The sequence below is a fragment of the Numenius arquata genome, chromosome 18 (genome assembly GCF_964106895.1).
Source record: "Numenius arquata chromosome 18, bNumArq3.hap1.1, whole genome shotgun sequence".
In the NCBI taxonomy this organism is placed as follows: Eukaryota; Metazoa; Chordata; class Aves; order Charadriiformes; family Scolopacidae; genus Numenius; species Numenius arquata.
In genome coordinates, this window is record NC_133593.1 from 6,519,760 (window position 1) to 6,580,707 (window position 60,948).

The window sequence follows — 60,948 nt, forward strand, 5'->3', positions numbered from 1 at the left end:
TCAGGATTCCTTCTTACGTGTTTAGCTTTTGTTTTATTTTTAATTAATCTAACCATGATCTTACTAATATTCTGTTTGAATTGGTGTGAGATTGCTAGCAAAGGTAGGCAGTGTTCATGGGTTAATGTTCATGGGTTAAGGTCTTTGCCCAAAGCACCCTTTGCAGTTTAACTTATATTTCTTGTTTCTCCTTTGTAGACATTTCCGTAATCCCTTCAACAGAGGAGGATTGAATTATTTCCAAAGCATATTTGGATTATACCATAACCTGGGACAGAAGTAGATTAAGTCATTGTGTTTATTGGAAAATAATTGTTTCTTTACATTTGGCAATTTGGAAGTGTGTGGCGCTTTGTCGGAAAATCAATTCATTTGTGATGTTATCAATCGGAATTCAAAGTACAGCTAGAACAGAGTGCCAAGTTAGTACGTGCTGTAATTGTTGACATTCTAATGAAGATTGCAGTAATGCTTGGTTTATTTGATATGGTCAATAATGGTTTTGTTGGTTAATGCATATAAAGTGATTTCTTTCCCTGTTGAAAATCTGGCTGCTTAACTCTTTCAGAACTAGAAGGAAATGTTTTCTCTCTCTCTATTATTATTATTACAAGTGTATATGGCCCTGTGAAGAGAACACTTCCTTTGCAAGCGGACCACGCTCGAATCCTGGTTCTGTGTGGGATAAAATGTCCATGCATACGATTCTCTAGGAAAATGGAAACGATGATTTTGTCACAGACCTAAATTTTAAATACAGTGACTACAATCTCTTTCCCATTAAATACTGTCCCCTCTTCTATTTTAGGTGGTTACTCCACCTTGAACTTTTTGTTTAAAAGTTGATGGGGCTTTTTGAGTTAATTTTGACATTAACAGAAGCAAAATGCGAAATGATAACTTGGAAACTTGAACGTGGCAAATGCCTTTAAAAACATATGTTGGAAATATGACTCATGGTTATTTCAGTTACTGTCTAAACGTAAGGATTTCTGCCTCAATAGTATAAACAACGAATATCCAGCATTTTCTCTCCTTTCCCAACTGCAGCAGTTCTGGTGGAAACTTGTTACTTAATAGTATTTTTGCCTTTTTTTTAGAGACATACTTAACTTTCTACGATCTGGTGACCTGCCACCAAGAGAGCGAGTGAGGTCAGTTTACAAGGAAGCACAGTATTATTCCATAGGACCATTGCTAGACAATCTAGAGGATATCCAGCCTCTGAAAGGAGAAAAAGTTAGACAAGCTTTCCTGGGCCTGATGCCATATTACAAAGGTAAATAAACAAAGTAGTATTGACTGTTTCTTTTAGCGTGGTTCGAGTAGAGTACATGGTGCTTTCGGGTCTGCTCTCAGGCTAATGCCATTGTATTTGAGAAGTTTATTATGTACCTTTCGTGCTCTTTAGATCTTTGATGTCTCCACATTGGATTTGTTCCTGCTGTATCCAAGGATGTGGATTTTTATGCTGTCTTAAAAGGGAGCAAGATCTAGGCCACAACATGCAAGGCTTATTATTAAACGAGCAGGTTTTTCTGCCTCTGCATTTCTTCTGTTAGGGCCTGCATTGAGTAAATTTGGGCATATAGTAAAGACGCTAAGTCACAAGATAACCGAGATTGATTTAATTACTATATCTCTAGCTACATGCAGCTTCCCATTGCTGCTAGTATTATGTTAAGAATAACTAGTTAAGCACTGAAGTAATATTTCTCACATTAAATAATTGCATTTTTTTTCTTTTCACTGAATTTCACTGAATTTTTAGAGTTGGAAGGGACCATAAAGATCATCTAGTCCAACTCCCCTGCTGAAGCAGGATTGCCCAGAGCATTGCCTTTTACTAGGTGCTTCATAATTATTTTCCACTTTTTTTTTTTTTAGATCATTTGGAACGGATAATCGAAATAGCAAAGCTTAGAGCTATGCAAAGAAAAGCAAGATTTGCAAAACTGAAGGTCTGTGTCTTCAAAGAAGAGATGCCCATCACTCCCTACGAATGCCCACATTTCAATTCTTTACGCTTTGAAAGGAGTGAAAGCGAGACAAAGCTGTTTGAGCATCACTGCGAAGTAGATGTATCTTTTGGCCCCTGGGAGGCTGTAGCTGATGTCTATGATCTTCTGCACTGTATCGTGACAGACCTGTCTGACAGAGGGATAACGGTGGATCATCAGTGTATTGGGGTGTGTGATAAACACCTGATAAACCACTATTACTGCAAGCGTCCTATCTATGAATTCAAGATTACCTGGTGGTGAGTTATTTTGTCCAGAACGGTGCAGGGATAAAAGGACTTCTAGACGACAATTGCTTTTAATATTTTTGCAACGTGTCTCTGGAAACGCATTGCTGCTAACGTATATTGGAATCAGTCTGCTGATGTGTTGGCTAACGCTTAGCTGCTCAGCAAAAGGGAACCCGTTACAGAGGTTGAAAAACCTCTGAAATCTTGAAAAACCAGCCTGAAACAAGACTGTTGGCTCAGGTACCTTCACGAGGCACAAAACAAAATCACCTCATGGAAATTGTGGAGAGGAGTGTCTAATGTCTTTTAAAAGGTGCCACCTACCATGTGGCTTTGGTACCGTAGTCTGCAAGGTCGATATTGCAGATGTCACTTGCATTATTGTAAAGCCGGGGTGCTAATAATGCTGACGTAACGTGGTTGAATTTTACCCACTTAGAAATGTTTTAGTCACTACTTAAACTTACCACTTTATACAATTGAGTAACACCCAGCACAGAGATTCTGGAAATGTAATTTTGATGTAATAGATCATTTAAAGAAAAATAGGAGTATTCCCTATATATTAATAATTGTTGTCACGATTAAGCTATATTTCTTTTTTAATTAAGAATCTGCATTGTGAATTATAATATTATATTTCAATTATTTCCATTGTTATAAAAAGGAATAGCAGATTTGGAATATATTCCTTAATGCTTTTAGGAATAATAATAACTGTTCATGGAAGACTTGTGCCTGTTTTTAGCCTTAGAAATTCTAAATGTTTACAGTATCTACAAAAAAAAAAAGAAGCTCTATAGAATCAGGTCATTTACAAAGGCTTTTGGTAAATGAGAAAACCCTATATGTATGTTCCTATTAGCAGAAGTAAGAGAAATAGTTAATGTATATTATTTTATTACTAACTCTTTTTACATTCTGTGATACTAAACTTTGTTCTAGAGTTAGGGTCAAATGATGATACTAGACAAGTGCTTCCTTCACCTCACCACCTTCAGACAATTAAGTCTCGTTTTTAGCATTCTTGTTGATCCTTCCTGGTGTAATATCAGGAAAAAGAATTTTCAACCTTCATATTCAAATATTTCTCCAATTTCTCCAATTATAAAGCAGTACATATGGCTGGTAGATTTCTTTCCACACTGAAAGAGGCAGCCATTGCAGAATCATGTTCTTTTCAGAAGGTTATTGTTGCACTTCTGACATTAGCAACCACATCCCAAAATTGAATTTCTTCCTGTGCAAAACTGAAAGGTAGATCTAAACATCTGAAGATGTTACTGTTTTGTGAGGTAGAGAAAACTCGAGTATTTTTCAAAAAGACCCCACTCAAAATAATCCTAAAGAGAGAGGAAAAGTAAATGTTTGCATATTGCATTCCATTGGATTAGTTAATCCAAGGATGTTGCTTATTAAGAAACGTGTTAATTGCCATGATCAAAATTCTCAGTTACCTGGGGCAATTTTTAGAATAATTCCAAGAACTTTATGATCAAATTGTCTTGCAAAAAAAAGAGGCAAATTGTTTGTCATACTTTTATGTATTTAATTTAGGAATTTTTAGTAAATTGTCTCTCTGAGGTGGGGACATACGGCTCTAATGATCTCTTTTCCAATGTTTACTGACAGAGAATCATTGTCAAGTGCTGAGTTTTGAGTCCAGAGCTTAAATTTTGAAATGGAGGGAAGGAAGAAATTACGTGCATTTGGATCTTATTTTAAGTTATTTTAAATTGTTTTCTTAAATATTGGCCTTTGTGTTACAGAGTTGCTCTGCTTGTGTTTGACAACCCAAAATTAAGTCAAGCCAAGACCAGTAAAGTATGCCTAAATTGAGAGGAAGCTTGCATGGTTTGTTCACTATTCTGCTGGCTTCTTTTCTGTTTTTCCAGGGAATCTTAAACTGCAAACTACAGTTTCTAATAAAATTACGTAAGATCTTAGAGCTGAGGCTTACAAAGTTTTGGCTGCTTGTACACTTCAGACATGTAAGTTGAGGATTTTCAGCATCAGTTTATTTAGAGACTACAATGGGAATTGCAGTTTTACTGGGTTATTTGGTGTTTCTTTGCCCCTTCCCAGATACGTATTTCCATGGGACATAACTCTGGTTTGAATTTCAGCACTCCTTGCAGAAATGGAACAGAATCTGATTTAACAGTATAACTTTTGGGTTGGCTTTTAGAATTTTTCTATTGTTATTCCGGAGAAGCTATAGTGACAAAATTCCTGTTTCGGTCATGTTTGCTATTTCTTAATATGCACACACTGATATTTTTATAACTTTTTCCTGTTTATTGCGTAAGTAAGTAAGGAAGACTACCGAACCAAAAAGATAAAAATTAAAATCTTGCTCTGTATCGGTTGCATCTTAATCGAAGCTTTTCATCCTTCAAATCCTTCAGAAGACAGCAAACGTTAAGTGCAATATCGAAAAGAAAACATGGATTTGAGCCAACATGCTTTCATCAAACGCATACATTCTGTGTCGTGATTTGTGCGAGTTAACAATATTGCTATTGACTCCACTTGTTCTAAGCAGTCTTTGTTTACAATGATTTAGATGAGATTGCCTAATATGTGTTCGTTTTTTGACAGAAACAGAAGAGTTGTGCAGGCGGATGTCAGGGGAGTGTAATCTAATAACTGGTTTATATAACATTATCTTTTCTTGGCGTTTAGAGTAATTTTTGAAATTCTGCGTTTGCAACAAAAATGTGAGTAGCTGATCTACTAAATCCATGTTTAAGATGATCGGTGTTTTTGTATATCATGAATGCTTTATAATTGTCTAATTAAACTAAATGCATATGTAATACTGCTTTTTTTTTTCCTTTACTTTAGGACTTTCCCTTGTATCTGGCTAGGCCAGAGGTTTGCTAGAACATACTTACTGGTTTCTCTGTACTTCTATTTAGCTTTTTTGCCACTTTATCATCATCTCTGTAGCTGCTTTTCCACCCCCACACTCCCAAATACCGTGTTTGTGAGCTGACACTGTAGACACATTGGCCGTGCAGTCAAGGGTCTCAGGTCATCAATGGAATGTCGCTGTGAATATCATGTTTGCAAATCATTAAAAGGACGACACACATCAGTCCCTTCAGCTCATTCAAAATGAAGAGAAGACATTTGTTATTTTGTGTTCTGAGACAGGATACGTGCCATTTGTGGCTCCAAATTGATGTAAAGGAACATGTGTTAGAATCAACTTTTTTTTTCCCCTCTTCTGCTAAATAAGAAGTCTCAAATATTTTCAAAGCATGGGTTGTGTATCCGGATTGCAGTGATTACTCTGGTTTTTATGAATACTGAGGTAATAGTGGGACAGTTGAGGGATAGTTATTTCAAAAGTAGAATTGCACGCTATTTTTTTTAGGTTGCTGTGTGTCTGAGTAAAAACGTAACAAGACTAACCTTTTTAACAACCCCTCTATATATGCATAGTCTGGTGGTTTTTAACAGGAAGCAAAGGGAGGTCTTACTGTCGGGTCTCATAGTCAGTGACTTGGCCAATTTCACAGCACGCTGAATGTTTCTGCATCAGTTTTACACTTGTAAAATAGGAAGGAAACCTACTTATCTTTATAGAGCACTCAAAACTGATATGAAAAGATACTTACGTGCAGCATCCACTTAATGGCTGTTGATTTCAAGAGTTCAAAAAAAATCTTAACATAACTTCTCAACTTGGTGCAGGCTTCTGAACTCGAACACCACAGTACTCCCCACAGTAATCTGAAACGCTCATTGCTGAACCTCCGTCCTCTTTGGAGGAAAGTGAAGGTGCATCTTTGATCTGGGAAGCCTTTGAGCCATTAGCAGATTCTTGCTTGTCCTCATGGTGCATGTTTTTTTCTAATACTGCTGGATTATTTATTTTTTTTTAAAGCTGATTTTAGCCCAAATTTATAGTGAGGGATCAGTTTCTGCATTGATGAGGGTGTGGGTTCTTTGGTTTGTTTGGGGGGTTTCTAGGTCTTGGTTATCCAAATAGCAAAACCAGTAAGTTATTGCAGCAGAAAGTTCTGCATACCCCTTTTTTGATGGATTTTTTTTTTAAGTTTTAGGAAGTCTGCCTGGGAGACACCTCATGATGTAATATATGCAAATACCTGAATTGGTTAATGTGGATATTTTTGAGGTTTTTTTGTTGTTGTTGAGTTGTGTAATACTTTTTCCTGAACCTAACGTTGGTTTCCTGATAAACTTTTTTATGCCTTAGATATCCCCCTGCTCCCATCTTGTACAATCACTGATCCCGGAGGTGTTCAATATATGGAAAAGTAATGGCTATTACCGTTACAGGAGAATCAAGAACCTTCCTTGATTCTCAATGAGCCCATTAAGGGAATCGGTACTTGTTAATCCAATTGCCGTCTCCGTTCTGCTCCGCTTGGCTGCCTGTGGCTTCAGCAGGGAGACAGAGCGCTCGGGGTTGGGTCTGGTTCCACAAGTCCTTGAAGGCGAAAGTCAAAGACTTCTGTCGTGTGAGAAATTTACTGATTTGCATAAGCACATAATCTGGCCTTTCCTGAAGCGATGGTTAAATTTCCAACAAACTCTGAAGGATGTTGATACTTCAAACTGTTGTAAGCGATAGCTTTGTCAAACCCTAATCTGTGTTGTGCCAGACTGTTCCAATGTCTGAATTGTGAAAGACGGAGAGGTTGGGGTTGGCCAGTTCTTTTGTTCATGGTTCTCGGTGTATCTGTGTTTTCCCAGTGAGATCTGAACCCGAGCGAGGTTGCAGATCACTGTCCCCGGGACTGAATACAGCCCATTTCCAGTCTGTCCTGTGCATTGAGCATGTGTTGGTTTTTGCAAAAATGAAAGCGGGAGGGAATCAGTTCTCCAGTGTATTTCCCCAGGGACAATCCTCACCAGCTCTGAAGAACTTCGGTGAGATCCCGACCTATGCTCCCCCACATCTCCATGTGTTAGATGAAGTGTAAGAGATGTGAGGAGATGAGCTCTCTAGCCTGAAGAGTCACCGCGAGGTAATGACTCTGACCGGATTCCCCCTTGGTCCTCGTGCCTTTCTCTAACCTTTAAGATGAACAACTCTGTGTGCAGGAAGTGTTTTACTTCTCTCTGCTGCACCCTCAAATTTGTTTGCAAGGTGTCTATTTAGTCTGCTTTAAACTAAAGGGATTATTTTAATATTACAATATGGTGACTGATAGTTGTTAAAAGAATCAGCGAAAATCTTATTACTGACAAAAATAAGTGAATAAATGAATTTAAAAACTTTATTTATAGCATAAGCATTTTAATTTCACTCTTCTGCTTTATTTTTTTTCTGAAGACTTAAGAAATGTAAACTCTTACTTCTTTTAAGGGCTTACATCTGTTTCTTAGTAGTGTGTATTCAGGCTAAGCACCTGTATTTTGGGGTTTGAGGGCCTCGTTTACTTCTCGCTGTGAGCTGCAGGATAAGCGCATGATCTCTCACCTGTTTGCTTTTTTTCCTTAAAAAAAAATAACTACTGATATAAGTTATGATATTCTAGCTTCATTTGGCATTTACAACCTCTGGGAACCTTCCTTCCCAATTCTGTTCTTGCTGCTCGTTCTTGTTTATAGATGACCTGGGACAGGGGACGCGATGAGGAAGATGATGGAAGTGCCAATGGGGAGAGTCTCATGTCAGAGCTGAGTGTTTGCATTGCAGAGCGTTCTTTCATTTTATTTCAACCCCTGTGCTATGTGAGGCAGAGGAACCTTCATCACTGTTCACGTGAGGATCCCGTCTGTCTGGGAGCCCGGCTCAGCTTGACTGCGTTCGTTAATTTTCTGTGTAAGTTCGTTGTACTGTGATTTATTGAGCTAAATGAGTGGGAAAATCCAGTGGCTGTGGATTGTGCTGGGAAGTGCAGCAGGGGCGGGCGAGGTGGCTGCGGGGCTCACACTACTTGAATTTCAGCATCATTCTTTAGAGGTCTGAGGGCCTTTTTGCCACAGCTTATGCGTTGGATCTTTCTTTTCTGCACGGCCAAGCAGAGCAATCAGGTTTGGGATGCAACTGCCTGGCAGGTAAGAGAAGACTTCAAAGCAAGGAATGTGGAAAGATGGCCTGTTAGCTCATCATAAATCTCGGGGACCTGATATTGCTTTCACTTTCTTCATTTAATAAGTATACTCTGGACAATTTACAGACCACGCTGGCTGTAAGTTATGATTGGAGTTGTATTGATCTCTTTCGTTACAAATGGTTGTGAATTGTTTCCAGGTTGTTCAGTCACAGCAGAGAGGACCCAGGATAGTTTTCAGTTTGGGGCTATGGGAACATAATTTCATTTAACAAACAGAAAGCACCTCCAGTCTTTCATTAACTTTCTGCAAATAAGCTAGATTTCAGAGGGTAATTATGTTCTGTTATTATCTTCTGTATATAGTCCTCTAACTGGAAATTGCTTTCCAGAACAGCAGTTCTTACTCGTTTTACTTAACACAAGCTTAGTATAAGTTTACCTACACTTTCACTGTGACTTTTATAAATGGATTTTGTTTTGCTGAATTATAAATTGTATGTGTCTATGCATTGTAACCCGTAATGCCTTTGAAAATCCAGCCTGGATGCTAATGATCAGGGTTTGGAATTATCTCCAAATGTGTTTTATTTTAAGTAAGTTGATGTGTGATGTTTAATACTGTGGGTATAGTAGTGTATTACTTCTTACTATGTTTCGCTTTTCAGTTCAGTAATATATAGTCTATGTTTTTTATTTAAAATACATAGAAGACAAATGTGGGTATAAAGTTTGTGTTGTGCAATAAAAGTATGTTATACTGAAACTTGTGGGAATCTGGCTAATCTGGTCTGCATCCCCCTCCTCACCTTCCCTGTCATTGGCGTTTGCTTTGCACGGCTGCAAATGACAATTAAGACACCAGTCTGCGTCCCAGGCTTCGTTTAACGGCACCGACCACTCCCTCATTCACCATCACTTCCTTTGCAGATGGCACCGACGCGGCGGCGGCAGTCTCCTCAGGGACACCGACCGATACCACTTTGTTTGGATTCTGCTTCCTTCCCTCCGTAAGCAGCCCAGGGAAGGGCTGTGGCTGAACCTGCCTGTGCAGTGCTTGACAAGAAATACTAGTTCCTGGATTTGGAATCATAGCCTTGTACAGGTGGGAAGGGACCTTTCAGATCATGGAGTCCAACCATTAACCTGACGCTGCCAAACCCACCACTAACCCATGTCCCTCAGCACTACGTTTACCACTCTTTTAAACACCTCCAGGGATGGTGACGCCACCACTTCCCTGCGCAGCCTTTTCCAATGCTTCATAACCCTTTCTGAGGAGAACTTTTTTCCCAATATCCATCCTATCCAATCCTTTGTTGCGCCAGGGGAGGTTCAGGCTGGATATTAGGAAAAATTTTTTCACTGAAAGGGTTATCAGACATTGGAATGGGCTGCCCAGGGAGGTGGTTGAGGCACCATCCCTGAAAGTGTTCAAAAGACAGGTTGACGTGGTGCTGGGAGACATGGTTTAGTGATGGTGTTGCATTTTGTTGTTTTGTGGGTGTTTATTTTTGTCAGTTAGGTTGATGGTTGGACAAGATGATCTTGAAGGTCCCTTCCAACCTAGAAGATTCTGTGATTCTGTAAACCTCCCCTGGTGCAGCTTGAGGCCCTTTCCTCTTGTCCCATTGCCTGTTCCTTGGAAGAAGAGACCAACAACCCCCCCCTACACCCTCCTTTCAGGGAGTTGTAGAGAGCAGTAAGGTCTCCCCTCAGCCTCCTCTTGCTGACCTGCCTGGGTTCAGACGTATTTTCCCCTCGTTTCTGAAGTAACTGGTTCAACAAGGGCAAATGTAGGGTCCTGCGCCTGGGGAGGAAGAACCCCGGGCACCAATATAGGTTAGGGATGGATCTTCTGGAAAGCACTACTGAGGAGAAGGATCTGGGAGTCCTGGTGGATAGCAAACTTTCCATGAGCCAGCAATGTGCCCTTGTTGCCAAGAGGGCCAATGGGATCCTGGGCTGCGTAGGGAAGAGCGTGGCCAGTAGGTGGAGGGAGGTCATTCTCCCCCTCTATTCTGCACTGGTGAGGCCACAACTGGAATACTGCGTCCAGTTCTGGGCTCCCCAGTTCAAGAGAGATGGGGAACTACTGGAGAGAGTCCAACGTAGGGCAACTAAGATGATTAAGGGATTGGAGCATCTCCCTTAACGAGGAGAGGCTCAAAGAGCTGGGGCTCTAATTTAGCCTGGAGAAGAGAAGGCTGAGGGAGACCTTATCTATGTTTACAAGTACCTAAAGGGTGGGTTGAAGGATGATGGAGCCGGACTCTTTTCAGTGGTTTCCAGCAATAGGATGAGGGGCAACGGGCACAAGCTGGAACATAGGAAGTTCCATTCAAATATGAGGAAAAACTACTTTCCGGTGAGGGTGCCAGAGCCCTGGAACAGGCTGCCCAGGGAGGTCGTGGAGTCCCCTTCTCTGGAGATTTTCAAGACCTGCCTTATTCATAGAATCATAGATTGATTCATAGATTGGTCCAGGCCGGAAGGGACCTCCAAAGGTCATCTAGTCCGACCTTCCCGCAGTCAGCAGGGACACCCCCAACTAGACCAGGTTGCCCAGGGCCTCGTCGACCTTCACCTTGAATATCTCCAGGGAAGGGGCCTCAACCACCTCCCTGGGCAACCTGTTCCCAGTGTTCCACCACCCTCAGAGTAAAGAACTTTTTCCTAATATCCAATCTAAATCTCCCCTTCTCCAACTTAAACCCATTGCCCCTCGTCCTGTCACTGCAGGCCTTTGGGAACAGACTCTCCCCAGCCTTCCTGTAGCCCCCCTCAGGGACTGGGAAGGCCACTATGAGGTCTCCCCGGAGCCTCCTCTTCTCCCGGCTGAACAACCCCAGCTCCCTCAGATTGTCCTCACAGCAGAGGTGCTCCAACCCCCTGATCGTTTTGGTGGCCCTCCTCTGGACCGCCTTGATGCAGTCCTGAGCGATGTGCTCTGGGCAATCCTGCTTCAGCAGGGGAGTTGGACTAGATGATCTCTAGAGGTCCCTTCCAACTCTGACAATTCCGTGATCCCGTGAGCCGGAGTCTGGCTGAAGCGATCCCCGCTCCACAGCTGGGTGTCTGCGTGGGGCTGTGGGAGGGGGAAAAAAAAAAAAAGACACCGAAACCAGCACATGACAGCTGTTTTAGAGACACTGACGCAGCGCTGTGTGAACGAGAAGGGAAAGAGGAGGTCAGTCTGAAATGGCAGTAGCTGTTTCTCTCTCTGCCGCAGCCGCCTGTGCCGGGCTTTGAGGTAAAACCGCAGCAGTTGGGGGCTGGCGCGGCGTGTCCCAGGGGAGAGGAGGGATGGCGCGGCTCGGTGCGCTCTGGGGGGGGGGCACGGAAGGACAACGGGAGGGACCCCCGGGCCCAGCAGTAACGGGGACCCTCAGCCTGCCCGCTTCCTCCTCGGCAACCCGGCCCCTCGCTTCCTTCCGGGAGCGCGCCCCGCCCCGGAAGTGACGGCACGCCCTTCCGCCGCCGCCGCGGAGCGGAGGAAGCGCCGGGCGGCCGTGAGGGGAGCGGAGCCGAGCCGAGCGGAGCGCTGAGACCAGCCCAGCCCAGCCCAGCCCAGCCCAGCAGCGCGGAGCGGAGCGGCGGCCGCCCCCGCCGCCCGGGGCAACCGGTGAGCCGCAGCTCTGACCCGCCGAGGGGCCGCGGGTCGGTCTGGGCCCCCCTCGGGGGCTGCCCGCTGCCGCCGGGCCCGGCTGTGAAGGGGCTGCCCCGCTGAGGGAGCCCTGTAGCCCCGCGGTGACAGTTCGGGAGCTGTCAGCGTCCCCCCTCCCCAACCACTCCCCCCCCGGCCTCCTCCCCCTCCTCTCCGCCGCCGGTCGTTATAATTCGTTATAAGCGTCGGTGATACGGGGCCCGCTGATGGCGGGGGGGGAGTAGCCGGGCCCTCTCCTCAGGGGCTGTGCCTGTGCCAGGGGCTCTCTGGGACACCGCAGTCGGGCTCGACACACCGGGACACGGGGAAACTTCGTCAAACAGATTCCTCCGTGTGCGGTTCCTAAAACTAAGTTGTTTTTATAATACGTATTTTTAGTTTAATTCCTGGGTGCGTTCCAGTAGTTAATCAGGGTGAGGGTGTCGCTGATAACTTTGCAAATCCGTCCCCTCGGCCTGTTTCCCTGTAAAGTTCCTTGTGGATCGAGGGGATTTTGACTCTTTGCTTCTGAGTATTACTGTTTTATGGCTTCTTCTTGTGAGACTGGGGATTAAAGTCCTTTAAACTCAAGCCAAATGAAGTTTGAATTATATTTAAGATGCTGAGCAGCGCTTTTTGGTTGCTTTTATGGGTGTTTGTCACTGTGTGAGCACCTTGTGTAGTGTTCGTCTCGTTCCCTTGAAGTAGGGAGTGGCTGTATTTTCCAGAGGGTGTGAGATATTGAAAGATGAATGACGTACTCCAAGTACTCAAAAACTCTCCGAGGGAGTGGTTCCAGTTCCACACCGTCTGAAATCCTGCTGGTCTGGGCTGCCGTGGTCTGTGGCAGGGGCAGTGGCCCTTGTGTAGTGGGGTGCTGGGTCTGCTGAGGGGGTTGACACCAGCAAAATTCAAATAAATCTGTTTGGGCTGAGTGGGGCCCTGATGTGGCCCAGTGCTGGGAGTTAGTGGCACTGCACAGTTTTGGAAAAAGGGTGGCTTTATGGAAGTTGTGATTTACATTCGTTACTGGCACGACTTGCCGTGCTTTTCTTGCTTGGTCTCATAGTCAGGAAACTATTTTTGAAGCGGTGCTTTGTGTTGGCAGTTCCTCCTGCCAGTACTCTGGCTTTTCCAGTTACCTGAGACTCCTTTGAGACTAATGACGGATCAGCACAGACAGACATAGTGTTTTCCAGGAACAGTACTTTACCCGGGAATTGGATGGGTTGGCCTTCTGGACACGATTACACAAGTGTTTTGCAGTGGGCAGGATTAGGAAGGGAATTGTAACTCAATGGAGTACTTTGCTGACAAAAAACCAAAACAACACACAACAGAAGGGAAGAATAGGATATAAAGCCAATTATACCAATTAATAAGATAACTTTACACAACAAACTATGATTATAAGGTTGAAGATAGTCCATGATTCTGGTATTTAATTTTGTTTTTGCAGCGTTACTGAATCTAGAACGGCCTTTCTCAGCTCCCTCCTTCCCCTTCTGATGTTCGCTATATAATCCTTAATTATGCCTTTTGATTTTTTTCTGATGATGGACTATTTGTGACCTAAAAATCACAGTTTATGCTTGTGAAGTCCTATTAAAACGCTGTCAGTAACAACTCAGGTACAAAGTGCATAAGACACTTGGAAGTTTTTCTCTGAGGTTGTAGCAAACAGTTTTAATCCGTATTCAAGTGAGCATGGTTGGCATGTTGGCAGAAAGCAGTGTGTAGAACCCGATCACTGCTGTTTCTGGGGAGATCTTAGAAGTTTTAGCTAATCCTCTTCATATTCTTACTTGAGTTCCCAGTTGAACAGTACAAAGCAGTTTTTTAGATGTTTCTTGTGATTTCATTTAAAAGTGCAGTAATGAGTCACATGTAGATGGTGAGACATAGTCTTAATTCATGAATACGTGCTACTCCTGGCTGAGCGGTCATTGCTACGGGCAGTAGTTAAGAACTTGATGCGGACAAACAAAACCATAGCTTAAGGTCTGTTCTGACGTAGGAAAACTCATCTTCCAGCTGAAGTGAGCTCTGTGGGTAGAGCGTTGAAGCTTCGTGGCCATTCGGTTTCAGAGGTTTTAAGTAGTGGCTGCAATTTCCCCTGCCAAATGACAGCACCAAACAGCGCGGTTGTTTTCAGGTGGCTGATCAGACTGTGTGTCTGTCATCACGCTTAACGACTGGTTCTTTCCTCAGGATTGTTAGTTAGCAACCTGCACTGTTTATACTAGGAAACATCTACTACAGCTGAAATTTCTTAATTGCAAGAAAGACGCGGGTTAAAACTGTGAAGACTCACATGATCTATTCTGCAAAGGTAGCAGCCGTGTTCCTTTCCTAATTCGTAACTTGTCTAATGGCTCTTGTATTTTCTGTTCATGAGTCTCTTGGATCATATTGCCCCACCCTTTCCTTTAGAGGAAATTAACTCATGTTTAATTACCTTTCTGCTAATTATATGCCTGAATATTTGGGGTTACACATGAATCATAACTATTTCAACACTTACATGGCTTTTAAGAATTTTGTGGCATTTGGGTCAGTGGTTGCTCTTTGAAATACATACATACATGTTATTTTAAGGATGTTTTTCCATAGGCAAATTTTGTAGTTGTTAAAGGCCTTAACCCAGTCCCCTCCTTCCGCTCCCTCAGTTTTGAGGCACTTTCTAGTCTACTTTGTAAATTTATTTTCCGTAACTGAGGTTGCATGCAGTTTTAGGTGGAACTTGCCACTCTCTTGATCTGATGTAAAGGATTGTGTGCTATTCAGTCACCATCAAAATGTAAACCAGCAACTCTTCCTGTGAGAATGGTGTCTTTGGAGACTTCCCCAGTTTTTCTTTTCCTGCTCTAAAATCCCGTGCCTGGGGATGGCCGTTAATGACCAGACAGTTGTAATGAGTGGTACTGCGAGACATTGGGAACACTCTTTGGGGCACTTTGATGTTTTTTTAACAAGAAGAATTAATGCAAGATGATCATTAAGTGCTATGAAGACTTAAACTTGAAGAGCCAAATCACATTCGCTTCAGTCCAGGGAAAAGACTGGTGCAGGTTCTTGCAAAGAGTTGTGCCGAGATTTTTTTTGAGAAGACTGTTGATTTCAGGAAGTAGGGTGAGGTAAAGAGATGAGAGAACACTCCCCCATCACCCCCAAAACGAAACCAACCCAAAATCAAAAGGAGAGGTTCAGATGGCAGGAGGTGGTTTGTTTTGGGGTTTTTTTGTGGTCAAAAGTGTAGGAGGCTGAAATAGGCCTCCCAGAAGTCAGAGGCAGTTCCATACCTTTGTGTCAGCCTGCCTCTTTCAACTCTGTTACATCAAGTCTTTTCTGTTTTCAGATGTGTTTAATGAACTTTGATACCAATATTGAAACTCATTTACAAAGCCACTGCTTTCATTTCCAGAGTTAGTGTGCAGAATTATTTGGAAACTTTTTCATAACCTGTAATAATTATAAATTGTCTTGCAGTTACCTCTTACTAAAAGAGTTTATAGATTGACTACATGAGACCCTTTTCTACTCAGCTTTGATACGTGAGCCTTTTCAACTAACTTTTCCATCAAAGGTGACCTGAACAATCCAGGACTAATAAATAGTTTATGAAAAAGTCGATATCTTGCCGTTGTGGCAGTGATGCAATCTGCAGTGGCAATAGAGGGACCTGTTTGCCTGCTCAGTCCCTGGGAAGTAAAGTAGGTACATGTTAGAAAAGAACAAGAAAAACAAGCCGGTGGTGTCTGAACTCCTGATAAATCTATACTACTTTTAAACCTTATTTCACATACGGTGCTTTTCCTGAAGCCAGAGCTGTGTCTGCAGTCTTTGGAAACCCTAATGTGTTATGAAAATTATCTTAGGTTTATTGCTGAAAAGAACGTGTTACGTAAGTGTAGTCTCTTTCATGTGTGCGTTAAGTCAGCCCTTGGTGACAGATCCTCTTTTGATGAAAGGAGCCCCTTTGCCATGTTACATAAAAGCTAAGAATGCGCTTGCTCTTTGCTGTGACTGTGATACCTGCTTTAATAAGTTTACTATTAATTTTTCCAGCTGTTTTGTAATCTGGTCTGTGTGAAAATTAGAATATAGTCTTTTGCTGTTGTTGAGATCTTTGAGTTTGATATGAAAGGTACAATGTCCTGGAGCAATAATTGCTGCTACTTCAGTCCCACTACGGCATACTGACAAAAATGGCCTAAGAATTTATGGATTCCATGTGGAATATCCAATTATGGATATAATTGGAGGAGAGAGCGCCTTTTGGAAAGTTAGAGGTAGTTTTGTGCTTTATGTAACTGCCCTGCATATCAGGATATCATCAGGTTTTGGCAAACTTTTGAGCTCTCTTTTTATCCCATAGTTTTAATTGTGAAATAGCACTGATTATGAAAGCTTTATCTTTAGTCGCATGGGAACGTATTGGAAAATCATCAGAGCAAAAAGAAGTAAAATAGTATCTGGTTGCCTAATTCTGTATCAGTGTGACCTGGTTAGTTCTGAACTGATGTTGGTGAACTTCACTGTCCTTTTACGTGAGCAGTCAAAGTGCCAGAGGTTGGATGTCCAGCCTGGTGGACTAGACCTGTATGGGAACGTGGGCATCCAAGGTGGGATGTAAGCGAGGTGTTGCTGCCTGAGCTTTGGTGACTGTTGTAGATTGTAGTGCCCGTAGATCAGATGCCTGTAGCTGTCTCCCAGCGGCGTGTAGGGAATGAAGATTGTAGATTGCAGTCTGCAAATGTCTGAAGACTAAATGCTTTGATGGAATCCCTTTGTAAATTTAGATGTATCTTTATTGCTTCCCATGAGAAACCTGGGCTCCTGAGACCCGAAACTGAAAATCCTTGAAAACTGGAATATGTTTTATTAAGAACCCGCATTCAATGAATACTGTTGCACTTCAGGGTAATGAAAAACATTTCTTAAAAGAAAACCTTTTACTCTTTCCTTCACTCTCCCCTGACACACCCCAGCCCCCTACCAACCTTAACGCTTTGCTTCCTTTCCTTTGATAATACTTGTAACAAAATGCATGTTTCCCGTGTCTTAACTCTTTCTGTGTTTTCTTTAGTAAATCTTCAAAGGCGGATTGAAGTATGTGACTTGGGGAAAGTGATGTGGCTGTCGGCCAGCAGCATTTTGCAGAAAAGTTGGTTTTTCTGGTTTTGGCTCAGATGTCTGCTTTCATGGCTGTGGTAACCGAAACCGTGCACTGGTTGCACATACGTTTTCAGTTGCAGCTTTCACGGAGTCACAGAGGAACTGTTGGGCAGGCAGCTGATTTATCTGTTCTACGAAAATTACGTGAATTTCCATTTTCTGAAGTAAGAGCTGTGGTTTATTGGATATTCTTCTTGGATGGCAAACTTGACAGGAAAAATCTAGGGGTGTGAGCAGGGGACCCCAGAAACCTCTGAGTTGGTGTTGCACTTTTAAAAAAGTATTTGCTCTAAGTAAACAGGTACTTAAAATACTACTAAATAAAAAGAAAAATTTTAGATGAGTCTAGGTACAAAAATTTGTTGATAGGAAGATGTATTTGAGAGCTTCAGAATGAATTGTGTTAAAGCAAGTAAAAAGCTAGTTTTTAATTAAACCACAGCATTGTGGGTTTTTTTTCCCCACATGCTAGACATCGTAACAAAACTAAATATTCTAAGACACTTCAGATCCCCTTCTGTAGCTTTTTCTTATCTGTCATTAGACACCTCTGGTGGTGCAACCCTTCGGATATATCTACCATAACGTGTATCGTATGCCTCATCTGCCAATGACTCACAAGGCTTTAATCTGTTCTTGATATCACTGCAGTTTGCAGAAATAAGGCTCTACATCTAGAACGGCGTGGAAGGAGGTACCCATGGGCAGCGGATGCTGTAGTTGGGGGTTACTGTGCTGCCAGGCTGGGGGGTACCGGCCCAGGAACGCGTGTGGCAGGAAGACAAGGAGCTCTTTGGTGTCTGTACAGTCCAGTCCTCTGTCAGCTGCGGTACAAATACACCGATTGCCAGCAATGCAACAGCTTTCCGTGTTGCAATTGTCCAGAATAAATCCACTTTTGCAGCTGTGATGTAACAGCACACGTTAGCAGCGATCCTCTAAGGAACCCCACGTTGCATGGTGTGTTAGGTGGAGTTTAAAGATCCTTATCATAGAAAGGGGTTGGGTGTCTTCCGTTTTTTTAATTCAGAGGAAAATGGGAGGGAAGAAGCTTTTACTTGCAAATAAGTAACAAGGGGAAAGGGATTTTATAAATTAATAACTAAGTCTAAGAGCCTGTTCTCTTTCTAAACTTTTCAAAGGGGTGATGCTAATTAACAGATATTAACCTTTGATAAGGTCAAGTACTGGTACAAAAATGCGTAGAAGAAAAGTCTATATCATGGGATTTGTGAGGAACTGTGTAAGAAGGTGTCATTTCTGCTTCCCCTGACGATATTCACAGCAGAACTATTTTGAGCACTTACTGAGCAAAGTGACATATGAGTATACTTGAAATTACAGGCGTTTGATCCTGGGAGGGGGGCAGACATGGTGCTTCTTGCAGTTGTTGAGTGTTCTAGTTGGCATATAGGAGATGTGAAAAGGGTGTTTGGTGCAGTGCACCTCTCCAGAGTGTACTAATTACTTTTATTTATTTGGTACTTCATTGTCCTTCTTGATTAGATGATTTTATTATTTTTTTTTTTTAACGTGGAAGTTTGGACCTTCCTCACTGTTTTTCTGGCTTCTCCGTGGTCAGGCAGTATGGAAGCTGGTCAGAGTTGCTGCCCCTGTGACTCCAGAAAAATAACAAATTTATTCTTTCTTTTGTATTATGTTACCCTTGAGTGAACTTTGAACAGGTCATGCATTCAGGGCAGGAATTAAAATAAGAGGTCTGACCATGCTATATAAGAAGTGTGACTGTGCAGATACATTGAGGAGTTGATCTTTGAATAAAGAATGATACACCTTTAGCTGAAGGGGGAGGGAGAGAAGGGGAAAAAAAAAAAGGAAAAAAAAAAAAGACATTTTGAACACTTAAGAGTTCCAACAAAACATTTCTAGGAATGAAAGAACATAAAGAACACAGTGATTTAGTTGCAGAAAGCACACTTAAGATGGATTTTTTTCATATTCAGTTTATTAAACTTGAGTTGTTCCGTTCATTATCATGTAAATACTGTTTACATAACAAAAAATTTTTACATTACAAAAAATTGGCCGTGAAACTTTTTTTTTTTAATGGCTGCATGTCTTTAAAGGAAGCAGAAAGCCTCTGCTCTAAGTGCAGCATGTGATTTCTTCATTTTGATTCAGGGTGACTTCTTTTGTCCCTGGATCTGAAACTGATGTAACTGCAATTGAAAATACTTGAAGGGGAGAAAACAGAAGAGCTTGCTTTCTAGTGGCTTGGCTTTGCAGCTCTTTACAAACCTGTCCCGAAAGAATGCAAGAAAAAATAATGAATCTTGCTACTAAGAGACTTGCTTTGCTTATTCCAGGGAAAGCTGCTGAACTTTGACACTAAACAGAACCTTATTTTTAGTTCCAATGTACACAAAGTGCTAGCAGGATGCCAAAGGTAATTGTGGCGCTAGTATCTGGTTAAAGCTCTGTGGATACAGAAAGCAAATTTTTGTGTTTGTATAGAGATAGTGAAAGCGCACAATGGGCATAGAAACCAAGTGTGCTGTTAACCTTTCAGAAAGCAAGACGTGGGATAGAATCAAGGTCACATATTTCATTCTACTCCTTCAGTTTTCAAAAAATCTGAGTGTCTGAAGCACGGTGCTTTTGAATAAGAACAACAGACACCTGAATTCATGAAACCGGCCTACAGACCGCGACTGCAAAACTGTTGTGACCTGCTGTACTGTAGTGGGTGATAGGATCAGGGATGTTATTTCCTTGGGAGATAGAGATTGGTGTAAAATTTCTCTGAAGTTTGCATTATGAAAATGCTTTTATCTCTTGTGTCTTTGTAGCTCCCTGTAGTTTACAATGAAAACATTCAGACTGATCAGCTTTACCATTAATGGCAATATTGTAAATTTTATGCGTGGTGGGGTTTTTTTCTAGTACAGGCACCTGCAATAGAAGTCTCTAATCAAAACACTGCTGCAGCTTCTGTTTTCAGGAAGCCGTCTTTAAACTGGATCAGGAGCAACTCGAGAGTTCCAAGCTTTTGCTTCCCCATTCTTTTCAGAATTGGTGATAAAGGGCATGTGCGATGCTCTGAGAATGGGCTGTGTTTCCAAATACTGCCAATGTGCAAATTTCCGTCCCAGGCCGTGCAGCTGATGAGCGTTTGATATTTAATTTCTGGTCTGCTAGATAGATTGTCAGTCAGCAGATCTGTGCACAGTTATAGTCAACGTAAAGACCTTACTTGAGGAATCAGAAAATGAAGATAGTACAGAAACCAAAAGATTTTTGTGAAGACAATGTACTTATTTTCTTCTGTTGATTTGTGCATCTGGGAATGAAGTAAAACTCTCAAATATTTAAAATCTGGTTGTTCTTTTTTAATTTTGCTTTGCAGAAGCGTATTAATGTCTGTTTAACTGCGAGACAGTTCTGCGGGAAAGAAAAGAGAGTGTTCAACTGCTCTCCGTCTATGTAAATGAGAAAATGTGTCTTTATAAATTATGCCATTAAGAAACTGATTCCCTTAATATACAGGTCTCTACAATGAAACTATTTTTAGATTATTTTTAGAAACGCCTTATTTCTTTCAAAGATAGAAAAGATGTTAGTGGAAGGAGCCTTAATACCTACATAGATAAGATGGAATATTTAATTTGTTCTACCCTTGGAGAAAATCATGTATGTGTTTCCTGTTACTTTACTTAAAATAACTTGTTTAGATTAATGGGAAATGTTAAACATTATCAGTCTTTTAAAACAATTGATCTTATATAGTTCAGCTTGGAACAAAATAGCTGTTACTTCCTGTAGCAGAAAATGATGTTTGGCAGTGACAGTTGTGCATATCACACCATCACGATGTTTTGCTGGATGACCCAGGGAAGAGTTTGGGGCTCTTCCTGAGACTGACTGCAAGAGCTTCCAGGGGGTGAGTAACCTGTGCTGGGCACAAACATGAACAGCTAGAGATCCAGATTCCTCAAACCTATGAATTTAGGGGTCATTATGAATCTTGGGGGAAAAAACAAGATTTACTGACGTTATTTAAGAAGATCACTTTTCAGCTTGCTTTCTATACATTGCATCTCAATGTGTGTTTTAATTGCGTGATCTGAAGTAGTGTGCTGGAGGGCAGGGCAGCGTCTTCAAACTGCGTGGCAGAGTTGGTTTAAAAATCTTCTGGTTTTCCTGTTAGAGGAAGGAAGTCCTAAGGACGCCTTTGGTTGTGAATGTGAGAGCAAGGAACCGAACGGCTAAGATGCTTGCTCAGCTTATTTCACTGAATTTCACTGAATTTTTAGAGTTGGAAGGGACCATAGAGATCATCTAGTCCAACTCCCCTGCTGAAGCAGGATTGCCCAGAGCATGTCAGAGCATGTTACTCAGGACTGCATCCAGGCGGGTCTTGAAAATCTCCAGAGAAGGGGACTCCACAACCTCCCTGGGCAGCCTGTTCCAGGGCTCTGTCACCCTCACCATGAAGAAGTTTTTTCTCATATTTGAGTGGAACTTCCCATGTTCCAGCTTGTGCCCGTTGCCCCTCGTCCTCTCACTGGCAACCACTGAAAATAGTCTGGCTCCCTCCTCCTTCAACCCACCCTTTAGATACTTATAAGCATTGATAAGGTCTCCCCTCAGCCTTCTCTTCTCCAGGCTAAGGAGTCCCAGCTCTCGCAGCCTTTCGGCTATGGGTAGCACTCTCTGCTGAGGATGGCAGGAAGAAAAAGGGGCTGGATTTAGTGACCAAGACCCGCTTTTCAGCGCCTTGCTGTGATATTTCTAGTGTCTATATGTCAATGTTGAAATCCAAATGTCAATGTTTTAATACGTGGACTTTAAACTTGCTGGTGTGGGTGATCCTGTGCTGCTTTTCTCTTAAAACGAATCAAGCATTTAGAATTAGAAGAAGTTGAAATGCCCTTGGGAGCAAGCTGGCACGTGGGCTGGTTTCTGTCAAGCAAAAAAAGGAAGGGGAGGGCTGGATCATTGGAAGACAGGCTCTGCACAGTGCTGGTGTGGGCATGAAAATAAATCTTTTTGTTGCAGTCGCTATATATAAATTCTGTGGAGCTGTGCTTTATACAGATGCCCAGCTTAACTCTGAAGTAACTTGAGTACTGAAGGAAATGGAGGCGCACATCATCCGTGTTAATGAACTCTGCTGAGTTAGCTGTGACACTTCCCTGTGCTGTGAAGACAGATTCTTTGAGGCCAAGGATACGTTATCTGAAGTCTCACTGGTGTGATTCTTTGCAGAGACAGTCTCAGCCTGAATACAAACCTATTTACATTTTGTCTCTTACTCAGTTTGCTTCTCTTTGGTGGCGACTGTAACTTTCTGTGTTTGGTTTTTTTTTTTTTCCTCCATTGCTTTGTGCCTCTGCGATTGTTAGAACAATGCGCTGGTGAGATCAGAGAATTGTGCCTTTTTCCACATGTGTCCGGAGCTGTACGACTGGTACTGCTGGCCTGCTCTCCAGAACAGCTGACTGATACTGTTTGCAGGTCAAAGCTATGCAAACATATGCTAGTGCTGCACTTGGCTTTGGGGGCCGTATGGTTGTATAACTGTGCCCTTTATTTTGTTACTATGGAACTATTCAATAATTAAAACAGGTGACTTCTTTCTAAAAGACAAGCCTTCAAAAGAAATGATTTCTAGCAGGCTGGTACCATGTTTCTATCTTTAACCCTTTTCTCTTTAAACAGGAAGAAAATGAACCTGAAATCTGAACGCAGAGGAATTCACGTTGATCAGTCAGAGCTACTGTGCAAGAAGGGATGCGGTTACTATGGCAATCCCGCCTGGCAGGGATTTTGCTCCAAGTGCTGGAGAGAGGAATACCATAAGGCCAGGCAGAAACAGATTCAAGAGGATTGGGAGCTGGCAGAGCGGTAAAGAGCCCTCTTTATTCCTTCGTCTTTTACAGTAGGGTGACTTCGCTAAATACTATTCCTGTCTCCTATTTTCTAGTCCCGTTTGCTCTGGCTCAGTTGCATCATAAGTTCTGAAATTTGACCTTTCCATCAGGAATTAAAAATCTTCCTTTTGGTGCAAAGATGAATATTTATGACATTCTAATTTAAGAGGTTTCAGAAGAAAGTCTGTGAAGTAACAAATGTAAACACCTTCCCAACCTCTCAACAAATACTTTGACCTAATTTGCATACTGAAATCTGTAATTCTAACTAGCAGTTGGAAGGGTGAAAGTGTCAATTGTGATTAAAATACCTCTGCCTCTGGAGGCCACAGTTACTGTCTTGGTTTTACACATTGATTTTACATTTCAGCTACTGATTAAAAAAATTGTGTCTGTCATTCTTTTAAACTGCAGGGTTAAGCCCAAAAGCATCAAAGTTTTAGCTTTAATAATTCAGGTAATTTTTCTAAGCACGTATTTTCTGCAAAGCAGAAAACTAGTTTTCCTAGTGTGATAAATGCATTGCCCTAAAAAGGGGTGTTGGAGGAAATCTGTGCTTGAGTGAGAAAATAAGAGCAGGTAGGACTGCTTTTTGTTGGACATATTGACACAGATTCTCTACGTATGCTTACCTTAATGTATTAGTGGTCTGTGCCAGAACTTTAGAGAAAAGTACAGATGCCTGAGAGCCATGTGTGTACTTGAGTTTGGAACCCTTCGGTGCACTTGAGTTACCTGGTGATACGTTAACTGAGGTCACTGGAGGGAAAAAAGGCATTAAATGCAGTGTTCACATCAGCTTGCCTGAAGAAGGTGACATCTGTGGAAGCTCTCTGAACTTGAGTTGGGTCCAAACTGATGGTTACAGTTTGGAAGCCCTTCGTTTTCTGATCTCCACAACCCTAAACCCTTTTACCTTATTCCTTGATGTAGTTTGTTTGTTTGTTTGTTTGAAGTTCCCTTTACTGTGTGGCACTGGAACAGATTAACTGCAAAGAAAGGTAGAAGGAAGTGCTTGAAACCTTTTCTAGCCTAATCAGAAAGTGCCACGTAAGCTGTTGAGTACGGTACAGAGGAGGTGTCATTTGTTCCTCTGCCATAAATTTGGTTTAAACAGTTAATAAGGACTTCAGTATTACTAGAGCAGATAGTTATGCTGTCAGTCTTATAACATGTACAATAAAATGGGGCATTTAAGGAATTCTTTAATAAGTAACTGTTCAGTAGGTAGATGCTAAAGGGGCAGATAAGCTATGATTGCTGTAGTGAACAGAAAGGCTTATCTGACAGCACAGATAAGACAATTCCTGCCTCAAGATTACAAAGGCAGGACCATTTATCCTGAGTTGGATGGATGTTTAAAGAAAATTGCTCAGCCTTTTAGCATCTTGAAGAGCAATATAATTTAATCCATTTTAATCTTCCTGCATAGGAAGTAAAGTAACCCTTGAAGGATGAACATGTTTGTCCCCCTTCCCTCCCCCTGCCTTTTGTACCTGTAGATTAAAAGATGGGCTTGGTCTTTGCAAAGCACCCACCAGTGTTGCACTGAAGGGTTTGCCTCATTCATTCAAGCAAGTGTATGTATTACCAAGCCTTTGAAAACAAATTATGACAACAATAACCTGTTTCCCAGAATATTTCTGGGATTGTGATAGGGTATCTCACTTGCTCAGCTGCGAGCCATGGTTTTTATCTTCAAGAAGATGGTAAAGGATTGCCTGTGGTAATAGGATATTAAACAGAACAGGATGTAGGGAGGAAAGCAACTGAATTGGTTATTGGATGTGCTCCCACAGTCTTTCCCCTCATCTCTACTACCTTTGTGGAATTTGGGGCTGTGACGAGAGGGGAAGGTGACCATGATTATATTTAAGTCTCCTCCCTTTTGACCTCACTATTTAGTCCTCCCTGGCCATCTTAAGCTTTCCCTCACTTTCACCATTACAACATGGAAAGAGTGGACTTAATGTAGTGAAGGGAGATGTGATAGGAAGCAAGAAGTGAAGATGGACATAGAGGAGAATTAGCATGTCAAGTGAGTAATTAATTTATTGCATAGGAAATTAGTTTATTTGTGCTGATTTTAAGCACTTAAATTAGACCTACGTTTTTCTAATTCCAGGCTTCAGCGTGAGGAGGAAGAAGCATATGCCAGCAGTCAGAGTACCCAAGGGGCGCAGTCGCTGACCTTTTCAAAATTTGAAGAAAAGAAAACCAATGAGAAAACACGAAAGGTCACTACTGTGAAGAAGTTCTTCACTGCTTCTTCCAGAACAGGAGCTAAGAAAGGTAACTTTCTCCTTTGCTTTTAATGGTTCTGTATGTGTCAAGTTGTATTTTTGATAGATGTATGGTACTAAAGGGCAGAGTAATGCTCTGTGACGTTGGAACAATGATGCTTCTGGAGAGTGATAATGTGAAGTCTTACTGAAAACACAGAAAAAAGTGAGCTTTTGGGTGATGCCAAATAATCTTTATACAGACCAGTGCACTTGTAAACCTGTGGCCATGTTTGTGGTAGTTATACAGGAGTTCTTCCACTGAAGTGTAGTACAAACATATTCCTCCTGGTGGTCTACCCCTGCACTGCTGAGTGGAATTACCTCGTTCATATGACAAATTCTTTCTACATTCATGAGTCAACCATAGTGTGATACTGTGGTTCAAGACTCGAAGGGGAATTCTTCCTGAAGCAGGAGAAGAGGTACCAGCTGTCAGTCACCTCAAACAAACTGTTATGTCAAAGTGTGAGAGAAATGCTGATCTAAAATATCAGGGGATGCTGCCGTAATGGATCACTTCAGCAGCTTTAACAGGAAAATTGGAATGTGTAAGCAGGGTGCCTTTAAATGAAAATAAATGTGGAAGGAAACTTGCAGTGTTTATGTGTATGTGGGTTGTGAATATCAAGTTTGCGGTTGGCTGAATGTTTATTCTACAGCATGTGTTACAAGTAAGAGTGATTAATGGCACTGATGTCTTTGCATAGCAATAGCTTACATGAGCAGAAAACGGGAAATGCTAGACTGTGGAGGAGGCATTCCAGAAGAAAAAGCAACATTAATGTATTTTGGCCTTATAGACGATGCATTTCCTTAAAAGAAGTTCTAAACGTGTCTGGATTTCATCTTAGAATTTGTCTTGGTGCATGGGTAGCAGCTGGCTAAATAAGTCATTCAGCTATGTATTAAGAACTTTTTTTTTATGTTCATTCTTCTCACTTTCCATATTTTCTTTTTTTTGTTTATCCCATTCACCATCTCTCCTGACATGCTCCCGCTCTCGGTGTCTTGCTTGCTTTTGCATTTATTTCAGTGGCTCAAGAGAAAATCGTTAAGCAAGGACAGCTTGGGAGGGAGCGAAATACTGATAACATTCTCAGAGATTTGAAGGAAATTTTTACTCCCTCCTGGGAACTGGCTTCCCCTACTGAAGGTAACAGAGTACAGCTTGAGCAAGCTCTCTGCTTGATTGTAGTAAGCTTACTTCTTAGTTGGGCTTTGCAAAATACAAACTAGGGTTGTGCCAGTTATAACTTGTGCTGTTGAATATGAAGATGACATAAAAAGCAAGTGTAGCATCTTGAAGTGAACTCGAATCTCTAAACCAATTCTTTGCTTTTTGGTAGGGAAAGTACAGCAATAAAGCTGAAGCTTCTTTGAGCTCTGCCTTAGTGAGACATCTGAAGGATTATGCAGTTTCAAAAAAATAAGGATTTTGCAAGCAGCAGCTAGATCTTGTGCTGCTTCGTATTTTTATCAGAAAGCAATTCCAGGTTGCCATTATAAATCTGATTATAAGTTGAAACTACTTCAGTTTAATAGTTCAAGAACTTTTGCAATCTCAAAACATCTCCAGATGTTTGTTACATTAATCAAGAAGACAATTTCATGTCAAGAGAAGACATACTGGTTTCATTTAAACAAAAAGGATGCCAAGCCCTTGATGCAGGCAGCTTTAGGATCTTGTCCTATGTTATTTGTTTGCAATTCTGACATGTTCTGCTGACTAGAGAAATTTGAAGATGTACTATTCTTTATTTTGCAAAATACATGAAGAAGATGAATGAGTGTGCATAGTAGAGCTAATGACAAACTGGTTTTTTTTATATTTTTTGCTTGGGCTCAGATCTATGACCATGGCACAACCATAGTGAATCACTGGAGTGCTGATGTTCTGCTGTGACAACTAGGATTTTGTAGAATGCCTTGAGAAAGATGTTAATATTAATAGTGTTCATTCTTTGTGAAGGTCATCCTTTCTTAACTCTTCCCATACTCTTTTCATTTTGGCATATCTCCTCTACTAGGCTCTCTAACTTGTTCAGATGGAATTTCTTTTCTATAATCAGCTTCTTTTTTAGTAAGACTTAGTTCTTTTAGAGTACATGACAAAGCTGAAAATATTTTGTTGCTGAAAGTATATTTGTTCATGCGGTCCTTAGCAATTGGTGCATATTGTACAGATGCATTTTCCTTAAATCAGGATTTCAACATAGAGATTAATGAACATTTCTGAGTGACATGTAGTTTTTGGTGAGACTCATTAAAAAGACAGTTCATTCTAACATTCAATTTTTTAATTCCTACATTAAGAGTAATCTGCCTTAATTGACTGCATCTCTCTAGTAACTAAAAAAATAATTTATTTTAAATTTGTGACTGAAAAAATAATATTCGTACTCCTTAAGGTCAAATAGCCAAATGAAATTCATTATTTTTATAATACAGTGAACTCAATGTTGAAATAAGTATTTCAAAAAACAGCTGAAGATTTATTTAAAGTCAATAATTGTGGAAAAAATATCTTCTAATTCCACCCTCTCAAAATGCACCTACTTTCTTTGTTTATTATTTCAAAACTATGCTTTCTTCTGACTGGTTATGGAATATTAAATGTAACAAATTTAGATCGACATATAGTTGCTGTTCAGCTTGAACACTGTGCAGTTGTTCTGCTTTGAATCTTAGGTACAAAGAAGGTTGGAGGAAATCCCCTCTGGAAAAAGTGTTCTTGTGTGACTAGAAAGGAGATTGATTTGCGCTTTCTATCTTGATTGCTACAGTTGGAATGTAAATATTTGTAAAACCTTTTCCATTGTTACCACTTTAAATACCATAAATGGTATTTAATGGTACCTGACCAAACTATCCAGAGAAGGTTATGCTGGAGTGTAGAGGTCCTAACGAGTCTTGTGCTTTGGTCAAATGATCAGTGTGTGTTAGTCACTGGATCATACAGCTTTGAATTTACTGCAGTGCTGGTTCTCTTTAAAAGGAAATAACAACAATCAAACCAAAAAAAAAAAAACCACAACTGTAAACTACCTCAAGTTCAAATTTAAACATACCAATTTAAACATACTATTCCCATTTATTTCCTTTTATTTTGGAGTTCTGCATGTCTGCTTACTGAAACAAGGATATTTTTGTTGTGCATGTTAGTATTTTTGGAGTGACGGATACATTTGCATCATGTTGATCATGAATATTTTCATGTTTTCTGTCTCTTTGCTGCTTGCTTTTCATCATGTTCATTTACATCATCTCTATTCAATCCTTCATTTTGAACAGTCTTGGCTGGCAAGTTGAAAGGTGGGTGAACTAAACTTGGGTAGTAAAGGTATTGGATCAGAATTAACTTGCAGCGTACACGTTGGAAGATCAGATGTGTTTGTGTGGAAGACCCTGTGGTCTCAGCTGTATAAACTCATATTCATGCTGTGTGCGGTCTGTGTTCCTGCCTCCTCCTTGAGTGCCAAGCAAGTTCTTCCTTGAACAGACGGGGTGCTTCTGCTCTTGCTGAAACACAAATGGCCAAGTTCTCATTTACGCTGTGGGTGTGATTCTGTGGTATCTGCTGCGTAGCCAAAGCAGGGCTGCTGCGTTTTGCACCAACCTCCTGCTCCCATTCCTTGTCTTGTGCCGCTGCTCCTGTGACCTGGTAGGAAGGCATCTTGGGGAGCTGATAAAGCTGAAAAGTAACCCCATAAGAAACACTAATTTCTGATTAGGACTGCCCCAGACTACTTCCTGAGGTAGTTCATGAGCCAGTTGAATGAATGCTTGTGTTGGTGCAAGTAAAGGAGCAGGAATGTAAAAGTGAGGGAGAATGGAAAAGGGACCGCTCCATTATCTCAAACTGATGCAAAATCCCGTCTGGAAGCCTTGACCTTATATGGAGTTATCTTACCTGGGAATGAAAATGTAAGAAACCGGAAAACAAAGCCATGTTACAGTAATTTGCTAATATAAAGAGACCATTAGTGTAAATGGGTATGTGGCTATAAATGTTTCACCTCAGCAGAATATTTTCCTAGAGTTCTATTTAATAATACTCAGCATTTCAGTGGTAAAGCTTGAGAAATAAATGCTTACTCATTTGCACAGTTGAAAAAAACCAATCTGAAAATTTAATATGTGTTAAACGCTTCCAGAATTCATCTGTCAGTGTAAAAAAAAAAAAGCTAATCTGGTGCTCCCAAATTTTCCCAGCAGAGATCCAAGAAGCCAAGGCTCCCAGCCCTTCTGTAAACAGGCAGGCCAGCATCGAGACAGATCGAGTATCCAAGGAATTCATAGAATTTCTCAAGACATATCATAAACCCGGACAAGATATCTATAAGCAATGTAAACTCTTTTTGGACACAATGAATCATAAAAGGGTAAGTTTTGCATGCATTTTACATAAATAAAATGGGGAAATTAGGGAGAGATGGGGAAAATGCTGCTGCTCTTCCAGCAGTTCGGTTTTTACATACTGTATACGGGTGTCTTCAGCTGAAATGTTTAGTCAAACGAAGGTCTAGTGGCAGTCTTTAATTCCGAATGCTGTCCTTTTTGGTATGGTACGTGACCAAAGAAACCCTCCAACACCAGTGTCTCGGGTCTTTTGAGAGAACTTTCCTTTGCATCCTGAATAAATGAATAAGGAAAAATAAAATGTCTGTTGAACAAACAGTTTTCTAGATAAATATGACTTGTGGAAATCATAATATATTACGTAACAAGTCTTTAAATATCTTAAGTCTAAAAATTTATAAAGATAATACAGTATCAAACCCTTTTTCTTTGGGGATGGGGAATTTGACTAGGCTCTTTTTTTTAGTATGGAATAAGGGTTACATCTTCATTCTCCATATAAAAAATTTAATGGTCTTGAAATATTAATGTGTCTGTGGTGCCACCTAGGGTTGAAATGAGTCAGTATACAGCACTACACCACACTTTTTTTTTTTCTTTCCCGTATCTTTCCTATTTAGTTTGTAGTTACTCAAATTATATCCTCAAATTTGACTGGAAATTAAACAGAGTTCTGATAGAATCTTACACGCCCCCCACTTTGAAAACATCTTGAAGGTTGTTTTTTCGTTCTTTTACAACTGATTCATTCTGAGCACAGTGAAAATAGCACATTATTATTATTGGTTATAAACATTGAAGGTATTCTCATTTCCTGGTTCCTTGATAGTTTGTGCCGCTCAAAACCAAGTCTTTCTCAAAACGTACAATTTGCTACTACACGTAAACCAGGCCTAAAATGCAGCTCTGCCATCAGAGCTGAGGCTTTGAGTTCAGGGTAACTGTCTAGTTTTTGGCCTTAAAGAATTCAGAAACTACATTCTTTCTCCATTTATTTTTTTACATACGGTTTATGTGACTTGATCAGTAAAGTTAATTTTAACCCTTAAAAGCCCCCATTATGTTCTTCAGTAGCTCAGTTAATGCTCAAAAGACAATGTTGTTTTGCAAATAACATTGTGAATATATTTCATAGTAACTTTGTCATTAGAAGTGTTTACTGTATAGGTATTCTTTCAAATATATGATTTGTTATTTTGGTATATGGTATATCATCTTTTAAAAAGTCACAGACACAAAGTTGTGAGCAAACATTCTGCTTAATAGTCTATGTTATTTTGTCACTGTCACTTGGGGATGTGTCTGGGGAAAATGGCATTGTACCTGGCCAATCCCATTGCTGATATACATCTGTTCAGCAAATAAACATAAGTCTTTCACATGTTAAAGAGCCAGTATGTCTTGGTTTCTCGTATTTTTGAATATAATTTAGCCAACATAAACACCTCTGAGGATATATTTGCATTCTCAGACTGTTACTGCAGCTGGACACTTTCCTTAAACAAAAACAAACCACCAGAGTCATTGCTGCCATTTCTTCCAAACACACACACTTTAATCAGTTTTCTATTACAGGATTTAAGCATTGAGGAGCAATCTGAGTGTGCCCAGGACTTCTATCAAAACGTAGCAGAGAAATTACAGACACGTTGGAAAGGTATCATGTTCCTCTTCCTCATATCTTACTGCTGAAAAAGTAATGATTTGAGGATAAAGCCTCTTGCGTTTTCAAGTGAAAACAAAGGATCCCTAACCAGCTTTCAGAAATGCAGTTAACAAATTCCAGTACCATAGTTAGAACTATTCCCAGGAGCACCAGTTCTGTAAAGTTTTGCAGTCCAAAGTATTTGTTTTTACAGGTTTTTCTTAAACTCTCAATGAAATGTGGTTCAGTTGTTTTCCTTTCTTGTTTTAAATTCAATAGTACTTGTTTAAAACTGAGCTCGAATGTGTAGCCTCAACCCAATTAACAGGCTGAGCGCCTTACAGTACACTGTAATGTGGACAGAGGACTTGGAAGACCTCACTGGATTTATTGTCAAAGACTGTACTTTTGAGAAATACTCTTGTAAGCTACAAGCAGCTCAACCTAATTTGTGTGTCGAATGTGCTTCATTGCGAACCTGTGCATGTACTTACTTTGGCACATCACTATGGCGTTCTCACCGTTATATTTTTACTTCTGCTGCAGAGGGTGAGAATACCCCAATTATATCCATTCTTTATTAGCTCGGGTTGGCTCAAGTCAGCAGTACTGATGTGGGGATATTGGGACCAAACTGTATTAAGTCTTCAAAACAGACACAGGATGCTTTATTTACTGTTTTGGGGGTGGGATTTGTACCTTTCAGTGCCCCCTGAGAAAGTTGAGAAAGCAATGGATCAGATTGAAAAATACATTATGACTCGACAGTATAAATATGTCTTTTGCCCTGAAACAACTGATGATGAGAAGAAAGATCTCACTGTCCAAAAGAGAATCAGGTAAGTCTTTGAAAGAAAAAAAGCTGAGTAATCCACAGCCCTGGGAATGAGCTCTGAATCTAGCTTTTAACCAGAAAGAGTTAAAAACACTTCATTTAAGAAACAGAAGGAATAGAATGAATAACGAAAGCTGCTGTGCTAGGGAAACTAATTGGTGTGCTTTTGTTAAATTATGGCAAAAAAAAAGAAAATATTTTTTCTGGAAATAAATTACTTCAGTGGAATAAACTAGTTTATAACTGGACTAGTGCCTCATTTACACAAAGCGCTCCTTGTGCATTGAATTCAAGAAGCAGCTGGTTTCAAACACCTGAATGTTACTGGCACGGAACAGTTTAACATTTTTTTCTTGTCCTAGGGCTTTGCACTGGGTAACTCCACAAATGCTGTGTGTTCCTGTCAATGAAGAAATTCCAGAGGTCTCCGATATGGTTGTAAAAGCAATTACAGGTTTGTGAACAATGAAGTTTACATTTGCAGCTTTAAATTTCAGATCTCTTGTTCACAGAGGTTATTTTCTGCTGTCATCAAAAGGGGGTCCAGGCTTTCAGATTTGCAGTGGTCTCTGTGGTATTGGACCAGTTTATCATCTGTGAAGCGGAAATAATTTTCCCATCACAGAAGTGTTTAGGTTTACCTGATCTATTTTAAATGCTTGGACTGAACCAAGGGAAGGTTGAATAAACAGATACTTTTGTGGAACATCAAGAACCACAGATAAAAATGATGCAATTTTAGTATTTTCCAGTGTGTGTCTTACTCATTCTGGTGTCTGATTAATACGGTTTTAATGACTAGAGAACTTTTTTGTCCTACAGATATTATTGAAATGGATTCAAAGCGTGTCCCTCGTGATAAATTAGCATGCATCACCAAGTGCAGCAAGCATATATTTAATGCTATTAAAATCACAAAAAACGAACCAGCTTCTGCTGATGACTTTCTTCCAACGCTTATATACATTGTTTTGAAGGGGAACCCGCCCCGTCTGCAGTCCAACATCCAGTACATAACACGCTTCTGTAATCCAAGCAGGTTAATGACAGGAGAAGACGGCTACTATTTTACCAATCTGGTAAGTGCAGGAGTAGTGTTGACGTTTTAGACCAGATTGTCTTTTATTTGGATGTAGGAATTTCCGGTAAAGTCAAACACGGCATAACATAGAAGGAAAATTAAAACTACTCTTCAAATAGTGGTTGAGGTTACTTAGAGTACAGCAAGCTCTTTATATCTCCTCTCTCTTCCTCCTCTGCTTTCCAAACCAGTTTTGCTTTCTTTATGATATTAAACCCTTTATTTGAACAGTCTGATGCTCAGACTTGGGTATATTTTTATTCTGTAAGGAGATAAGTACTTTTCATTCCTAAAATCCTGAGTTCGGACTGTGCAGGTGTTACAGATGGGAAGTTCCCCGTTTAAGCCCCTGAGAGTTTCTCTCTTGAAGGGAGTGGAGAAGTAGGCCATTAACATGTGGAGGTAAAAGGGCTTTTTAAAGCTTCTGCAAGAGACATTTATTGGTGTGCTTGTTTATATTAGAAGGAATTATGATTATGAACTTGGCTTCTCTGCATTTCACCATAAAGCAATTTTTGAGGGAAAATACATAGTTGAACAAAATACTTGGAATGTTAAAATTGTGAAAATGTTCCTTTCAGTAGGAGGAGAGCATCCACGAGGTAAGACAGGCATTGACATTTCTTCCTTCAGAAAATGAATAGAGAGCATAGCAGGTCTCTGCTGATCAGATTATTAGATATTAATATAGAGCTCCTGTCTAGTTGCCTTGTCTTACTCTTTCTCGCCTCCAAAATGCAGTGACCCTGAGGTTTGTAACTGATGTTACCCAGTGAGGCAGGACTGTTAGGTGAAGTGGTGTCTTCCTGTATCACTCTGAGTTTTTGGGGAGAGGAGAGAGGCCTGTGAACTGTCTGATATAGTTAGCTTCCGGAAAAGTTCTTTAGGAGCAATATGTTGAGGCATTAAATAAAATAATTAGTTATTGATCTAACAGCAGGATTGAAAAATAGGATGCATTGGTTCCAATCTGTAGCTTGCAATGATAGTCACTCTGTTTTCTTTGCAGTGCTGTGCCGTGGCCTTCATTGAAAAACTGGATGCTCAGTCTTTAAATCTAAGCCAAGAAGATTTTGATCGTTTTATGACGGGTCAGACATCCCCGAAGAAGCAAGAATCTGACAGTTTTTCGCCTGATGTGTGCCTGGGTGTTAAGCAAATGTATAAAAACTTAGACCTACTATCTCAGCTCAATGAGAGACAGGAAAGAATTGTCAGTGAAGCCAAGAAGCTTGAGAAAGACCTAATAGATTGGACTGATGGAATTACAAAGGAAGTCCAAGATATTGTTGAGAAATATCCATTAGAAATAAAACCAAAAAATCAAGCCTTAGCAGCTATTGACTCTGAAAATGTGGAGAATGACAAGCTGCCCCCACCACTGCAGCCTCAGGTTTATGCAGGATAATTATCAGTGTTAACTCTGAAAAGCATCAGTATCCTCACCTAGTACTATCTGCTACTTGGGAAGGAAAATAAATTTAAGGCTAAAAATCAGATGAGCTTAAATCAGTACATTTTTAAAGGTACATTTTTTGGTTAAGTGTATTGTTAATTGTATTTATTTCAGTCAAGTAGATTTCTATTAGGCTTTTGTGGGTTTTTGAACTGAATTTAAATTTTCTACACAAACCGGTGTAATTTTTAAGCGACACTAGACCCTTGACATCTTTCCTGAAAGCTTCCTTCTAGGCATGCACTTACTTGTTTTTAATAATTAGTTTAACTTAAAGAATTTGAGTTCCGGCAGAAACTCGAAAGTTACCAATGTTAGTCTGAATTTATTCTGTAGCTGTAAAGATGAAATATATATTGTAAAATATGTAAAATTGTAAATAGATTTAAAAATCTAATGTCTCAACTGTGCATGACATCTTGTCTATGAGTGAAAAACGATATAAAAGTATTCATTTAGCACCTTTTGGTTAAATCCCGTTGCAGTATAAAGGCAAGTATGCTGTTAATGTTTCAGTAAGCTGGATGGTATAGCTGATGAATTACAGACAGAGGAGATGATGTTGTAATGATTTGAAAACTTGAATCCATACCGAAATCTGCTCTGTTAAAAAAAAAAAAAAAAAAAGTAGTGCTATTTAAAATACGATATTTCTTCATGTAAACGTTCTCTCTGGTTTGTCAGTACACCTGAGAGCCTTCGGTGGTGCACGTAAGGGCTGGTATTACTACTTTCAAAGAGAATGTTCAGCCAAGCTTCAGAAAGGAAGGAAATATTTTTATTAAAAATTGCATAATGTGGAACAAAAAGGGGGCGGGGAGGAGAGAGTGTAAGAGCTGCACCAAAACTGGTTTTCTTCTTCTGGCATTGCCTGGTAATTTCCATCAGTGGGCGAGGTCTTCGTTGATTTTTTTGACAATCCTGGTAGATAAATAAGTTCATATAATTAGAGGCTGCTTTTTTAGAAGCAGAGCCATTGCTCTGAGCAGAAAAGTGCACTTTATTTTCATGAAACGTCAGTCTTCTGATCTTCAGTGACCCCCCCTTTAGCAAAGGGAGTTACCTTGCTAAAGGATTGAACATCAGGTGAACGTGAATTTATGTCACTAGAAGTTTAATGGGTGTATTTCAAGTTAAGAAAAATAGCTCACTCCACAAAAAGTAACCTCTTGCAATATAACTTCTTTATGCCAGCGAAACATTTTATATATAATTTTAAATATCTTCCAGTTAATCCAGTCAGCCGTGACTTGTTTGTGTACCTGAGATATCTAACATAAAGCCACTTAGCTCGAGCTACTCTTAAGCAATGCTAAATTCTTTCCATCAAGGAGGAAGGTACCTACCTCTTTATTATGTTCCACTGCTTTAAAAACACTGCTCTTTTAAATTTGCACTGCAATAATTTCAGACCACGACTGTGATTTGTCCCTTTTTGTCAAATGTATTCAGCCTTACGAACTATGCATTCCTAGTGTTTCGCGGAGAACCAGTTGCCCAAAGCTCCACTGCTGAGGTGAAGCAATGACCTAAGCGGATGATCGCAAGAAATTAGATTATTTAATGTATCCACGTGGCACTGCGCCCAAATTGCTTAGGATCTGACCAGTGCTTGCAGTAAATAATACTGTAAAGTCTTTATTTTCTTTACAAACACTAGGTGCTACTTCTGATATCCAGGTACACAGGTTTTCCTGGGGGGGGGGGGGGGAGCGCAAACTTCGAGTTATTGTATAAATTTCGATGTTTAAATAAAAGTGTGTACATTATGCCCTTGTTAATGAGTTCCTAAAAAATCTCGTCCCTGGGTTTTGTTATGCTGTTAATGATTAATGTGAATATAATTGTGTCTGCTTCTGCATTCTCTGTGTTTTGGGAGGCGCAGTTGGTAGCCATTCAAGTGTAAGTCCAGGTAACAATGTCTTTTTCTTTGTAGAAAGATCCTTGTAGTGATTAAGTACTTAAGAACAACTTGCTGGTGTATTTGTACCTAAAGTATCTCTAATTTATATGCCATCTTGTTATCAAGGCACTAAAGCGGGAGCCTTTTTGGCAAACACATCCTCTGAGTGCCCGGCGAGGCAGCTGGGGGGGGTTTCCTACCCCAGCTAAAGGTTGGCCAGCAAATGCCCTGTCTGTAGGTGAAACAGGTAAATAGGGTTTTGGGGGTTTTTTCTTGCTTAAAAGTAAGGTAGTTCAGTTGCCTCAGTGATAACTGCAGAGTATCTTCCCAGCATTGGAAAAATTCAGGCTGGGCGAGGCACGGTGCACAGGGCGCTGCGAGATGCTGTGTCCCTTCTGGGCTCAGCGTGAGCTGATGAACCCTCCCGTGAGCGGGACCAGATCGGACCCAGGTCCTGGGCATCCCCCAAGGATAGAGATGCTCCGGTCCCAGAGGCAGGTTTGGGGTGAGATACAGTGAGAGACCCCAGGGATGCAAAAAGCGATGAAATAGTATCTATGAACAAGTTGTTTGTGAATCAGAGAGTTTAATGTAAATATGGAATTGGAACACAGGCTGCTGTGACAGTCACAGCATCAGAAATTCTTTGGGTTTTTTTCAGCAGCCCACTATCGGATCAGTATTATTGAAAATGAAGATCGTGCAGCTCATTACTAGGAATCGGATCTTAAGTTGTAAACTACTTCTTGGCACGTGAACTCCCCGTTTATTTTTGCTCTAGTAAGGAACCTATTTTACAGGGATTACTGGTTAATTAAACTGTACAACATCTTTGCTTTCGTATAACTGAATTTTGAAATTAAATTGATTCTTCTACCCAGTTAATCATCAATGTTTGCTAATTCTCCGGTGTATATTCTCTTGGGGCTGGGTGGCTCATGCCGAAGGGAGAGAGGCACAGATAGAACTGGAGTTCTGGATAGAACTGGAGAATAGTTCCAGCTGGAACTATTTAATGGCAATTTGAAAAAAGGCGTTAAAATCGTCGAGGGGGGAGGAAGCGGTGTTCCATCCGATACAGAACTTCTTTGCTTTATCTACAGCCACCGTCCTTTTATCAGAGACGTGTGTGGAAATAGTGTATATGTTGGTTTGGGGTTTTTTTTGTTTAAATCATTGGCGAGGCTTCCCGAAGTGCATGGGCGGTACTGCCGCCTGCTCTCCAAAAGCCACGGTCGAGAAGGGAGTCAGTCGGTCGTTAATTAAGGCGAGTCATTCAGTTCTGTCCTTGGACATCTCTGAAGACAGGGTGATTTCTGACCTTCAGGGAAACGCTGTAGTTTTACCTTTCTGAAGGATTTCATCTTGAGCATTTTTAGGTATTCACAGAATTGTCTGGGGTGGAAGGGACCTTCCAGATCATGGAGTCGTGTCACTAACCTGACACTAACCCACGTCCCTCGGCACCACCTCTGCCCCTCTTTTAGACACCTCCAGGGATGGTGACTCCACCACTGCCCTGGGCAGCCTCTTCCAAGGCTTGATAACCCTTTCTGTGAAGAACTTTTTCCCAATATCCATCCTAAACCTCCCCTGGCGCAGCTTGAGGCCCTTTCCTCTTGTCCCATGGCCTGTTCCTTGGGGGAAGAGACCGACCCCCCCGGCTACATCCTCCTTCCAGGGAGTTGTGGAGAGCAATAAGGTCTCCCCTCAGCCTCCTTCTCTCCAGGCTGAACACCCCCAGCTCCCTCAGCCGCTCCTCACAAGACTTGTGCTCCAGACCCCTCGTTGCCCTTCTCCGGACCCGCTCCAGCCCCTCAATGTCCCTCCTGTCGTGAGGGGCCCAAAACTGGACACGGTGTTCGATGTGGGGCCTCACCAGCGCCGAGCACAGAGCGGGGGGGGGGGACACCGCCGCCGCCGCGGTCCCGCTGGCCGCACCGTTCCGTTCTCTGGGACGGTTTTTGACGGGGAGGGGGCGGAGGGGAGCGGGGGTGGGCGATGTCGGCAGCGGGGCTCCGCCCGGGCCGCGCGTTGCCGGCGCCGCCGCGAAGCTTGTCCCCCCCGCGCCACCGTCCAGCCCGGGGTGAGAGGTCACGGCTGCGTCCCCGGAAGCAGCGGGAGGCGGCGGCGGCGGAGGAGGCGGGCGTCCGGGCAGCGGCGCCGGTAGCGGCCTCCCCCCCCGCCTCCGGCCCCCCTCCCCGCGGCCCCCTCAGGGCAGAAGGATGGTGCAGAGCCCGCCCGCACGGCAGCCCCGCCGCCTCTGAGCCCCGCCGCTGCCTCCGGGCCTCCGCCCGCCCGGCCCGGGGGCCTCTTCCCCCCCCCCTTCGGGCGCCGGTAAGACGGGGACGGGGCTGGCTGAGGGGACCCGCCGGCCTCCCCTCCTCGGGCGCGGGGGTCCCGGCCTGGCGGGGTCGGTGGATGTGGGGTCGCCTCCGCTCCGCGGGGGAGCTGCGGGCTTCGGCACCGGGATCCCGCCGCCGGGCAGGGGCGGGGGGTTGCTCCGGTAACGGCGTGTGACGGGGGGAGCGGGGCCGGAGCCCGGGCCCGGAGCCGGGCGCGTCCCTCCCCGCCGCCGCAGAGACCCGCTTCCAGGGCGTTTGTGCTCGGGTCGGCAGGGTAATACGCTGCGGGGGGGGGCGGTACCTCAGCGTTAGTTTGACTTTATTATTTACTTAATTATTATTTTTTTAAAGGCTGTTAGCTTGAACTTTGCACGTGTGGCATCCTACTGGGGAAAACACAGTAAGAAAGAGTAATTCCAGTAGCACTAAAAATATTTCCGTTTCAAAATAGCTTCTGAATAGTGATTCCTTCATTGGTTTTTGGGGGTTTGGCTTTTGTTTTTTTCTTTTTTTTTTTTTTTTTCATTACATACCCGTATCTTATCCTCTTTTAATTTTTTCCTATAACTCGTGTCTAGAGATGTTATGCTGTTTTTTTAATTATAACGTTTCGGGTGCATCGTGCCTAGAACATGGCTGCTGGATACCCGACGTTAAAACTTGCACCGTGTATCGGAATCACAGAGACGGACACCCTGGGAAACGGACACCCTGGGAAAGGTTTCAGCCTGGCGAGGGGAAGAGCAGCGTCCGGCTTCTCCTCCCCCTTTCCCTCTGTTTTCTTTTTAAGGGCTTGTCTCCTCCGGGGGAAATTTATTTGCGTGATTAGCTCTAGCGGTGTAATTATATGGGTAAATCTGTCCTGTTTAGCCAAACCTTGGGTCTAGATAAGAATTGGTTAAGGATTACTGTCCATATCCTCCTGGAACTTCCGAGAAGTTGTGCGGCTGGGAGTGTGTGGTGAGATGAGAGCCTGGTGTGGCCGGGCCTGTCTTTTGTGGTAAATCATTTTTTATAAACGGTTGAGTTGTAGGAAATACGTACTAATCCTTTCGCTTCTAGGTTGGACGTATAAAATGGTTCTAGGTTCATCCCGTGAGCCACCTCCATCCGCCCTCAGGGCTCCGGGACCCAGCCCATGGCTGCAAACCCGGCTTCTGCTCAGCAGGTGTCCGCAGGACAGGGGACAACTTTTGTGGGCAGACTGAGCAGAGATAATACCGAATTGTGCCTGCGAGACCGAACGCTCTGCGACCCTAGATTTAGTCCCATCAAAGAGGATTAAGACCTTGGTAGCTTTGTTCCTTCCCGTAATTTGAGGAGTGGCTCAGGGCCGGTGGAATGTCATTCTTCTTTCCCACTTGAAAGATAAGAACTTGAAACGTTGCCGGATAATACAAAATAGCCAGTGTGCTCTGTCCGTGGAGAGGAGCATCTGAGGGCAGAGACAGACGGACCTCGGTGTCCTTTGTGTGAGCGAGTGACTGGCACCTCCATCGCCCCTGGGCGGATGGTGTGTGGCAGGAGCCCAGCTCCCTCCCCGAACACTCCCGACAGCGTTCCCGTGGAGCTGTTAGCCGTCATCATCTTTATTTATTTTTTTTTCTTGTTAAATACCATAAATTTTTTTTTAGAAATAGAGCTCTTTTATCAAATGAGCCCTAGACTAGGTAGTCATGAAACTTGTTGGTGTCAGAATTTTGTTGCTTTTCCCAAATCTCCCCTTGCCAAAAGCATGTCTGTGGTGGGAGTTTCATTTTTTTTTTGAGAAGACCGTTCTGACCCACGAATAAAGCTGGTTGCCAGGACTCGGAACTCCCAGGTTTTGTTTTGGAAGAAAACTCGTGTATGCCCTGGCATGTCGGGCTTTGTTAATTATCTGTCCGTAAAATGGAGACTGTACTTACCTACGTGAGTTTGAAAGTCCTATTTCTTCTGACCAGCGGGGGTGAAGCACACAGACGCGGTGATATCGCTGCCGTATCCTTGGTATTTCAGCTATTGCTTAAGTCCCTTATTTCAGTCATTTTTGCTGCTGTTTGTTTTTTCTCTTTCGCTAGTGGCCACTGGCTGTTTTCCTCCTCCTCTCACGCAGCCAGCGTTACCTTCTGTCTACATCCACAACTCTTATTTTGCCGTCTTCTCTAAGCTGCCATTTCCTCCACTTGTCAGTCATTTTCTGCTTGTGATTCAAGCTGTGTATCTGTCTGCGTCTCCCTGGCCGTACAGTTCTCATTACAAGCCACAGTTCTCATTACAAACAGTCTGAAGAGCCCCTTTTCTGGCATTTTTCTGTACTCACGCTGCCGAGTTCTGAACTGTGTACCTTCAGGAAGTCAACGATTAACCACCTTAAATTGGTCACTAAACCAGTTTCTGATTATTAAACTGTTACTGAGACTTTTCACGCTCCTTGAGTAAAGCCTTTCTGTAAACTGTGTGTGTTTGCCTCCTGTCAGTACAGTATAGGCAGGATTTGATTTCTCGCGGAACTTGGACAGATCCTATAAAACTGAATGATTTTCCTTTTGCCTTCCTCTCCCAGGTTCTCATGCCGAGCAGCAGCGATAACCAGAATAGCATTTTGTAATACAGCTTCAAAGTCCTTGAGTCTAATATTGTATGTTTTATTGGAGTCCGTATGATTAAGATTATAACGTCATGACTTTGACTTGTAAAAGTCAGAAGGTTTTAAAAATGCCCAAGCCAGAACCGAGCCTTGCGTATGAGTGTGTACTCTTTCCCATGGCACAGGCTCACTTGGCGAACAGGGCTGACTTTTTAAAGTTTGGCAGCAAAATGTCTATTTTCAACCAGAGGTTACGTTTACTTTCGTTTTACAGCTGGGGATGGTTTAAATTGTGTTTTTCCCTTTTTACAAAAGTCAGAATTTAGGGTTCATTGAACCAGTGAAAAATAAATGTCTTTCCCTGCATCATTTAGATTTCTTGGCTTATAACTTTTCTACCCTTTTCTGGTTGTTACTTTTTTTAAATGCTAAGAGTTGGGGAAAAAAAATGATTTGGAACTTGTTTGTGTTTGCCTGTTTTGGCAGAAATTTTTCTTTAAGTAGTAAATTAAAATCAACTGGGCTGTTCCAGGAGCATCAGCTGACGCTGCTCAGGTGCTTGCGTTAAATCCACCACAGACACGTTGAACTACAACAGGCGTTTGTTGGGAAGGGCTGTTAAGTATCTGGAAACTTTGTGTACACGGATTGAGTAATGTCTGAGCCACAAATTTTCCTTCTTTTTTTTTTTTTTTTTTTTTTTTAACTCCTCTACTTTTTATTGTGAGTTTTCTGTCCTTAACGAGTTACAGTGAGGAATTTGGGTGTTTGAAATTCAGTATCAATTTGCTCCTTGGAATTTACTATGACTCTGACCGAATTACTTCCCTTCCTTGGCTTTGTTTCGTGGGTAGGACTGAAATGTTTGCTGTTTATGTAGCTCTTGGGGATGTTGAAGTGCTTCATTATGCTTTGAAAAGTGTTTTTAGAGGTGAAAAGAAACGTTTCGTGCAAGTACGAAGCATTTTGCTTCATTCTGTTCTTCCAAGTCCCCGGGGCTCTCAGGGTTTCGTTAATAACCTGCTTCCTGACGGACTCCATTATCAGAATAACGTGAGGAAAGAAGCTCCTTTTCAGCAGGTGACGTTCTTGCTCTCCTTCTGTGCTGCGCGGTGTCTTCTGTCTGTGCCCTTGGCATGTGCAAAGGGTCAGGCCGTTTTCCTGCCACGCTTTCTGCTCCCAAGCTCTAGGAAAATGGCTTTTTTTTTTTTTTTTTATCAGTAAACATACTTATGGGATAAAATAGCTCGGAAAACTGTGATGAGCTACTGAGTGGTTTGAGCTGATTCACTTTTATCTCCCACTTGGGTGCTTTCTCCTGGAGCAGTCTTGGGGGAGACGATGTGTTTGCGCACATCTGGCTGCCCATCTTTCGGTTGTATTTGGTTGCGGTGCATTGAAGGGTCCTAGCTGATATTTTCATCAACGTTTTTCCTCCGTAAGTCTCTTCCCCTGTTCTCTGAAGAAAACTGGTGGCATTTACTATGAGTCAGTTGACTTTGGTTTATTTTTTTTAACGCCTAGGAGTCAGCCCTGCCGGCCCTTCTGCTGCTGCAGAGGTGTTCGGCTCCACAGTTTCATCCCACAGGGTCTCGATACGCTTCTTAAAAGGATGAACTGAAGCAGCTGCAGGTACTGGCACCTCTTTGTGTCCCCAGATAGCAGGACGGTAAAGTAAGTCTTCCTATTAAATTAAATTATTATAAATTATAAAAGAGGAAACCCCTCTTTTCCTCCCAACTGCATGTTTTATGATAAAAATATTATGTTGTGAAGTTCTACCAAAGATTTAAAGGAAAAAAAAAAAATCTTGATTAGCCTTCCCCAATTTGTGAAAGAAACTGACTTTAAAAACTGTGATAGTAGAAATGAGTAGTTCATTTCAGGGCATAAAAGGGCAGCCTTCTGATGAGTTCAAAAACTTCTGTTTAATTTTTATCCTGTTTTCTTTCACTTAAAGGAGGGGGAGATAATAATTGCTGCTGCTCTGAGAACCAGCAGAGGCTTTATTTTCACTTGTAAGATCAAGTGAGGTTACTTTTCCTAGTTCTGTTCAATGGGCTGGTGATATTAGAGATACATATAATTATTCTTAATAATTAGCCTTGATGAGGCTTTGACAGACCATTTTGAATATTCTGAACTTGAATAAGCAGCCTCACAGTAAACACGACTGCGATCTGTTTTGCTCTGCTATTTTAGTGGTTTAGGTGTTAGACATCAAGTTTGGTTTGAGGAGTAGAAAACCAAATTAAAGATATTTTTGGTACCTGCTGCTGTTTACTGCTCTTGAATGAGAGGCACTTTAGTTTGAGATCAACACCATTTCTTTGTTTGCATGTTATTTATGGATGGTTTGGTAGGAAAATCACAGTTCGGTTGATTTGTGTTTATGAGTGTTTTTCTGGCACGCAACTTTATTTTCATTCAAAGTGGTTAACCCTGATGTGACCCATTTCCTAACTCACATTGTGCTGTAGTAATGGGACATCTTTGAAAATGTAATTGATTTATAAATAAACTGAACTACACAGTTAAGATTAAACGCTATTATGTGCAATAAGAGGTTCAGGCTTAGAAAACATGAGAGGTCTTAATGGAGTGTTGGAATAGGTTAGTGCTGGCCTTCTGCCCTTCTCTTCCACCCTCAGTTTTCTTCCTTAAGGTATTTCAGTGGGGTTTTTTATTATTTAACCCCCTCCCAAATATTTTTCTCCTCTAAACTGTGGCTATCTTACATGCACAACACGAAGGAGAAATATTTGTAAGGAAACTACATGATTTTAAGCTTTCTGGTGGAAAGACTAGTCAACATTATGGCAAGAAACATGCAAAAATTATGTCAGATGTTTACTTTGATCACTTTAAAAATATATTTTTTTTTTCCTTTTGGCAGCTACAATTTTACTTTTAATACCTACGTGTACAGCATGCATTTTTTTTTGTTGTTGTTAGGAATTCAGTTCCTTTGATATTAAGCCCTGAAATGGGAATTTAATCTGCTGTGACTCATTCCATTGACTTTTTGGTCTTTACAATAGACTTCAAGATTTTCCTTATTTGTAACTTATTCTTGAAAAACTCATAGGTCCGTTTCAGCAGTTAGCTTTTCTATACCCTTTCATGTACAAATAAGGAGGATTTAAAAATGTTGCTTGTTAGAGGTTATTGCATTCACTCTCGAGCTATTGTGCAGGAGGACTCCCCTAAATTGTAGAATAAGTGTTTATTTCCTCACGTTTTAGATGGTTACCCAATTCTGTCTTTGCCAGGGACTCTGACGTATTAACTCTTGTGTTATTTCCATTTTTTACCATTCTTTTTGAACTGTTAAACAGAATTTCTGGGGTTTGTAGGGCCTGATCTAAGAGCACAATCTCTTTCCAGGGCTGGTCGAGCGTTTCCCGATGAGGACCGTCAGCTGTAACTCTGCCTGAACGTGGCGTTTTGTCTTGACGTACACACCTCGATACTGGGCAATTACTTTGGAGCTGGTGGCCAATGTTCCAGGCTGGCAGTTTTCATTCTTCCCGTTACGCTTGAGCTGCTCGTTAGGCTGACTGGGGTGATTTTTATTGCACAAGTATTAAAAGGCTTAGCCGGAGCGGAGCGAGGCAGGCGGCAGTTATTAGAGCCGCTTTCTAAATTATTTATTTAGCTAAAAAGTGAAATCTGATCTTGCTTTCCTGACCTGCTGGGAGGTAATAGCGTTCGGTTTCTTTTTTTAAACTGTGTGAAAAAGAAGTAAAAATGTAAATTATATTCTTTAGGTTATTCATTTACGCGGAGGAAGTTGTTAGTTATTACCAGAGCCGGTAGAAGAATAGTGTTTGTGTTGTGTTTATAACAGGTCCTACCAGAAAGGAGGGGCTGAAGTGTGTGGGCCATTAACCGAACCCCTAAAATCTAGTGGGAATGTATATTTTGATTTGCGTGCACTGATCTGTTTCACAAGTTCTTTGATAACGAGTGTTATTTAAGTACTTTATTTCATAAAATACCGGTAGTTCTTCAGGCAGCAGCGTGGAAACCTTCTTCTGGTCTGCACTAACCGTGTCCAATTGCTATTTTCATGTCAGCTCTGGTATTGAAATCCACAGTTGTTCCCTTTTCTCTCGTAAATGCTCAAAAGGCATATTACGCTTCGGAAATTGCAGCTTATAGCATTTTTCTAATTGCTTTCAAAGCCGTTGAGTTATGGGAGCACATTAAGCAACCGGCACTTAAAAGCTGGTGATCTCTTACGTAAAAATATTAGCCCAAATATTGTCGTATGTATGCTTTTCAGCGCATCCAGTTTGATGGCTGATTTTAGACCCTGTGGTAAACAAGCACAGCTAATGGAGCTGTTGGAAGCCCCTCGAAAAAGGGATCACAGGACTGCGTGTGCTGAGGGTGACATTCAGCGTTGATTAAATGCTGTAATAAAACCCGCATCTCTGTTGTTACTTTCAAAAGGAAATTCAGAAGGGAGCACCGAATACAACTCTGCTCTTGGTTTATCTTTTGATCGTTTTCCATCTCAACATGTGTCTCCGATGTTTCGAGATGGAGCGTTTGGGATCTTTAACTAGGGCTCGTTTAAGAAATTTGCTGCCAGTGATAGGAGGCAAAGCGTATGGAAGTGCAGATCGTACCCAGCGTGATCCCTACCAACACCAGTTCTCCCTTTCCCTCTCACTCTTGCTTTCTCCTGACACCTTTTTTTGACCAGACAGCTGGTCTTGGGCAAAGATGGAAGTTCTGGTAAGGTGTACATTTATCATTACCTTCTCTTTCCTCTCTTCTCCTTCTTTCCATCCTTTCTCTGCGTCGTGCTGTTCACTCTCAGAAACACTCTGTATTTTTGTGAAGAGGTTTGCAGCACCCCGTCGTTCCTGCTGGCTTTCCTGGTCTTTGCGGAATGGATGAAAATTGGTTGATGGTGCAAAATAGTAACCCCAGGCTGTGATGTTGTGCTCCGGAGTGAGCGCTGTTTCAGCAGCTTTCACCGAGGAGAGCAAGTAGGTGCGTGGGGAGAAGACGGGGAGAGTCAGTGTGCACAGCTCGGTGTTGTGTTATTGCCACGGGAGCTCGGGTCTCTTCTCAGCGAGTTGAATTTCCCCTCTCTGGGGCAGTTTTGCAAGTTTTTTGAATATTCCTTCTGTTAAGAGGAACAGAAGCTCTTCCGCCAGTAAAATCTTGAGCGTACACAAGAAAGCTGTGGTCACTGTACATTGTGGGATCTGAAAAAGACTTTGTCTGAAAGCTTGTCCTTTTGCCTTCTCTTGCTTTCTTTTAAATCGATAGATCAGATCAAAGATCACTCTCTCCCTTGCCCTCTTTCTCAAAACTCTGCCCCTCTCTCATCCTCGGGCTTCCCACTCTCCAGCTCTGCTACATATGGATTGTAAACGAAGTGTGCTGCTAATAAGGAATCACCCAGACCTGCAGGGAGCTGAGTTCCTGACTTAATTAAATGTTATCAGATCTGTACGAATGCTCAAACATTACCCGTCGCAGCCCTGAATTCTTTAGATGCCAGTCCTGAAGTTTGCCTTTTCCTATGAATTTTGGGGATAAGCAACACGTTGGTAGGAAGAGTTATTGCCTTTTTAGTTCAGTAGATGTTAAAAGCCTTTTCAACCAGGATTTTAGGTAAGACAAAGATAAGTGGTTTGCTTGAAGCTCCTTCCTCGCAGAGCTTCTGAAGTCCATGCCGCAAGGCTGCCCTTTAACACTGGACTGTTTGCTTTTTTTTTTGTGAGTGGAGCTGGAGGAGCTGATACAGTAAACTGAGTTTGGCTCTTTCTGCTCTGCTAATGAAAAGAAAATTCAGGAGGGGAATCAGAGAAAATATTATATTTTGGACAAAAATTCATGATTCAATGTGATATACTTCAGATTAGGACAAGAAGTACATTGCCTCAGCATGTGTAAGGTCCTCTCTTTGTTTACAGACTCTAGCAAAAGTTCTCGAGACCCTGCAAGAACCAAAAAAAAGAAAGGGATTCTTCCAGCATCCACCCGAGTGCAGGTGTTAGGTGTTTCTGACCACAGGATTCTAGATGCAGAAGCCTGAAGTGATGTAAGCTGCTTTTCGGATCCCATTTTGAAGATCTGGTCCCTCAGGGCTAAGGATGGGGTAAAAGGGGAGCTTTAAGGTTTCAGCCTCAGCTTTAAAAGTATGTGCGAGGATGTAAAAAGTTTGATCTGTGGCTGCATTACAACTCCATCCGCACGGTAATTTGATGAATTCCGGTATTACTGGAATTAAAAGTGTAGCAGTGTGTATCCTGCCTAGGTGTTTGGGGAAAGAAAAGTACTGGGTTTGTTGCTTATCAGCACTATTTGGCTGTGCTAGAAGTTGTCCTCATTTCTTAAAATCTGTTCCTTGCTGGCAGTTTCAGGCGCTGAGAAGGTGAAGTCGAGCGTGCTTTGATTTGTGCTTAATTTCAGGCACACTGAGTCTGTGTTCAGTGAACAGTATAGAGCCATATAATTGAATCTCATTTTAGTATGATTCCATTTTTATTTTTTTTTTTGGCCAAATTTTTGTCTTATATGATCTACCAACCCCCACCCTGTAACACACACAGCCCAGTCACTGTTGTGAAATTCTTTGTTTTCAGGTGAACAATCAGAATAATGTTCAACATAAACCTGTTGGAGAACCTGAAGGTTTACATCAGCAGTCGACCTCCACTTGTGGTCTTTATGATCAGCGTGAGCGCTATGGCAATAGCTTTTCTGACACTGGGTTATTTCTTCAAAATCAAGGAGATCAAGTCACCAGAAATGACAGAGGTAGGTACAAAAAGTTCCTGAGCTAAATGGTGGGAATGCTAATTTGAAAAACATACCCAAAGCTAATAAGTTTTTTTTCCCCAAAACAAGCTAATGAGTGTGGGGTTTTTTTCCCCCAAGAAAGCTAATGAGTTATTTTTTTTCCCCGCTCATGGAAGTGCCCAGTCTTATGGGATATTTTTCTTCACTCATACTCGCCTCTAATTTCATAAGGAAAGAGGCTATTGGTGCGAATGTTTGAATAGTCTTGTTTTATTGTGAGGATGAGGGCGAATCATCTGACTTGGATCTTGGATCTGGAAGCCTTTCTTTTTCTTACTCTGCTGTGTCAGCTCGTTTGCTTGTGAAACTTCTTACCTAGTAGTACTGTTCTGTAACAAGGGAAGCTTTGCTAGAAACCGCTCATCCCCTGAGCGTGGTGAGAATGGACCAAGTCAGTATATTCCTTCTGTAGTTTAGAAGAGGGTATTCTCCTCTGCGCTGAGCAGCGATCAGGCGGTGGCTGGGACTGAACACGTCTAACTTGTGCAAACAACTCGCCCCCTTGTTTAGATAGCCACAGCGGTGTTTGTGCTTGCTTTTTGAGCCATGTAATTTTTGTTAAATGGCTTGGAACTGTCAGCGGGATGGTGCATATCAAGGTCCGCACCGCTCTAGAGAAGCAGCAGCCAACAGTTAACTTGCTAATCTGGCTGAAATCTTCACCTTTGTTTTAAGGACTGGAATACCTTCCTCCTGAGGTTTAATGATTTGGACTTCTGTATATCTGAGAATGAAACCTTAAAGCATCTCATCAACGATACCACCACTCCAGAAAGTACGGTGACAAGCGGACAGGCGAGATCTTCTACACAGTCTCCACAGACTCTTGAGGACTCTGGTCCAATAAACATCTCTGTTACAATCACATTGACGCTGGACCCGCTCAGACCGTTTGGCGGATATTCCCGCAATGTCACACATCTAAGTTCCACAATTTTTGGACACCAAATTGGACTCTCAGGTATGCAAAACTTGGCCTTTATAAATTTGAGTGGTAACTATATCATCAAATAAAAATTGACCATCTTATTATTGGTGAGATAAATCTTTTGCTTAGAACATCTATGTGTTTCCAGATTTGTTGTGAGTATATTCCTATGTAAAGCCCTTCACTTGTTTGCTGGAAAAACTTTTCCCTGCATTCAGAACGGAAAAAAACCTGCATGTTTGCAAGATTAGGCTTTTCTCTTTTAAATTATTAACCTAATGACAATGGAAGGTAATTTTTAAGCCAACAAAATTCCAAGTAGCGAAGGCTTTGACAGTGACTTTCTTTAGTTCTGTCTTGATGCATCTTCAAGTCCTTAACTCACATGTTAAAAGCATTAATGTTTATGCATTAGAGATCAAGTTGCATGTTGTCTAAAAATAGTTTATCTAAAATGCGTACACGAATAATCTTTAATGTTGCAAACAGCATCAAATAAGATGGTTACAATTTCTGTGGTGTGAAGAGACTGATCTGCTGCGTGGCTGCCCTGCCAGTAAGTTTTGACAGGAGATTGTAGGAAATTAGTAGAAATTGATAAGAGAACCTAATTTAATTTTAGCTTTTAGCCAGGGCTGCATTTTATAATAATGCCTGAAGGTTTCTTGAACCTGAAAGACCTGTGAAGAGACATTTACCATAGCTGTAAATCTCTATTACTGTATTTTATGTTGTTGTTATTTTGTTACTGCTTTAAGAGCGATCAAATTCAAGTTCCATTTCCAGTAGCCTGGATTTATTTTCAGTATGAATATATCTACATGGAGTTAACATACACCACTTAATCTGCAGTTCAATATCTCCTAGTACCTTTTTGTCTACACAAATATCTCAAATTTGAAAAGTAAGTGTCAGGAAAAACAAATGTGGAACAAAGTCTTTGGGAGGAGAAAGGCTAAAGATCTGATTTTACTCTCTAATAATTAAAGTTCTCTGAACAAGCATGAATTCACTTATAAATAGTGAGTTTTTAATTTCTGAAAGAAGCCTAATCACCCCACTTCTTTTGGGGGTGGGAGAGATTAGAAAGAGCAGCACCTGGGGATTTTGTGGTTTGTTTTGGTTTTTAACTTTCTTTTTGCTCTCTTTGTCAATAGTGAAGATCCTGGATGACTTTGAAGGTCAGGGTGATGTTTCGTGTTGTTCTTATCCTAGTGATTGTTGCTCAGATACTTTTGTGGACAAAACCCAGCTTTCCTTCTCTCTCTCTCAAAGGCAGAGAATCCCATGAGGAAATAAATATTACCTTCACCCTGCCGGCTGCCTGGAATTCAGATGACTGCGTTCTCCACGGCCACTGCGAGCAGGTCGTGTTCACAACCTGCATGACTGTGACAGCAGCCAGCAATGTATTTCCTGTCACAGTGTAAGTGCATTTCAAACACTCCTTCATAGACTGGTTGCTGGGTGATTAATTCCTCAGCTGGTTCTCTGAGGTTGTTTCTTTTTGATGAACGTGGAAATTACGTACCTGCCTGCCTTCCCCCACAGTGAAAACCCCGTCTCGAGTCTTAAGACTTTTGCTGTCTTTTAGCAATGCTAGATTTTTTTTCTATGGCTGTTTTGAACTATGATCCCTACCTGCCTTTGGACATGCTATGATTCTATGCTACCTGTGATTTAAACTTCACTAGGAGCAAAAGGATCTGTGAATATTTAAGAAAGATACCCTATAATTTAGTTTCGCTACCTTGTGAGAGAGCTGAGGCTTGACACTAAGGTTCTTATCCTCTTCCCTGCTGAGAGATCAGCGTAAGCCGAATCTGCTTTGCTGCCATGTCCCAGCAGGTACAGACCTTTCATCAAAATAGTTTCCCTTTGTCTTCTCTAGGCTCTCTGACACTATTCAATATACCCTGGAGAACCACCGGTTAGATTCACATGGCTCTTTGAAGCCTTATGAAAACCAATGTTTTTCTAATTCAGCTGTGGGATGTTGACTTACTGGAACAACATGCAGTTAAATGCTAATCTTAGTATAAGAATCATAAGGGGTTTTTTTATACACCCTTACGGTTAAGCTTTGGGTTTTTTGTTGTTGTTTTGGGAGGTCCAAAATAAAACCGTGCTGCTGTTGAGGAGACTGGGCTTGACTCAGTTCTGAAAGTTCTCCTTACTGAACGTGGAGAATGGCAATTGAGGTGCTAATTATTTCTGTTTTTCTGCAGTCAACCACCACATTGTGTTCCCGAGACATATAGCAATGCTACGCTTTGGTACAAGATCTTTACCACAGCAAGGGACTCTAACACAAAATATGCACAAGATTATAACCCTTTCTGGTGTTACAAAGGAGCAATCGGAAAAGTGTATCATGCTTTAAACCCCAAACTAACTGTTATAGTTCCAGATGTAAGTGCCATGATGTTTTTATGTGTTACGTCGAATAAACGCCTTGCTCTGGTTTAATTGAATATATTTCTGTTCATGTCCTAAAATAGTCATATTCAGTGCTGGGTTATTACGTAGGGCAAGGGTTGAGGTGGAGTTTCCCGGTGGGCATGATGGTTTTCATGTAATCTCCTTGTGCCTCACAGCTTTTGATAACTAACATTTATATTTTGAAATCGTTTGACAAAAGACACTGCCAGTGTATGGGAAGAGATCTCTAGTACAAATTTTTAACATGAGGAAGATTTTGGCTCTTTATGTGCCACAATTAGGAATGGCTTTCATTACTATGCAGCTGCACAAAGAGGGGAAAGTTGATTCATTAAGTAATTTCTGTGCTGATCTGATAATTATTGCTTTAATATAAAATGCCAACTATTGGTGCGTTGTCAGTAAACGGTTTTAATTCTCTCTGCAGGATGATCGCTCTCTAATAAACCTGCATCTCATGCATACCAGTTACTTTCTTTTTGTGATGGTGATTACGATGTTCTGCTATGCAGTTATTAAAGGCAGACCAAGCAAACTGAGGCAAAGCAATACAGAGTTCTGCTCTGAAAAGGTGAGTGTGTAATAACACAATATTGACTCCGATCGGAAAACATAGGAAACCTCCTTCCTTACCTAGTACAGACTGATTTTTATTATCTCTGGAGATGTAGATTTAATTCCCTTTCAGAGAGACGTGGGTGTTTCATTGTACAGATGGGTGTTACAGAATCCATACACGTGCTTTGTAGATCCTCAGATTTCTCTCCTACAGGAGTGGATTACTGCAGGTCAGTACGTGCTGTAACGTAACTCTTCTGCCACAATTCTGATGTTACTTGCACCGTTTTGTATGAAGCGTTGAGTAGTTTTATTTATTTTTATCACAACAGACTGAAAACTTTGAACAAAACATGATCTGTAATTCTAATGGTTGTTAATCAGAATGAAGTTTAAAAAAAGACAAAGCTGTTGAAGCAGTCAGTATTTGATACTACACTGGAGACCTGCACTTTGCTTCATTTAATTGTGATGTATTTAATTGTGAATTGCTAATGTTGGCACCTTTTGATCTTAATGATATTTTGTAGTATAAGCTCATTTGAGTTTTTTGGGGTTTGTTTTTGTTTTTGAATTGATTATGCTAAGTACAAGACACCCTCAGACTTACTTTGATTTCCTTTCTGAGTTAGACTTTTCAAGGCTCTTTGAAAAAGCAAGGACAGATATGCCCAGCTGCATGGAGATAAGTAATATCACTGTTACGGGATTAAGAATTTGACTTTAATGAAATGTTTTCTTTTTCTTTTGTTTAGGTTGCTTTGTCAGAAGCATAATCCATCCTCTCCTTGTACTGACAATGACTGAGAACCGTAATCATTGCCTGCTGAACCCAGAATGGGTCTTAACACTCTGTGAATACATTATCTTGCAATGTTGGTTTATTCCAACCAAAGACATTTCAAGTGCCTGTAATTGATTTGTACATATTTATAAAAGTATATTCAGAATAGGTCAGATGATGCACTTGTTCCGCATTGTAGTGCGGCGGGAAACTTTCAGTCTTTACCTGTGGACATAGCCGAATGTTTGTGTAGATATGTTTAGTGATATGGCTACATATAGTCAGAGCAAGATATTTTTGTCTAGCTGCATCTGGGCAGGTTAAGATGCCTTTGCAAGTGTCTCAAACAAACCAACAGATCTTTGTTTTTTTGCCCAATGATATGTACAGTGTGTTTGAAACAGTATGCACCTTTGATATAATACTGCATTTCCAAAGCCACCAATCTACTACATGAATTAAATGTGTGTTTGTGTGGCCTAATACTTTCTTCCATTTGCTCCTTGCTTGCAAGAAAAGATATCAACATTTTAGATTTTTTTTCGAAAAAGAAATACATAGTCACATTTTAATAGTGCTGTATTTAGGAAAAACTTGTGCTTTTATTCATAGTAAAAAAAAAATAAGAAGTGAAGTCCCATTTAAAAATGTTTCTTATTGAAAAGTGCTAAGTTTGATTTTGATTTTTATTTTTTTTCCATTTGGCTTGCTGAATGCCAGAGAATCAGTCAGCATAGAGACTATCTGGAAAGCTTTCCACTTGGCCTCCCATCTGCAGCCCTCAAACCAGGATTGTGAATCTTTGCTGCAGAGCAGCTTTCTGTAAACTTCTTTTGGTTTTTTGGGGGTTTTTTTGGGGTTTTTTTTTGGTTTGTTTTGTTTTTTTTTTTTTTTTAGAAAGTGAAACTTAATAAAAAGATGTATTGTATTAACAGTCTATTGGGGCTCTGCACAGCCTTGGGCAAGTGCAAATAATGAAAGGAAAAGAAATCCCATAGTCTGTTATAGAGCTTCACTTTGGGACTCTCCATCCATCTCTGAAGGGCAGCTGAAAATGACACTTTTATTAGCTTTGTCCGATTTCCATTTAATGCTGTCCACTCAGGGGAGAATGACGGGGAGAGAACTAGGGCTGTGGTGATTAAGGTCAAAGAAACCACACGGTAAAACACACACTGTTCTCTGTGTCCATTCTTAAATCAGATGGTTTATTCTGTGCGTTACTCCATTTCCCATTCTGGCTTTCGCTGTTTCTTTCTGGCTTCTTACTCAGTAGCCTCCTTAATTTTCAGGAGTCAGGGTTTTCCTGCAGACATTTCCACCACTGCTTTTAAAATCTCACTGGTTGCCTTAATTGACCTTTCATCTTGTCTTTCAGCTTTCTTGTCGGGTAGTATAACTGTATACATAACACATAAGCTTTTTTTCCCTCCCCCTTTTGCTCTAAACTACACAAAAGAAGAAACCCAAGTCAAAATCTCAGAGTCTCAGTTGCGCTGGCATAAGATTCTTAGTTTATTACCTGTAGACGCTATGGAGTGGTACCCTGCTGGTCTGTGTGTGTGGCACTTCAGTAAGTTCACAAGTCTTTAAGCAAAATAGTCACACTTCTCTTCAGAACATATTTCCTTTGTAGAATTTCAGTTACTTAAGTGGTGTTAACTAACAAGCATTTTTCTCCAGGGATGTTAAGGCAAAGCTTTAGAGATGGCCTAGTTTGGAGTCGAGGGCTAAGATGAAGCTTCCAATTTTCTCCTGATGCTGCTATGGGCTGATGCTGCTTCGCTGGAATCAATCGGTGAAGTCAAAACAGGTAGACAGCTTCTCATGGAAACTGTCTGAGCTGTTCCTAATTCACACATGCCCAGCCTTCTGCATGAATCCTGACTTCTAGAGTTGCCCGCGAGGGTGGCTTGATCTGGGGACCAAAGGCAGGAATAGGAAACCGATCGGGGTGGTGTTGCAAATTCTGGAAATACCTAGAAAACACCCAACGGAATGCGATTCCTCTAAAAAAAAAAAGGCAAAGCCAAGTCCTTTCTGTTTCGGCAAATTAAAAATCAAATTCCAGATTTTCTAACTGGAATTTGGTCTGTTGGGGAAAACAGAATTTATTTTTTTTTAATCTGGTTTTGCTCTTTGGTAATTAGAGGAGCCTGCTTTGCAATTTATCACCCACTGTACTGAAGTACCCAGAAATAATAAGATTGCAACCCACAAACGGGGAAATGTCAGATAGTTGTATTTTTTTGGCCTTAGTTTATCCCTTTGCACCCCTGTATTGCAGCAGAGAGGTGAGGGTGTCCATCAGGTTGGAATGCTGTAATGCTGAGGAATATTGGATTGTTCCTAGGCGTGATGTACAAAAGTTAAATGCAGCCAAACAGAAGAGTAAAAACTTTAATATTAAAGTTCAGATCATATTGATCTTTCCTTTTTTGTTTTCTTTTTCTTTTTAACTATGACTTGAATCAGTTTTGATTCTATTTGTACGTTTATTCTTGTTCTTAGAAAGCTGCCATTTTCTTTTGCATTTTTCTTTGGCATTACATAGAAAATCTGAGCCTTGGTTTTCAACCCTCTGCAGGTGATTGTAGGGTTAAGATGGCTTTTTTGTTTGTTTGTTTTGTTCTTACATTTCACTTGTCTTGTTGCATGATGGTTAATAGCTGATTTGGAAATGACATTTCTCTCCTAGATTAATTTTGTGTTTGTAAGATGTGCATATTGCTTTGCAGAATAAAAACGATGAAGTTTATTCTGTTGTCTTCATTTCTACTGCCCAGTCGCTGTGGAGGTTTCATAAATCACCTATGTTTTATGGACCGTCAGAGGAAATCAGGACTCAAAAGTCTGCAATAGGTTGGAATTTCAAAGCCTTTGTGTACAAATGGTGCAGTGAGTACCTTACGTGGATTTTTATATATAGAATCGTAGAATCAGTCAGGTTTGAAAAGAATCACTGAGTCTGACCGTAAACCTAATGCTGCCAAGTCCACTGAGTATCCTGGGGTAGGGGATGTGGCTGGTGCTCGTCATGAGAAATGCAGAATTTGTGACAAAGACCCATCTCTCCTGCTGCTGTTGCTTGATGATGATCATCAAGGGTGGTCTCCGCTGCCTCCTCACTGTGTGACTTTCTCTGCTGAGCCAAGACCAGCTGCTGAGTGTTTCGGTGTCTGTAGGTGGCTGGAGATGGTTGGAGGACTGTATGGATGGCTGTGGAAATCAAGATAATGGAACTTGTTAAATTCTAGTTCTAGTTACTGTGCAGCGGGAACAAGTTGAACCTGTGTGTTTTCAGTGCTTGAGAGCGTAGGAAAAACATACTTCGTTTTGTTCTTGGAAGCTTGTTAAAAGCTGGGCACCACGTATTTGACAAGCACAAGGCAGTCAGTCTGGCTGGCTTCTCTGAAGAGCAGAGTTCAAAGCATCCAAATGGTGCCTATTCAGATCCGGTGGCGAACGGGAGCGTTGTTTACAACAAAGCAAATCTGTGACGTTGGTTTATAATTTTTACTGGGGAAGAGGGACTCTGAGAATTAGAATCATAGAATTGTCTACGTTGGAAGGGACCTTTAAGATAATCTAGTCCAACCATCAACCTAACTCCAGTTAAAAAAACCATCACTAAACCATGTCACTAAGCTCTATGTCAATCTGTCTTTTAAATACCTCCAGGGATGGTGCCTGGAGTAGAAAATGAATAGAAAAAAGTTGATTTTGGTAGAATATTTTTTTACAAACCCCATTGTTGTGGCTATAAGAAATTGGCTGGCTCTGAAACATCTGCCCCTAACAAGCATTAATTAATGCCCCGTGTTCGCATGGACTCGACTCTGTGTCTGTCAGTGCTTTGCAAAGCAGCCACCTCCGGCCTCCGCTGATCCTGTCCCTCGGCCAGCGACGAGGAAGAGAAAGGCAGTCGGACACGTATTCACTTGTTTTCTGTTAAACAAACTCTCTTTCATAACTCAAGCAGCCACTATTTGGCAAGTGCATGGCTTTGTTCGATGAGTTTTATAGACGTGCAACTTCCTTGAAGAAAATCCTGTTTTTCGTAGCTCTTGTTGCATAGAGTCACGCTTGAGTAAACTTACAGGAAAATCCACGGTGAGTTCCCACTGGGGCAAAAGTACTCGGCAAATCAATATGTGATTGAATTCATTTTGTTCTAAAGTAAAGGTAGGACCTGCTGCCTGGAATATTTCCCAAGACTCTTACATAGGGAAAGTCTTGCTGTAATTTAGTGCCATGGCCTTAAATTGGGTTCTTTCAAGGCTCCCCCCGGTTCCTGAGAGCATGAGCAGCTTAAAACTAGGTGTTTTAAGCAGGTGGTACAATGTGCGGGGGGGAAAAAAGGCTGTTTTGCTGATATTTCCAGGTGCTGGAAGGCTGAGGGGAGCAGCAGGGATTCATTTGATAACACTGTAATCAGGCTGTTTGCTCATAACGGTGGATGTTTGTTAACAAACTAAAATAAGGGCAGTGAAAACTTATGTAAAGCTTGCTCATCTGGAAAAAATGCAGGCGCTGTGTTTGCAATCAGATTACATCTAACATTAGCAGGCAGCTACGGATTGGGATGAGAAGTACCATCTGCTGTCAGCGATGGCATTTCTTTAATCGGGTGCTTTGTGCCAAATATTTTGGTATTACATGAAAGTATTGCTGAAAATGAGGAACAGCATCTGTCTTGCAGCAGTGCCTGCTTTCTGCAAGCAAATTGCTTCAGCCTTCTTTTTAAAATAGTTTCAAAGAAATGTTGTTCTGAAAAGTTCACGTGAATGAGTATGCTGGCAGCTGCTGAAATTTGGATTGTAAATTCTCCTTTTCTCTTCCCTCCAGCTCTAATCAAAATTTTGCTGGTGGTGAGTTGCCTGGCGGAGTGAGAAAATAAAGCTGTAGCTAAAGGTAGCAGCCCATGTTTCTGTTAAACTCTTGCGACTTGTTTGCCTGCTGTTACCCAGCTAACCCCGTGACTGTCAAAATTCTGCTTTCTGAGCCCCACGAGTGTCCTCCTGGAAGATCCCCGAGTGGCTGCACACACAAAGGTCCCTTTGTGGCCTCTGTTGATGGGGTGTCCTCCCTACGAGCTCCTGCCAACTTCTCAGCTGCAGCCTGGGCACTGATGTGGGGGTGTCTGTGAACCCCAGGCTCAGGGAAATAGGCAGCAGCACTGCTGAGAAGCAAGGTGGGAGCTCACGGGGTTTGGACCCTTCCTTCAGCACCAGTGCCAAGCTGTGTCCCCGTCCCTCAGTGCTCTGCACGGGCTCTCAGGAGATCTGGCACCTCGCTGGGTGACTTGGGCAGCCCTTTGTGCTTCTAGGTCTCAGTTTCTCCTTTATAAAGGGCTTTTACAGCTCTGCTAAGTGCTGTGACCTTTACTGATAGAAATAACTTAATCCTTGGCTAGAAAATGCATCTGATCGACCCTGCTGCTACAGGAAAGGGGGGGGCTGTGTCCCAACCTGCAAGGCTTCCTGGCAGAACCAATATTCCCCATTTACCTCTTGCAGGTGTTTCTTTACAGAACGTTAAAGAAATGGTTGGGGATCTGAGCACGGATTTATTTCCTTGTGCTACCTCTGTTGTTAGCTTCTTGCAACCTGATTCTTGCACCTCGATGAAATAAATAACAACGTAAGATTTAATCTGTAGCTACAAACAAAAGAGTAGGGCAATCCACGGACTAGCTTTTTCATAGACCTTGTTAATGTTCGTGAATAAAACGTTTCACAATACACTATGTTATCATTTATCCATTGAAAAGATCACTTGTGGTAATGACCTCTATCTTGGGGGCTTTAGAGCGAGGAGGATGGCAATATCCTCTCTGTGGGCTTGGTATAAATCACCCCATGGAGTTGGTGTGTCTGGGGGAAAGGGTGAGAGCCCAGGAGCAAGAGTGAGGTGGGTGACTGAAACGTGGGTAAACCCATTATGTCCTTGCACCCATTTCACCCCAGAGCCCTCTATGAACAAAATTAACACCTTCTAGCAGGCACAAGTGGGTAAGAAATGTGATTTTGTGACCCGTAGGTGGGGCCGTGGCTATGTGCATCTCCTCCCAGCAGCTCTCACCACAGCTCAGCACCCCAAGCAGGATTGTCACCCCAGGGTTTAATTCTCTTTCCTCTGGACTCTCACCCTCTCCTTCCTTCGGCAGCAGCAGTGGCTGAACCGCTGAGGCCGCGTTCTGGCCTGCTTTGTTTTGGAAGGTCCCAGCTGGGTGGATTCACCCTTTTTACGAGCGATTACATGCCACCGAGAGACAGCTGGGTGGGCTTTGCTCCGGTATTTAGCTAGAGCTGGAGAAGGCTGTGGGGATGGAGCTTGGCGGTTGCCCACAGGAGATGCCAATCACCCCTGATTGCTCCTCAGCTGGGCCGTGGGGGGCTGGGGTGGCCACCACCCGGCACTCCCTGCTGCTCCCGGGCCGGTGAGGTGACTTGTCTCCCCAGGGGACACTGGAGAGGTATTTCAGGCAGTAAATCGATGTTTTGGGTGTGCTGGCTCAGCGCGATAGGAGTAGCTGCTTGGATGTGAACTGGCTGCACTGGAGCTACTGGATTCCTCCCGCTCTGGTGAGTCCCTGCCGGCGGGGAATGTTGGGGGGGGGGGGCTGCAGGGGTGTCTCCAGTGGTGCTTTTGCTGTTGTGGGGCAAAACTGGGCTTCAGAGTGAGCTCAAAGGGGTTTAGGAGGCCATGGCTTGTGGGTTTATGGCTCGCTACAGGCCTCAGAGCAATGGCGGTGGCTGAACTTGCCCCTGACCTTTAAGCCTTGCTCTCCTGAAAACCTGGTTGTGTTCATTAAGGCTCAAGAAGGGACCAAACAGCTTGAAAATTAAAATTTCCAAGGAAACGTGTCCAGAGAAGGGCAACAAGCACAAGTCTTGTGAGGAGCGGGTGAGGGAGCTGGGGGTGTTCAGCCTGGAGAGAAGGAGGCTGAGGGGAGACCTTCTCGCTCTCCACGACTCCCTGAAAGGAGGGTGTACCCAGGGGGGGTTGGTCTCTTCTCCCAAGGAACAGGCTGTGGGACAAGAGGGAATGGCCTCAAGTTGTGCCAGGGGAGGTTTAGGATGGATATTAGGAAAAATTTCCTCACAGAAAGGGTTTTCAATCTTGGAACAGGCTGCCCGGGGCAGCGGTTGAGTCACCATCCCTGGAGGTGTTTAAAAGAGGGGCAGCCGTGGTGCTGAGGGACGTGGTTTAGTGATGGTTTTGGCAGTGTTGGGTTGATGGTTGGACTCCATGGTCCGAAAGGTGCCTTCCAACCTGGACGATTCTGTGATTCTATGAAATCCTCAGTGATACCAGAGCTAGTGCAGGTGACCTGAGAGAGCCTGGGAATGAGGAGAAACCAAGAGCTGATCTGGGTCAGGAAAATAAGCCTGAAAACTCCTGCAAGCAAATAATCTGAAGCACCGAGAGGAACTGAAAGCCCCCTTCGGCTTCCCCCGGGGGGGTGTGGGGGGTGTGTGTTTGGCAGGGGGAGCTGGAGGGGGGAGCAGGGCTCAGCTCTGCCAGGCAGGGCCGGGCGGGGGGGGGTCCGGGTCTCCCCTGGAGCACCGCTAGATGGCGGCAGGAGCTCAGCCGTGGGCCCGCCTCGCCGGGCCGGGAGCGGGGCCGCTGCCTGCGCGGAGCACCCTTCCGCGGGCGCGGAGTGTGGGACACAGAACCCTCCCCACCGCCTCTCTCATCCTGCGGGGAAAGGGCAGGGAGGGGGGAAAAAAAACCCAAAACAAAACTCTGGCAAAGCTACACACGGAATCAGCAGCAGAGCGAGGGTGTGAGGTGTCCTGAGTCCCATCCAGGGCGCGCTGTCTGTCCGTCTGTGCTGCCACCCTCCCTGCTCGAAACAGAGCTCAGCCTGGGCCCCTCGGGGACTCAGTCAGCAGCATGGGATCGTGGCTCTGCCTGGAG

At 42.1% G+C, this 60,948-nt stretch overlaps 3 protein-coding genes across 10 annotated transcripts in view; all 3 read left to right on the top strand.

Annotated features, from left to right (window-relative positions):
- Positions 1-2,264, top strand: part of KCTD7 (potassium channel tetramerization domain containing 7) — a 4,101-nt gene extending 1,837 nt beyond the window's left edge. The window contains exons 4-5 of the mRNA XM_074160945.1: positions 1,101-1,279; positions 1,888-2,264. Of these exons, the coding sequence (XP_074017046.1) occupies positions 1,101-1,279; positions 1,888-2,264 (556 nt within the window). The remainder of the gene's footprint in view (positions 1-1,100; positions 1,280-1,887) is intronic.
- A 9,501-nt stretch (positions 2,265-11,765) lies between these two features.
- RABGEF1 (RAB guanine nucleotide exchange factor 1) lies at positions 11,766-37,451 on the top strand. 8 transcript variants are annotated; one of them, XM_074160938.1, is made up of 11 exons: positions 11,766-11,911; positions 22,793-22,978; positions 25,130-25,296; positions 26,323-26,442; positions 28,581-28,601; positions 29,505-29,671; positions 31,224-31,305; positions 32,000-32,132; positions 32,491-32,582; positions 32,951-33,207; positions 34,219-37,445. In XM_074160938.1, the coding sequence occupies exons 2-11, from the start codon at positions 22,800-22,802 to the stop codon at positions 34,615-34,617; spliced, it is 1,617 nt and encodes a 538-aa protein (XP_074017039.1). In that variant the 5' UTR covers positions 11,766-11,911; positions 22,793-22,799; the 3' UTR covers positions 34,618-37,445. The 8 variants fall into 8 exon arrangements, with proteins under 8 accessions (XP_074017039.1, XP_074017040.1, XP_074017041.1 ...); XM_074160937.1 differs by having other exon boundaries at positions 11,774-11,911; positions 29,502-29,671; XM_074160939.1 differs by lacking the exon at positions 28,581-28,601 and having other exon boundaries at positions 29,502-29,671.
- Positions 37,452-48,109: 10,658 nt separating this feature from the next.
- On the top strand, positions 48,110-55,779 carry TMEM248 (transmembrane protein 248). Its single transcript, XM_074160743.1, has 6 exons — positions 48,110-48,268; positions 48,986-49,271; positions 50,514-50,664; positions 51,467-51,650; positions 52,108-52,251; positions 52,994-55,779. Exons 1-6 carry the CDS (start codon positions 48,110-48,112, stop codon positions 53,012-53,014), a joined length of 945 nt encoding a protein of 314 aa, XP_074016844.1. The 3' UTR covers positions 53,015-55,779.
- The last annotated feature ends 5,169 nt before the right edge of the window (positions 55,780-60,948 follow it).

Bases quoted from the DNA above. Each gene is read 5' to 3' on its own strand.
- RABGEF1 (XM_074160937.1), top strand. From the start codon at position 22,800: ATGAACCTGAAATCTGAACGCAGAGGAATTCACGTTGATCAGTCAGAG. The intron at 25,297-26,322 runs GTAACTTTCTCC...CATTTATTTCAG, and splicing joins CAGAACAGGAGCTAAGAAAG to TGGCTCAAGAGAAAATCGTT. The intron at 32,133-32,490 runs GTAAGTCTTTGA...TTCTTGTCCTAG, and splicing joins ACTGTCCAAAAGAGAATCAG to GGCTTTGCACTGGGTAACTC.
- TMEM248 (XM_074160743.1), top strand. From the start codon at position 48,110: ATGTTCAACATAAACCTGTTGGAGAACCTGAAGGTTTACATCAGCAGT. The intron at 48,269-48,985 runs GTAGGTACAAAA...CTTTGTTTTAAG, and splicing joins AGTCACCAGAAATGACAGAG to GACTGGAATACCTTCCTCCT. The intron at 50,665-51,466 runs GTAAGTGCATTT...GTTTTTCTGCAG, and splicing joins AATGTATTTCCTGTCACAGT to TCAACCACCACATTGTGTTC.